This window comes from Manis pentadactyla, chromosome 11 (genome assembly GCF_030020395.1).
Source record: "Manis pentadactyla isolate mManPen7 chromosome 11, mManPen7.hap1, whole genome shotgun sequence".
NCBI classification, from domain to species: Eukaryota; Metazoa; Chordata; class Mammalia; order Pholidota; family Manidae; genus Manis; species Manis pentadactyla.
Genome location: NC_080029.1, coordinates 6,917,047 through 6,989,135, shown reverse-complemented (window position 1 = coordinate 6,989,135; position 72,089 = coordinate 6,917,047). Strand labels below are relative to the sequence as shown.

At 43.1% G+C, this 72,089-nt stretch overlaps 1 long non-coding RNA gene across 1 annotated transcript; it reads right to left on the bottom strand.

The window, feature by feature from the left end:
* Positions 1 to 32,460: 32,460 nt before the first annotated feature.
* Positions 32,461 to 50,738, bottom strand: LOC118910718 (uncharacterized). Its single transcript, XR_005024135.2, has 3 exons — positions 50,539 to 50,738; positions 33,639 to 33,779; positions 32,461 to 32,949 (listed from the first exon to the last, which is right to left on the bottom strand). It is a non-coding gene; the product is annotated as an uncharacterized LOC118910718 (long non-coding RNA).
* Between the last annotated feature and the right edge of the window lie 21,351 nt (positions 50,739 to 72,089).

Here is a 72,089-nt window from a genome sequence, read left to right as displayed (position 1 = left end):
TGTATGACTTAAAGAAAAATAAACAAATAAAAACAGGGCTTCAGGAATAGATTACCCTGGCAGTGGTGCCCACCAAGATCGACTGGGTGCATAGAAGAGAATGCAGCAAGCCTGGGGAGAGCCCTGCAAGATCCACTCACTGGATAGGCGTGTAGGGAACAGCATGGAGAAAGGTGAGTTTGGGGAGCAGGAGCTGAAATCACAAGGTTCTGAGAAGGCAGAATTCAGATGACTGGCTTATCAAACAGGGCAAGGGACTTGTCAACAAAGATGCTCAGAGTTTATTTGGTAAGTGGCAGGGTGGTCCTGTTAGCAATAATAAATAAGAGAGAATGTGGAAAGGCCATTGAATTCTGAGCAAGCATGTGCTTGGTGTTATTTTAGGCAGGGGTTATACTTAGGAAATAGAAAAGGAAAACTGAGATCAAGGCTACAGGAGAAGTGTGAGCAGGTGGGAAAATGTTGTTTGGGTCCTTGCTTAGGTGCAAAGCAGTGGACTTAAATCGTCATGTGTCAGAGTGGAAATGGAAGAGCAAATGTTGGCTCAGCCCCGACCTGTGGACCCTGCACTTCTTTCTGCAGCTGCTCCAAGACCCCAGGGCAACTCTTCACAGATTGTAAGGTTTCCACAGGCCGAAAGGAAACCTTACATTTATCTGGGATGAGCTGCCCTCACTAACTAGAGTCACACGTTTTTGCTATTGCCAGGCATTATTCCACTTTATTGCTTTCCCCATGCAGCTTAAAGCTCTTCTTAATGAAACAGGGGAGTCTACAAACAGCCAAACATTTGTGGAAAACAGTAACCTACAAAGAACATGCTGCATGGCAGACACATGAGAGGCTGGGTGACAGCATGCGCCTTAGTCCTGGGGAAGCTGGAGTTCCTCCTGGTTCTGCCCCAGGCTGGCCGGGCACCCTTCCGGGGCCTCCATTTCCTCCTTTGTGAAATGAGTTCCTGTGAGTGCATTTCTGCTCCCACATACACGTATGATCTGTCTCAATTTTGCCCTCACTCCAAATCCTCCCTTTTAGTATATAGTTTTCCCCCCACCTCTGCTAGGATAGTTGATTGATGGTAGAAAAGAGGATATTGGAAAGAAAAATAAATTGAATTTATGCAAGTGGGGAGGGAATTGTCTCATTAACAGAATAATTGAGTTGTTAGTTAACTTAACTTGTTATCCACCGAAAAGGGCAAAAATCTTCTAAGCAATGACTCCTCTTCTTCCAAATGATTAAAAGAACAACAAAAAGGTTTGTATCTTGGATGTATCTAGTAATTATGTGCCTGACACTTATTTTTTTTCTTTTTAAATATCGTATGTAGCAGATGTATTTTTAAAATCCTGGCAATTTACACAACACACTGACACTATGGAAGTGTCAGTTCTCCGTAATCAGAAATTTTCTGCACTTCCCCCAACCTTATTAACAGTAATTCCTGCTAATTGATAATTATTACCTTTTTCTTAGTCAAATCTAGTTGGTGTAACAACACTTCCGGCTTTGCTAAGATCAATATGTTTAACTATCACTGTAAATAATGCATAAGATTAGTAAGAAAACTAAGCCTGCTCAATAGAAGGCAAACTTCATCTATTTTCATAGCAGCTCCTTAATTTACAGTTGTTTTATTTTATTTTATTAATTTTTTTTTTGTCACAGACTGGTAATAATACGTAGCTGTTAAGCCCAAATAATGAAACTCTTCATATGTAAACAACAGTAAGACTGACTGAAGTCCATTGACACAACTGTGCTCTCCCGGGGCTCTGAAAGTCCCAGTGGAGAATAAATCTGATTCCTGCTTCAAGACGATTGCAATAAATCTTAATAGATTTGTATAAGAGAATTGTTCTTTACCTACTTGAACTGGACTGTGCTCAACCCTGACTGATCACTGGCAGGGTTGTGCAGGCTCCTTTCCTGGAAATTGATAATGTCTATGGCAGTAAAGGGCAAGGCCAGCAAGCATCTGGGTCCCAGTCCAAAGGGACTCTATAAAGGGTCCCTGGCAAGAAGCTTGGACAAGCTTCAGAGAGGGTAACATAACCGTCACAGTCCTGGCATATGTCCCCCAGCCCAAACTTACCTCTGACCCCCATTCTTAATAAATACTCAGTTATCTGAAGACAAGGACTGAGACTTTTTTTTTTTTTTTAAACGGGATTCAGGAATCTGAAAATACAGAGGGAGATCGTAGATGGAGGAGAAGTTTTTCAGAGCCAAGGTTTCCTCCTAATCTTGCAGCCAGGTTACACCCCAAGATGCACTTCCCATGGTGACAGGAAAGGAGCTACAGGCTTTGTATCCTCTTCCTATTAGAAATAATGCACACTGGGTGCTACAGCGGAAAGAGTAGGGGAAGCGGACTTTTGCGCATTTGCCTGGTGACTGAGCAACACCTTGTTCTTATGGGCCCCAATTTTCTCATCTGTAAAATGGAGAAATTCACAGCATAAGAAATCTCTAAGCCTCTTTCATTCCACACTAAGTCAATATCCTTTGACCCCAACATTGGTTTTGTTTGTTTGTTTGAGAATGTAAGCAAGTTCAGCCATAAGATAGATTCGGTACACAGCAAAGGGAAGAAAATGAATTCGTAAAAGAGAGTAAAAGTGGGGCTCAACAGCAAACTCACATGTGATGTCTGTCAACCAATATTGGTTCTCTCATTCTTAAAGTATAACTAAATTCTATTGAAAAAAGAAAAGGACATTCTTAGGAAGAGAAGGAATAGACATACCTGAGGAACCTGAACAGTGACAGGTTTTCTTCACAGGACAGGAGGAGAGAAGATATCATTTCCCTGAGATAAAAATAAGACCATGCCTAAGAGGAGCCCTGAGATGAGATAGCATAGCCATGGGGTGGAGAAGCAGCCACTACGGAGCAGCTCAAAGCATGATGGCAGAGATCAAACTTACACAGGGGCCAGAAAAGGACTGTAGAGGGCAGAAAGGGCAGAATTGACACTGGAAAAGGAAATCAGTGCTGAGGAACAGAAATGTTGGATGACTTCTCAGAGTATAATGGCAAAGGACAATGACAAGGGAGATCATAGTCCTGAGCTACAAAGGTGAGTGATATACATGTATAATCTGTTACCCACTCAGTGAATATTTATTATTCAATTATTATAGCCCAAGGATTGCTCTAGTGACTTTGATATAACAACAAGCCACACAGGCAAAAATCCATGAGCTCTTAGAGTTTATAGTCTGAGTGACAAATTTTATTGAGTGCAAACCTTATCAATGAGAAATAATCAAAGAACAGCAATATATTTAGTTACTGTGTTTCCAGTCTTTATAGGGAAGGATCAGCGCCCATCCTGTGAGACAGAGTGTGTTCATATGCACACAGGCAGTCCTACACCCAGAAAGCCCTCATCTGCCATAAGGGACCCAGACAGGAAAAGAAAGGCACCTATTCTGATGTGTCGCCTTTCAGTCTATTAATTGTTTATTGGTTTTCTGCCTTGTCTTCTACCGTCCTTCACACTCCATGCGGCTCCAAGCCTTATCTCAGTGACCACTCTGGGGGCTGCTTTCCCGAGTACAGCAGGGGAACAGCAGCTCTGTGTGGCTGTCAGTCAGTAAAACCTGAGGTTCTGCCACTACACAGTTTAAAACTGAAGAAAAGCTCCTAAGTTTATAAAAGACCTGAGTATTGGTGAAAGATCAGCCTGTGACTAGGGAAATTCAATAAAAATAGATTTAAGTCTATGGATGCCCTGAAAAAATCATTAAAAAAGTGAAAAAAGTCAGTATATATCTGGTTAATAAATAAATTTCCTATAAATATTTAAAAACCATGCAAGTTCAGGCTTTTTCCCTCTAACACTATATGCACATATAGTATTATTTACAGGCATTGTGAGGAAAATCATTTGGGGTTTATACCCATATAAATGGTAATGTATCACTCCATGTAGGAAGGCAATAGAAAGGCACTGTCATCTATTTAAACATTCAAAAACAGTTTTTTGGGTTTTTTTTTGCCATTCACTCATTCTTCTTGGAGAAAAATGATGAAGAGGAATTCAAATTTTCTAAAAGAGGAATCCAATCTGTGGTAAACAATGGTAAAAGCATCATGACTGTTAAAAAACAAGATTAAGATAACTTTATCAGTAGCCTCTGATTAGATACTATTTTAAAGCAGAAATACTTGTGGTTCTCAGTTTACATTCCAAAATTTGTTATCTATTTGGATCACATGTCACCAGTTAGATGTTGTACTCTGAGGGTAAAATGTGCCCCTATACCAGGAAATATACTTCCTGGAGCCTATCTCTCAACTTCCATTTTTCTTGCCACATCTGTTGAGCTCTTGTATTAGTCAGCTTTGCTGTAGTAACAAATGACCCCAGACCTCAGTGGGATATAATAACAACTAAGGCTTATTTTTGATCACATTAAATTTTACCTAAAAAGTGCTTCAGGTCAGCTCAAGTTTGTTTTGCATGTTGCCATGCTAGCCTCAAGCCTAAATAGCTTCTCCTTATTGGGACATGTTCTCATTTCATAGAGGAAAGGGCACAGGAGCAGATGAAAACCTATAATGGTTGTCACAGCTTCTGTCTGGCTGTAGTGCATGTCATTTCTGCTCATATGCTATTGGCCAAAGTGAATTACAAGGCTAAGCTCTATATAAACACAACAGAAAACTGCATGGTTTTTGTAGGAAGGGTTTGCAAGTTATGTGGCAATGGCTGGCCATGTATGGTTCTTTTAGAGAAAGGAGAAGTGAGTAATCGAGAAGAGTGATTCAATTTACCATGCAAATTAAAGGAAACACTGTCATTGGGGTTATATGCTTGGCAAACTATTGAACTGTCCACCTTCTTCTCAAAAGCTTTACAGTGTAAAGTTTTATTCCTCCTTCTGGGCCAGATTTGCTGTTTCATGAATATACTCTGCCGCATTCTCTCTCTCTCTCTCTCCAAAAATCAAGTTAGTCAAAGCAAAATAATGGTCACCATTATTTAATTGCCAGAGAATTTGCTAAGTAACTTTCTGATTCTTTAAATTTTATACTGAATGACTTGAGTTAATTTGAATTACTAATAAACTAGTGACAGATATTACTTCTTTAATAAAATCTACTTCATTATCAATCATAAGTATTGTTTTACATACTACTAAGAAAAAAAGATGCCTATTAAACATGAAATGCTATTAATTATAAGATGCATCCCAGTTGTAGAGATGCTAAAATGTGAAAAATGTGTCTTACAATCAATGAAATATGATATCTATTATTATATTTCTTCATATCCAATCATGTTTCAGATAAGACCTATGAATCTTCTTATACTAATCATAATTTAAAATTAGCTTTTATGTAAAATGACATCAACCATGTAAAACTGAAAGATAACATGGCACTAAAATACTCTAGAATATTCACAGTGATTGTTATATCTGGATATTAAGACTAACTGAATTTCAGTTTTATACTATTTTGTAGTTTTCTAATTTTTAATGAACTGGTGTTGATTGTATAATCAGACATACAGTTTAGATTTTAAAATACATATGATTTTGTATCTGTCTTATGATGCCATTTTAAAAATAAAGGAAAAATACAGGAAAGACATCAAATATTAATGGTGCTTATTTCTGATAATGGATTCTGGCTGCTATTTTTCTTTCTTCTCTCTACTTGTTCTCTCTTTTCTAAAAAATTTTACGGCAATTAACTTCTTTTTTCTAGAAAAGTAGGGTAGAGCCTCCAACAGGGACTTGCACACAACAGCTGTAAGTCAAAAAGTCAATGACCATACACCCTTCTCTTCTTCTTTCTTAATACAGTCTCGAGTTTGTTCTAGGTGGCAGAGTGCTGAGCTGAAGGCGATTTCCCTGACCATCGCCCTCCTTGGGGTGTGACCATGTAAGTTCTCACAAATGAGATGTAAGTGAAAATGTTCAATGGGACTTCCAGGATATCTCATTTGCCTTCCTTTCCTCCTTGAAATACTGCCGTAATGTCTGGAGCTTCAGTAGCCCTCATGAGCCTTGGGTTAGCTTGAGAAGGGGAGCCAATGCAAAGTGTGCTGGAGCAGGAGACTCACCTGGGTATTTAAGGGTGTTGGAGCTCCCAGACCATCCCCAGACTGCTTATCTTTAGACCTACTGTACAAGAAAAAGAAATAAATCTCTCTCTTATATAAACGTCTCTCTTACTCACAGCAGGTAGAAATTCCTAACTCATACAGAGAATGTAAATGAAGGCATAGATCAGGAGCCATCCTCTGCGCTTGCACTCTATATAAAGTGGACACAAGGCACAATGAATTCCCTGATCATTTGAAATAAACAGTTCTGAGTTGTCAAAGTGTAGCTTTAACTCAGCCATGTCCACGTCAATGTCTAGGACAGGTGGAAATTCTGAGATCTTCCTGCAATCAAATGGAACTGGCTACATGGATGGCATAATCTCCATTACAAATGAGCCTCTTTTTTTCAGCCATTTCTGCTATTCCCCACATGGGTCAGGGTCTCTGACCTCTTGTTTATTTCTTCCCATGTTGCTCTTTCCCTGAAGCACTTGGCTAATTTTGTGCTCCAGTGACCAAGTGGGCATTTGTCACTTTCTTCAGAGAGAAATGAAAGCAGGTGAATTTGACATTCCCAGATGCACTTAACTGAATCTTGGCTAAGCAGCAGCCTGCTGAGCACTTTGCTAGAGTATATATGCATCTGGAACTTGGATATTTTCCACAAGATGCATGTGTGTGTTTCTTTCCATATTTGAATGGAAATAATCTTAGTTTCAGAATCCAGTGAATCAGACAAAAGAGAAAAGAAAAGGGATATGTTCAGAAAGCACTTTAAGAATGCTTCCAGAAAGAAGCCCTTCTGAGAGTTTTGTCTTCTTTAGGGACTCTATGGACAAATATTTGTAAGGTAAGATAAGTAATTCATTTAATCAATGCACCTATATAATGAATTGACATAGACAGATTTCTAATATAAACCAACAGCTCAACTTATGTTTTTCTTGTTGAATTTTGTGGAACAAAATCAGCTCACCTTGTAAATTATGTGAGCTTGATGACTAATTGAAACATATGCTTTATGTTATCCAAAGACCATAGTTGTAGTTATAGTTATAGTTACAGTTACAGTTATATAGTTACGGATATAGTTATAGTTTGGGCCACTGTTGATGTCATGCCCAAGGGCAGCCTTCCATTGTCTTTAGGATGCAAGGTGATGCCATCCACGGCCAGGCCTAGGCTCATCCTCCACATACTCCTCTCTCTGCTCTCTAAAGTCCATGCTGATTAAACTGATACTAAACTATATGTGCACCACCTCTTTCTGACATCACATTCCTGGTAATCTTCTTATCTTTGTATATATTTCTCTTTGTCTAGAATATCATCCCTTCTGTTTATTTAGGGAACTCTGCTCAGTCTTTAAGGTCTAGCCTTGCCTCATTATCCCAGTTTATGAAGGAGGAAATGGAAGGCCAGAGACACATAGTTATTTGCCTGAGATCACATAAGCGGTGCTAGGGTCAGGACTTGACTGTATGAGTCCAAATTCTGTGTTTGCATCTGCTGATGTATGGAAAAAGAGTGACCACTGTATGCATTGATTGAATTGAGACGTTTTTCTTATATGGTGTGAGATTATGTTTAAATTGGGTTTAATTTTGTCTTTCCAGTTTCTTAAGATAGCAGCTGAGGTCACTGATTTGAGGCCCTTCTCCTTTCCTAGTATAGGCATTTTAGTGCCATAAATTTCCCTCTAAACACTGCTTTAGCTGCAGACCAGATTTTGATAAATTGTTTTCTAATTTTCACTCAGTTCAAATACTTTATTTGCTTTTTCCTCAGTCTGTTTTCTTTCTATGTTTCATTTTGGAAAGTTCCTCTTATAATATTTTCATGTTCACTAATCTTTTCTTCTGCAATGTCTAATCTGCTGTTAATCTCCTGAAACATACTTTTAATCCCAGACATTATAGTTTTCATCTCTAGAAGTTTGGTTCTGGTCTTCTTTTTAGGTCCTGTGTCTCAACATACTCATTCATTGCTCTAGACCATCAACCATATGAAATAAATGAAAAACAGCTATAGTAATTGTTTTAATAACCTATCCATTAATTCTATCAGCTATGTCATTTCTGAGTCAGTTTGAACTGATTGATTTTTCTCCTCATTATAACTCATAATTTCCTTCCCCTTTGAATGTCTAGGAATTTTTAGTAGATGCCAAAGACCGTGAATTTTACCTTGTTGAATGATGGGTATTTATATCCTTATAAATAGTATTATTCTCTGATGTAGTTAAGTTACTTGGAAACAAGTCTTATTCTTTTGGATCTTGCTTTTAAGCTTTATTAGGCAAAATCAGAGCAACATTTAAACTAGGTATAATGTCCCACTGCTAAGAAATAACACTTATGATTAGTTCACCTTATGTCCCATCACATTAGGTTTTTCATTTGGGCTTGTGAGACCAGACCCTCTTCTCAGCCCCAGGTGAGTTCTAGGGATTGTTTCCTCTAATCCTTCCAGGTAGTTCTCCCCCTGTCTTGTGTAGACTTCCTCACAGGAATGGGCTCACCAATCTTCAGTTGAAGAATTGTGAGGAACCAATTACAAACGTCTAAATTCTCTTTCTGTGCAGCAATCTCCTCTCTGATACTTTGCCCTGTGAACGCTATCCACCCGGGCCTCCCACCAATATGCCCTCACCTCAGGGAGACTGCCAAGCCCTGGCAGGGTCCTTCTCACTTGCTGTGGCCCAGAAATATTAAGAATTAACAAAAATAATTTTGGTCTACATCTCCCTTGCTTCTCTCATCTCTCAGCAATCTCTGTCCTTCATTGCTTCATGTCCAGTTATTGGAAACTGTTGCCTCATATATTTTATTATATTTCTTTGTTTCATTTGTGATGCTACATCTGGTCTCTATTACTTCCTCTGGTCATAAGTCAAAGTTGGGTTAAATTTTCTATTGTAAAAATGACACATGTTTTAGAATCTTTGAGAAGAGTCTGCAAAGACATTTTTGTGATGGTAAGTAATCTTGATATTCTTATATACTTGTGGTCAATTATTTCCTTAGGTTAGAGAGCATGTTCTCTTTGAACCAACTCTTCACCACCCTTTCTCTCATTCTAATAGGCTAGTTTCATACCTCAGACTACCTCTTGGAAGCTACCTGATTTCAGACAAATTTCCTGAACTTTCTTAGCTCAATATTTTTAAATATGTAAAATGGGAATACTATTATCTACCTAATGGATTTGTAATTGTTAAATTAAATAGCGTATAAAAAATGTCTTTCTAATAGGAAATGTCTGGAAAATAGTTGCCTAATTAAAGACAATTAAAAGTTGCATACTGTAAAATGTTAGGACCAATCCATTTTCTCAAAGTCAATTACAGTTACATCATTTATCTATCTTTTCTATTTTAATTTGCATTAAAGAATGCCTGTGAAATACTCTCCTTGGCCAAGGAAATTCAAACTTAAACTTTTTCTTTTCACTTTCCTAGTAAAAGAAATGACCTAAAATATGCAGACAGGAAATATTCATTTCAAATTTGGTGTTTGTAGCTGTATGTTTCACACATAAATGAGACTAAAGATCATCTTACACAAATGAAAGAAAAAGGCCTCATTTAATCAATTCAGCCCAGTGAGAAGGCATTTCACTTGGGAACCTGCAGAGACCTAGTGGAAGGCTGGCTCATCACTGGCAACACCTCCTGGGTTGTGCCCACACAATCAGAAGGTCCCTTGTCACCTGTTTCACTGGAGAGGGAGCATTAAAGATGCAGCCAGGTGCAGTGCTCTCATATTCTACCACAGTACCCTTTGCATGAAGAAAGCTTCCTTTGTGCTGGCTTTGTTTAAGCTTCCAGAGGATTCCAGTGGTTTCCAGATGTTTCTCTATGATCACTCATATAGCCCCCTTCCCTCCATCCTAAATTGTCTATTCTATAATGAGTTTCAACAAAGAACAGGATTATTTCTTCATGTTTGTGGAATCCCAGGCAAACAAAGAGGGAGGGGAAATACTTTTTTTCTCATCTATTTTTTTCAGAATAAAAATAAAATTCTTCTGAAACTCGCACTGCCGTATACATATTTTGCAGTGTCTGCTCAGTTTACAGTGATCCCTTAACTGCTACACTTCCCATACAGAGGATGTACCTCAGAATCCGTATTTGCAAATGGTCCCAGGGGACTGAGCCAGGTATGGACAGTTGACAAAAGCTTGGCCAATCACATTTGAAATTGAAATTCATCAGTATAATTCATACTAGATTAGCTCCTAACAACAGCAAGATAGTTAAGAATCCAAATCTGTGCTTTGTGTATCTTCCACCAGTATAAGCAGGAAAGCATATATGCAGATACAAGGGAAGGAGGTGGAGAGAACAAAGAGAAATGGAGATATGACACAAGAGGTCCAACCCCTAGGCTTTGCAGATGCTATTCCATGCCTTATCCCATGACTGGGTACCCAAGGCTGTATTTCCACCCTGAGATGCTGGGAGGTATGACTGTATTTTTACACTAAATACCCATTTGGATTTCAGCTTGTATTGGTTCCTTCTGCTTTCAGACAAAACTCCCTAATTAATAAAGCACAGTAGGGTGACATGGAGTAAAGAACAATTGATCTACATCCAAGGAGAGAGCAAGGACACCTAGAAATGACTGAGCACTTAATGTAGGGACCCACGACTTTGCTCTACACAGATTCAACTAATCCTAAATGCAACTCGTGGGAGGTGAATTTAGGAGGTCCTTTTTACAAAGGATTAAACTACAGCTCAGCTAATTCAAGTGATTTGGCCAAGATCATAAAGTTAGAGTAGATGTTGGAAGCAGTGTAAAGCGGGTCAGCTGACTAGAAAGCTTCAGGCTGGTGCGTGAGGATGCTACACAATTCTGTCAAGGATGACGGAGGCAACCTGTAACACGAGCTTCTGAGGTCCTTGACCGCAAGTTGGGTTTGGTTTATAGACAGATCATAGTAGCTTACTCATCAAATTAACTTAAGCAAGGCCTCAAGTGTCACTCAAAAGGAGTCGCTTAGGGGTAGGGACCAGCAGGGAAAACCTATTTCCTCCATGTATAATACACAATTAGGTGAGTCTCTTGTTAATTCAATCACAGAAGCAGAGACATACTGCAACTCTTTGGATTAAGGTCTGAAATCAAAAATTTTTTTTACACGGATGACCTTTGTCAGTTTCTTGCAAGAGGAGTTGATGATGAGCCACTGAGCTAGCAAATTAGCTTTGCAAAGCTGTTGACAGGGTCAGTAAGAAATGAAACCCATTTTAACAAAGATGAGTTGGTTTCTAAAGTGTGTGACTCAGTTTGGGATGCTTCAGCCATAAAGATGTTCACAGGCAGTTTGGAAGAAGATCTGTAAAAAGTTTAGATCTTTTTACCTTGAGACATTTAACTCTTTCATTCCCCTTCTAGAACCAGGGCTAAAGAGTGTGGAGTTGGCTTGCCAACCATTCAGGAAGGCAGGGCTCTTTTTAAACTGTGTAAAACCAAACAGAAATACCACAAGTCTAGTCTGCATCAGGAGCTGTCACTGCCAGCATATTGACTCCTCATGGAGGAAGCATGGAAGTTATTTCCAATTTTCGAGAGAGGAAGCTGTTAGTTTAAAGGCACAGAAATGGAAATAAAAGATCTTGTACCTTGCTATAATCTCTCACCCCCATACCTATACTAAAATTTAAGATTTCTATGGAGAATGCAGATTGCAGAAATAAGGCAAAGGCTAGGTAGAAGATCATCAATCCTGTTCTTTACACTTTCTGAGTAAACCTGATTATAGGTCCCAGACTCCCTTGAGGTAACTGTGGTCACATGACTAAGCAGTAGCCAATAAGATGCAAGCAGAAGTGATACATAGCAAATTCCTTTCCAGTGCATAAAATATTCTCACAAACAACTTTCCTTCTTTCCAATGGCTTGACAGAGACAAATAGAGAAATTTTGGAAGCTCTGTGTTAAAGATGGGGAAGCCACAAGATAGTAGGTGTCTGGGTCCATGAATCACCACTTGGAGGAGAGCCACTCTCCAATTTGGAACATTTATTTTGAACACCATGTGGCAGAAAAAAAAAATTGAATCATCAAGACTTGTGGGAATTTATCACCACAACTAGTGCTAATTAGTATGAACAGCTAAGAACCATGCAGGTGCTATGAGTCTTGGTGAAACGACTTTTACATTGAAGTGCAGTCCTTAAATGTGACGGCTAATTTTATATGTCAGCTTGGCTTGACTATGTATGGTGCCCCATTGTTTGGCCAAACACTAGTGAATCTAGCTGTTGCTGTAAAGGCATTTTTTGGATATGATTGCCACAATCAGTTGATTTTAAGTAAAGCAGATTACTCTCCATGATGTGCGTGGGCTTCATCCAATTAGTTGAAGGACTTGAGAGTAAAGACCAGGTTTCCCCAAGAAAAGGTATTCCACCTCCGGACTGCAACATAGAAATTCTGCCTGAGTTCCCAGCCTTTGGACTGATGTCTGCTCTGCACCATCAACTCTTACTCTCTATCTTTAGCCGGCTGACTGACTCTACTTATTTCAGGTTTTTCAGCCACCACAATTGCATGAGCCAATTCATTCCTCAAAAATATCTTTCTCTCTATCTCCATATATATCTCTCTCTATATAGATATAAATATTAGCTATCATATATATATATATGTTACCATATACTATTAGCTTAGTTATCATATATTATCATACATATATATATATATAAGCTATGTTTCTCTATAGAAGCTTGACTAATACAGACCTAATGCATATTTAAACAATGAAAACAACTGATGGAGTGGTGTTTAAGGGGCTGAAGAAGTAAGATGCTGCCACTAATATCTTCTCATTTCTGGAGAACTGCAGGAAAGTGCAGTGAAGAGAGAATCAATGGTCACAACTTATTTAGACAGCTTGTAGCCAAAGTCCTAGGATATTAGGAAACTGGTTGGAAGGTCAGCTCAGTGTTTTATAGTAGACCGTACCATGGGACTCAGGTATTCATTGTCCCTCCGGATGGAGGATTATGAATTCCTGTCCCCTTGACATTGAGTTTGGCCATTCGACCTGCTCTGACCAATGAAATGTGATCAGAATGGGTGTATATAATGTCTAGGCAGATGTTTTCAAAGGGAACATAAGATTTCCTCCTTTTTCCCTCTGCCACATGGCTGCACCATGATCTGGACCCCCAGAACAAAGGGCCTGGAGGAGAACCACAGTCAATCCTCTGTGGACACATAACACGTGATGAAATGAACCTCTGTATTGAAAGTCACTCAAAATTTGGAGTGATTTGCTATTGCAGCACATGCTCATCTATCCTAGCTTCTATATTTATGTCTCTATAAATACTGACTGTCTCAACCAGCTCAAACTTGAACCAGTTTAAATTCTGGTTCCCACCATTTCCTTCTTATGTGTACTTGGACAAACTGGCCTCTTTGTTGTTCAACTTACTCCACTAAAACAGGAGAAATGGATTATTTATCTAAAAGAGTTATGAGGATTTAGTGCGTTGCACATGTAAAGGTCTTATGTGTCACAGGTACATAGATGGAAATAAATTAATATTACCTATGATGGTAGCATGCTTTTAAAACCCTTCTCTACACAGTGACCAGGAAGTATTACCATTAGGATGGGCAATGTGAGACTTGTAAGCAATTCACCACCACTACTCTGAAGATTATCTTCCAGTTCAGGGTGAGGTGTGGGGGGTGAGGTGTGGGAAATCTTTTTTCTACTAGTGCCAAATAATACATATTTTAGGTTTTGCTGTCCTTTACTGACCTTTGTTCTATATTCTTCTTTCTATCTCTCTTTATGTCTATTGATTGATTGACCTATCTAACTTGCTATCACCTACCTATCTTCATCTTTGAAGACCTTTAACAAGGTAAAAATAATTCTTAGCTGGAGGGACATACAAAAATAGACCATAGGCCAGATTTGGCCATGAGGCATAGTTTGCTAACCCTAATCTAATTAATCCTATGGTGTCTATTTGTCCTGATTTTCCTTATGCAAGTTCTTTATCCTCCATTCTGGAAGGAACTCAAGAGCACCCATCATGCAGATAAGCATTCACCCCATGCACACTCTATGCATGCATACACCTATTCAATAGTTTTCCTGAATGCTCACCATGAGTCATGGGCTCCTCTCTTAGCAAGTTTCTCTTCAATAGTGTGGAAAATGATACATCTACTCTGTTCATCCCTCAGCAGTGAGGGCGTAGTCATTACTAGAGACTTCAAGTACAGCTAATGGAACTGATTCTTGAAGGGAGAGCAAATTCTTTGTTTATATGCACAAATATCGATGAACCACGTTGCAAAATAAGAAAGGACTTCTGGCGTGGGTGTTTAGCTTGGCTTGCTTGATAGGAGCAGTGTGTCGCTGGCATGGGTTCTGTTCTGTCCCCATGATGGTCATCAGTGTCCACAGAGGTTATGAATGTACCCAACAAGGGTTGTTATGAGCATTTGGATGAAACAGATGCTTAGGGTCCTTGGTGGAAAAACCCAGTGCAGGCTGATCTTCAAGACTGGTCCCTCTTTCCAATACCTAATGCAGGAATCCCAGCCCTTACAGTTCAATTATGAGACCATAAAATATCGTAAGCAGGGACATACAGCTCTGCAAGAAAGATAATAAATATAATAAGCAGGGACATATTTTCTGGGGCTGCCCTAGTTATTCCTCTGCAGGTACGGCCCTACAATGGCCCACATTGGCTGAATCTGTCTATTTCCTAATAATGTTGTCCAACTCAGCTACTGTATCTTCTAGTCCTTGGCATTTGCTTTACAGTTCTGTTTGTCCATCTGTTGTTTGTCCTTCTGGCATTGCTGCCTGCCCATTTTTTATATTTTTCTGCTTTTTGTTTTTCCCTTTTTTCCCAGTAATTTTGCAACACCAGTCTACTGTTGGATTTTTTATCTTGCTTCCTTTATGAAACATGCTGTGAGAAATTCGAGAACTGGAGGCCAACACCGGGTCTTCTGTCTCTGAGGGCTTGTGTCTCAAACTGAAGTGTGTGTGTCTATAGGCACACAAAGTATACAAGCTCTAGTCTTACGATGGCACAAGGTAAATGTTGCACGTTTCCCAATTTTATATCACAAGGAGTTGAAACACTTTTATTTTAATAGATATGTATCTATTATAGAAAAGGTCAACATTCTTTGCTGCTTTTAAGTAAAGGTAAGTACACCCGTGCTGGATGCCTCTTTAGGTTTTGCTTCAAGGTCTCTCTCCTATATCGTTAGGGGACTTTGGTGGACGAATACTGATGCAGCATCTGAGTACTGGGGGAGGAAAGAGGTGCACCCTCCTAGTGTTCCCTGTCCACCAGGCTCTGGACTTACTGTCTTTACACACCATCTTATTTAATCCTCATAATAGAGGAAGACACAATAATATTGACCCCTTTGGCAAAATCAAGGTTCAAAGAGCCAAACTGAGGCTAATAGGGATAATGTTAGTGACACTGTATTAAGTGATTTGTCTAAGACCACGCCTTAGAGAGAGACAAGTCTACAAACTGAGCAGCACTGATCTCTCACTTAGAAAGAGCTGCTCTTGAATGATGCTATGGAACGTGTCGTGTCTTCCCAAAATTCATGTATCGGTCTCTTCCCAAATACCACAGAGGGTGACTGTATTTGGAGATAGGTCTGTCAGGAGGTGACTAAGTCCAAATGAGGCCAATAGGGCGGGTCCTAATGCAATATGACTGGTTCTTTATAAGAGGAGATTAGGACATAGACAGACACAGAAGAAGACAATGTGAAGACACAGGGAGAAGACAGCCATCTACAAGCCAAAGAGAGGGGCCTCAGAAGAACCAGACTTGCTGAACATTGATCTTAGACTTCCAGCCTCCAGAGGTGTGAGGAAATTTATTTCTGTTCTTTAAGCCAAATCTGTAGTACTTTGTTACAGATGCCCTAGAAAAACTAATGCACATGACAAGGTTCCTATCATCTATCTATCTATCTATCTATCTATCTATCTATCTATCTATCTATCTATATCTATCTATCTATATCTATCTATCTATCTATCTATCTATCTATCTATCTATCTATCTATCTATCTATCTATCATCTATCTTTCTATCATCTATCTATCTATCTATCTATCTATCTATCATCTATCTATCTATCTATCTATCTATCTATCTATCTATCTATCTATCTATCATCTATCTTTCTATCATCTATCTATCTATCTATCTATCTATCTATCTATCTATCTATCTATCTATCTATCTATCTATCTATCTATCTATCCACCTGCCTGTTTATCTATTTATCTATCTATCTATCTATCTATCTATCTATCTATCTATCTATCTATCTATCTATCTATCTATCTATCTATCATCTATCTCTATCTATCTATCTATCTATCTATCTATCTATCTATCTATCTGTCTATCTATCTACCTATCTATCATTTGTACATTTCATATATAGTATATATACACAATACATATTCCAAATATAAAAGTATAAAGGAGATATTTTTAGTTGTCTCTATTCCCATATCCTAAAACAACAAATATTTTAATCGCAACACAGTTTTCGCACCTTCACCCATCTACTTGCAACATTTCTACACAGTTGTAATCATAGCATACATATACAAGAATGTTCTAATATTTCCCCCAATCTTTAGCACTTAAATATTTATTTAAAAATTTAATCCTATAAATTGCATATTATTCTTTTTAGTTCTGTATTGAAATATTGCATATTTAATTATTATTTTCAAGCATTCATGACATTAATACAGAATCATTTTAGAAAATGTATATGGAGTAGAGATATAATCTACTAAAGAAATTAAAAATCATTCAAAATTTCATCACCCAGAAATATTTAATGTGAACATTTTGCTGCTAAATTTTTCATTCTGTATTTGCATGAATACACACATATACCATAGACATTTATAAGTGTTCAATATACTTTTCTATGTTCTTTACATAGGAAAGCTACCAAATCTTTATCTGTTATCCCTGAGGCAAATATTTTCCCAGTTTTGTGGTGGTGTTATTTTCACATAAAGAAGTTTTACTTTTTGCATAGCCCAAACTAGTAAACTGGAATTTTTCTGCTATTTTTGTGCTCCAAAATTATGTCTTCAAGCTGAGATTATATAAGTATTCACCTAGATACTATATGGCTACTTATTCTATCCAATTATTTAATCTATCTGGAATTTATTTTGCTCCAGAGTACTTTATGAAAATCCATACTTATATTTGCCAAGTAGCTAATAAACTGTCCTAATAATATTTATTGAACTGCCCTCCCTTCCCCACTGCTTTAGTTTGTTTACTTCTGTGTTACAAATTCTGCAAACATGGTGACAAGAGTGTCCAATTATTAGCTCACAGTTCTGTAGGTCAGAAGTCCATGCACCAAGAATTGTCTTGGTCCCATGCACAGGGTCTCATAACACAGCAATCATGGTGGGAATGTCTGTGTCCTCATCTGGACGCTTGCAGGGAAGGATCTGCTTCCAGCTCCCTTAAGGTGTTGGCAGAATCCATTTCCTTGTTGTAAGGACTGAGACCCCTGTTTTCTTGCTCACTGCTAGCCAGGTAGGGATCACGCTCAGCAGTTAGAGGATGTCATTGTGTCCTGGCCACATGGTCATCTCCATAATTCCTCTCACACTTTGAACTTTTAGGAAAGATTCAGTCACACGTAAGGTCTCACCTGGTTAGCTCAGGCCCACCCAGATTAAGGTCCCTTGTTATTAATTCAAAGTCAACTGATTAGGGTTCTTAATTGCATTTCTACAATTCCCTCACCGTTTTCTATGAAGTATCAAGTAACGTAACCAGGGAGTGTGAAATTCATGATATTCACCCATTCTACCCACATGCAAGGGGAAGGGATTATTTAGGACATAAACACCAGAGGGCATGAACCTTGGAGGTCATTCCAGATTTATGTCTACCACACCCACTAATTTTTGATACCATTTCTATCATATGTGACTATTCTTCACTTTTGTCCTACATTCTATGACCTGATTTTGAGCTCTGCTGTCTCAGTCCTCAGCCATATTTGATCCCATGCCCCACCTACTGCTCTCGCTATTCCAGAATCTTTCAATGTTTTGTAATATAGTCAGCCTAGGTGTTCCTCTGCCAATTTATCTTCTTTTAAAAATAGTTGTTTGAATTCTCTTTTATTATTTATTTATTCCCTCAAATGAACTCCAGCATCATTTATCAAGTCTCCAGCCTCCAGTCTAGAGACGGCTTCACTTGAATTTTGATTTTGAGCTAGTGAAAATTATTCATTATATTGGGGGGGAATTTACTTCCTCACAAAATTTAGTCTTTCCATGTAGACCATGCTATGTCTTTCAGATTTAATTAAATGAATATATGTTGAGTGGCTACCCTGCTCCAGACATGGAGTTAAATGAAGAGAATCATGCTCCCTGGAGTTTTCATTTAAGTGTGAGAGACAGACAATAAATAAGTAAAAAAGTGAATGAGGTGGTTTCAAGTCATGCTAAGGCAATGACAAATAGGTGACGTGATAGAAAATGACCAGGAGTGGCAGTGGGCAACTCTGGATAAGGAGGTAAGACAACCCTCTTTGAGATGACATTAAATTTGAAATGCAAACTTTCAACCATGAAAAATCAGAGGAAGAAGTATTCCGGGCAGAGGAAACAATAAGTACAGATGCCCTGGAAGGGCATGAGAGGCAATGCAATAGGTGGGTAGGAATCAGAGGTCTCAATCAAGTCCTTGTTTTTATTTTTGAGTAATAAATTTATACAATGTTCCCCATATAGGTACTATATACACATTTCTAAGGACAGACTATACATATTTGGCTTCTATAAAGAATGAGTTAATTTTTCCATGATATTCTCTAAATGATTGCTGTTAATATCTGTTTTTTTCACAGTTCATTTTTCCTGTAAATTATTTCCTTTAAATATATTAAGAGGTATATTATTCAGGGGTTATAATGAATCACTGGGATGCTGGCTGGGGGTGTTTGGGTTCCAGACTGTTTTCTAGCTGTTTACTTGCAATGACCTGTCTAGGGGTTTGCTTTATAAGTAATATTTTGATTGTCCTAGGGAACAAATGACACTCTGTTACAAGGGTGGGAGGGAGACAGGGAGAAAGGGGGAGGGAGACGGATCCAGGCAGCAGCTGGAAAACGTAGTTAAGAGTCTGTTCCACCCCCATTTTTGCTAGGTGGCCCCTGACCATGAGGAATATTCTCTCCTTGTCCATATGGAAGCTAAAGCACATTAGCCTGAATATAGGTTCTGCCATTGATTTGCTGTGCATCTCTAGGCAAGGAAGTTACCCACTCTGAGCCTCTCTTTCATCACTGAGGCTATACTCTCCATGAAGTAGCTCGTAGGGCTGTTATAAAGACTAAATAAGGTACCTCATTAAAAATGTCAAGCATCTTACTATGCACAAAATAAGTCATCAAAAATATCATTTCCCTTCTTTTTCTTCCAAGGCAAAGGAAACTTCTAGTTGCAATACAGTCCACAGACATTTCTGCTTAATGTCTCATGTGGAAAAGCAGCCCCTCTGGAGCTGGGAAGCATTGTAACTGTGGCTGTGCTCTTATTATTGCTGTTTCTGTCATTCTCATCATCATCACCATCTCTATGGAGATGAATGCAAGTCATCTGGGCCACCTGGTGAGTAGGACTTTCCATCTCCAGGCCAATTATATATCTTGAAATATTAAAGTTAGAAGATAGTTACATGCAAAAGAGGCACTAGGTTCCTCACGCACTCAGGGTGAGCGTATTAATGAACGAACCAGCCACCCTGCCCGTGGCTTCTGCCCTCTGGGTACCCTTTCCCCACCTCTCCATTCCACATCCCCTTTGCGCACTGTTCTTTCCTGACTGAACAGTTTGCAGAGCGTGTTTCTATGTTTATTATAACTGTCCCTTATATGCCCTTAGACTAGACTGCTAGTCTCTTCTTCCCCACCCCACCAAACCCAACACACCAAATTTCTCGTGTAAATTGTATGATTTGGTGTCCAAACTCTGCTGTAAGTTTTAACCTTCTATTTGGGTGACATCTCTCTAAGATTTACCATTTCCTCTTCCACATCATTTCAAAAAGAATGGGCTAATAGAGGAAGTGAAATGTAAAATTGAAGGAATGATCAGGGAAATTTAAAGCACAAATGCCATTCCATTTCATGTTCCTGTATCTGGATGGTTCTGTTGACATGATGTGGGCAGGTCGTACCTTCTTTGGGTACAGCGGTCATCACACCATCTTTCAGGGGCTGGTCAGTCCTGACTTGGGTTCTGTACAGCTGTCACTGAGCACCATTCATGAGGGGTTATTCTTTGCCCACATGCATATTGTCTGCAGGGCAAAAAAACAAAACAAAACAAAACAAAAAAACAACTTCTGCTGGTAAAGTGTTGATCTTTGACATGGAGTCAAATAATCACACTGCATTTGGGGTCTGACAGACCAAGCTTTACAGCCCATCTTCTGTGCATAGATAGCTCTCTCTGCAATCAGTTTCCCATATGGGAAAATGGGATAAGAACATTTACCAAAATAGACATTTTTAAGAGTGTCAGTGAAATACTGTGCATTTTATACAGTGTGGAACTTTATGTTTAATAAATTGCATCTATAAAGGGCTTAATAGTTCTTTCCTGGGTCTTCAAAATAGAATTGTTGTCGTCAGTGAGTGTTGGAGGCTTCTACTTTGAGCTGTGGCTTCAAGGACAACACCCCCATCACAACCTGCAATGCCCATTTCCTTCTCTAAGACTGGAAAACAATGATGTCTCCAGGAAACTATTCTAGGTGAACCAAAATTGACTTCCTTTTGTTAAAACCCTGCTTAGCCCATTCTGAGCACCCAACTCTGCTACCGAGTGTATTTCCTTTCCCTTTGAGCCCAAAGCAACAGAGTTTTAAGAATCAAGCCTGAGATAAACTATGAATAAGCAAAGTTGGCCCCCTTCATGACACGGACACAAGTTCCAACACAAATGTCAGTTATTTGCTGCAGGTCTCCTGTGCTGTGTGGGTAGGTGAGGGATGTGACTTCCAGGGTGAGGGGCTCCATCAGCAGAGGGCAATTCTCCATAGAATGATGCAGCTTGAGCCTACAGCAGCCACTGCTTGCAGCGATTAGAGGATGGGTGGCCTGGCCAGGTAAAGCAGACCTAAGAAGAGCACCTGGGGCACCTCTACACTGACTCTTCTTCCTGGATCTCTCATGTGCACATTTGCTCCCATTTTACTTAGAAACTGGGACTTGCCCATGATTCTTAAGGGACTACCCAGAGGAAATGACAGCTCCCCAGATCTCCATTCTGCATCTGACGATTTCCTACAATCCTGATAGCTGAATGTATTTATTATATTCATCATCATTTATTTAATGCATATCTTTTTCACCAGATGGCAAAATTCAGCCTGGGAAGGACTATGTGCTCTATCCCTGCACCCAGAACATTGCCTACCTTATAGTATATGCTCAATAAAAATTCATGGCCACACACACATACACATCACACAGATATAGTGTTTCAGGAGCACATAATAACTCTCAGAAACAGAGCAGCCTAAGTTCACGTTAAGAGAAAATTGGCTGCAACTATAACATAATCTGCTTATGTGTTCAATGGAGTTAATACTGTCTGGCATTTATAACATTACAAAGAACAGACCCAGTCCCTTTGGTTAAATGTCCTGATTGCTGTCTGTGCTGGAGTCCACTATGGAAGAAAGAAATGGAGCCCAGTAAAAAATGATTGGAATCTCAGCTATACAACCTAGTGGAAGGTTTATAATGACTGATTTTCTTCAACCTGGGTGACTGTAGATATCTAAGCAGAACATCCTCTTCTAACCTGACCCAGAAAAAAATCCCAGAAAAGATCTTGAGACATTTGACTCTCCCTGGATGATAAAAACAAGTGAGAGAGAACCACATGCCAATGATCATACAGTAAAAGAAAGTTACAAGGGAACACACATCACTTCTTGGCACACAGAACATACTTGTGTACGGTCCACATTCAGTCCAAGTTCTCCCTCTAGACTACCACTCGAGTCCCAAACCCTCTCTTCTCTTCTCTCCTTGCTTCATTCATTCTCTTCCTGCTCTTTAATCATTCTCATCTCTGCCTGCCCAAGACATAGGGACAGCAGACTGAACGTTCAGCCAGCTCGGACGGGGATCACGGGTATAGAAACATGCCCACGATCCCATAGTCCAAAGAGTCCTGGCTGTAGCTGGATAGACGACTCTTTGTTTTGAGCTAAGATCATCCTCCCTGTTCTCCATTTCTAGTTCTGGCCCCATATGCACACAAAATAAGCTCCACTTCTCAATTCCGCTGTCATTTTTGGTTTCACTGGTAAGTATGGACATATTGACTGCGTGAGTAATGCCCAAAGGTAGGGAGCAGGACTTGGAAGTAGAGGTAAAAGTAAAAGTTAGATCACCAATGGAAGGGACCTGAGCAGACAGAGCTCAGGACTGAGGGAATATAGCTCTTCTGGAAGGGAGGTCTAGACGCAGGTCTTGGGGTTTGGTGCAAGTCTCTGAGATACGGCACTTCCCAGAGCCAAAGCGCTCCCAGTGGCTTGGGAACACTCAGTGGCTCAGGAGCTGATGGGCTGGTTCAGCGGGGAACCCTGCTGTGTAAGGAGAGAGAGGCAGGGCGGGGGTACTTGGCAGCACGGGTCTACAACGCCATGTGCTGTGGGGCTCCTGCCTGATGTTCAAGGCTGCCTCTGAACTCTGGACCCCTGCAGTGCCCCAGATGAAGATTTTGTGTGGTATCCTCCCACAGAGTTCCAGGTCCAGACCCCTGTTTCTGGTCTTCAAGGGCATCCCTGCATCTGGGTGATGCCTCCCTGCCCCCTACCTCTTACCTCTTCAGTGGCATGTCTGTCCCCTCAGCTAAGACTGTGGGCATTAGAGTGAGACCACACTGTCTGAACCCCACCTTCTACTTCCATGTTTTTATTAAGTGTAGGATTTGGGGCAAATCACTTGACCTCTCTATCCTCAAAATCCTCAATTTTCTCATTTGTAAACTGGAAATGCTAATATATATCTCACAGGATATCATAAAGATCAAAGAAGATAATATTTTTAAAGCATTGAACATAAACAATGCACAGTAGTTATTTCATTATCTTATTCATCACACCACCACCACCACCACCACCACCATCACCACCATCACCACCGTCTCCACCACCATCACCACCATCCTCATCATCAACATCACCACCACCATCACCATTCAATCGTCATGACCACCACCACCACCATCACCACCACCACCACCACCTTCACCACCATCACCACCATCCTCATCATCACCACCACCACCACCATTCCATTGTCATGACCACCACCACCATCACCACCACCACCATCATCACCACCACCATCACCACCATCCTCATCATCACCATCGTCATCACCATCACCACCACCACCATCATTACTACCATCACCACCATCCTCATCACCATCACCACCATCATCACCACCATCCTCATCATCACCATCATCACCACCATTACCACCACCACCATCACCATCACCACCATTGTCATAATCTTCATCATCACCTTCATCATCATTGTCACATAACTTAGATTATGCCACCAATTTTTTTCATTTCAGATGCCTTATGTTTCAAACTATAAAGATCCCCCCCTCTTAGACTACTTTAAACAATAACAGGCATGTATTGCTTATATAGCTGTAAAGGTCATAGTTATCCAGCCTGAGGTGAGGATTGGCCTAACAACTCTAGTAGTATCACATGGGGCCATCCCCTCCCTGTCCCTGTATGCCTTTCACAATGAGGACGCCGCCCTCTGACTCGGTGCAGTAGTCCTGGCAGTTCTGGACCCCACCTTAGGCAGCACTTGCAGTCCTCACAGCCCCACACCACACTATCCAGAAGAAAAGGAGTTCTGAGAGATCCTATGGGAGTCAGAGGAAGGAACCCCTCCCTCGTAGAATCCCCAGAAAACATCTCTCATGTCAGGGTCTTGAGTGTGGTATGTGCCCATCCCTGAACGAAACCCAGTGACCGAAGGGACTGGCACCATCCTGGATGAAACCAGTGAGAGTCTACCTGTGAAACTGGGGATGGGGGACACCCGTACTGAAATCCTATGACTGAGGATGCGGTTGCCCCCAAACAATGCTAAGTGCTACTTCCAGAGGACGGTTGGAAGGAGGAAAGAGAACACAGACCAAGAAGCCCGCTGCACCGACCTCCTCAGCCGCGCCTTTGCCTGTGCTGCTGCCTCACCGGGGCCGACTCTCCTGCCCCCACTTCCCATCTCATGCCCACGTTGGTGCCTTTCCTGGGCATTCCCTTCTTGGACTACATTAGGTGCCCCTGCTGTGTGTGTCCCTAGAACTCCCGGAACAAATGCTTCCTTTCCTCCTGGCACTTTTACTGCTGTATGTGAGTCACCTTTTTGCTTGTTACTCTGACCCATTGGACTATAGATGTTTTCGAGAAGGAAAACCTGGTTGCTTTTCATAGTGTCGCCAAGAGGAAACAGAGTCAGGCAGTGGTAACTGCGCTCAAAAAGTATTTGAAAAGCAAACTCAGAAGTGGATGAATGGGCAGCAGAATGGATGGGTGAACAGTGCAGCGAGAGAGGAAGAGTCCTGGGCTTGAATCTTAACCCACTAAAAGAAAGAAACGTCTCATTTCCTACACTCCAGGCAAGCCAGGCAACATCATGTTTTCCTAAGAAAATTGGATAGAGGCTCCTCTTTTGAAAAAAGAAACGCTGAAACTATGGGAGAAACCCATTGAACAGTTTAAGAAAAAATAAAGGCTACAGAGATAGCAAATGAACATATTTAATTATGATTTAAATATCTATCATAAGGGGCTTTTTCAGTTTGCATTAATGTAGTGAATGCCAAGTCGAATGCTCTGCATAATCAGATAAAGATTGACCACTGACTATGACACCATGCCGGATGGTGAATTCAGGTCTCATCCTCCTTCTCAGGAAACCCCAACCCTCAGAGTTGATGCCCCACAGACAGGGATGAGGCTGGGGATACAGGCAAAGGTCAAGTTGGCAGAGCTGTACCCAGCAGTGGAGCTCAGGACTGTCCTCGAACCAGATCTCCCCCAAACCATGAAATGATCATTGATGCTGCTCTGGGGCTTGAATCATTGCAGTCAGCCAGGAATTCAAGTAAAAACCAAAATTCGCCTGACATATAAAAAATAAGTCTGTGTCCACCTCACAATATACGGGGGGCAGAGCAAAGTTAATCAGGACTCACAGCCTTCATACAGCCCTTGCAAACTCACAGAAGCCATGCCCAGTACTGTTCCCACATCTTGCCAACCAACCAGGAGGAAAACATTGCTTCACCCATCTGACAGAAGAGAAAACTGAGGCTCAGAGTACTAATGAGATGGATGCAAAACTACCAATAATTCTCCACCTAAAGATTTGAACTCAGATAGCATCTACGTTCTTCATTACAACTTGCCCACTCTCACCCATGCCCAGTGTGTGCAGAATTAAAAGAAAAAAAAATAACTTCTCCTTAAAAGCGGTTTTGTATAGAAAGGCATGTCATTCATGACACCGTTGTGTGTTGTGCACATGCATGTGTATATGTGCATGTACATGTGTGTATATGCATGAAATGTGTGTATGTGTGCATGTGTGTGTTTACACATGTGTGTGTGCACATGGGTGGATATGCATTGTGTAAATGTGAATGTATACATATCTGTATGTGTGCATGTGGGCACATATATATGAATATATGTATGTGTATGCACACTAAAAAATAAAATTAAGAAACAAACAACCACCCCCCTGGAAGTCAAAAAAGAGAATGATTTTCCCGCAGGTTCCTGCAGAGCCCTTCTCTATTCCTGAGAGGTTCAATTAACGGATGCAAGTCATAAAACAGTGCATTTTCTCCCAGCTATGATGCATTGTTTTTAATCTCACTGCCTTGTATTATATCACATTCCTATAATTCTTCCAACAGGAAAAGGCTTGTTTCATAAAAATATAGTCCCCTGCATTTGAAATATAAGTTTCCATGCATGCAACATATATATCACTGAGCCGGCAAACTAACTCACTTACTTAATCCACTAAACTTCAGGTGCTCCCTATATTATGTGAAACGGCTTGAAACAGGCAGGAGCTGCCAGGCCCCATCAGAGCTGCTTTGCTCAAGAGAGAGGGGGAGCAGGGAGGGGGAAGTGGAAATTCCCTCGGTGGATGCCACGGCAACATGTCTTTCATTATCACCCCGTGTCAGGACACTGGGTAGTGTTCATTGTGCATGCACAATAAATTACTATTTACCTGGCAGTGCCTTTGATAAGCCCGTCTCCTCTCCCTCTTTCTGTCCACGCAGCACGGAGCAGAGAAACCCCTTTGCCTATAATTCTTATTAAGGTGATACCTTTTCTGAATAAGAAAGTACACACTTCCAAAGCCCACACTCTCTGGGGTTTTGGAGGGACATTGTTTTTATTGGTTCCCTTTTATTTCTCCCGCCCTGCTGTGTTTTAATGCTATAGTGACTTCTGTGTATACAACTCTCATATTGAAATGTCGGCGGCTGCAGATATATGCAATATTAAAGAGCACTTATGAATTTTTGACATCTAATTAGTCGCTACCCAGTTAACATGTCAGGACTCAGAGGGATTAGGGAGGCAGCCCTTTCTGAATAAGTTACAGCGAGGCCCCTGTCCTTTTCATGTATTATTCTTTAATGTAGGTGGTGATTATTTGTCTGTGATTAATTGATGAAGCTCATTGGTCTGGCAACTGGTACCGAATTCACCATTCCTCACTTTTATTTCTCTCAGTAGGGCTCTGCCACTTAATCGGAAGGACGCGCTTCCTTCTGGGCAGTTTCCCTCTCGGGGCGGCCTTCAGGGGCAGGGGCGCTGGTCCCTCCTTGTGGAAGGCCCTGGTCCCACAGCCCAGGCACATCTGACCCGGTGGGACTCCCCTGAAAAGGGCTTCTGGTTGCTGCCCTTTCCCTGTCTGATTTCTCAAGGATCGTGCAGGGTGCCTTTAACACCTGTGGCACCCTGCTGGTTTAGCTTACCCCCAGGTTCTGCTGCCTGCCAAGACACCAGGTGACATGCGGGGGCTCTCTGAGGCCACTCCTGCTATTGTCTCCAGCTGTGGGGCCCCCAAGACACCACATGTGTGATGATGCACAGCCTGATGGCGCCGCCTCTGCGCCTCAGGGTAAGTGACACCAGGCTCTCAGAGAGGCAGTGGTGCAAGCCGGTGTCAGAGACGGGGGCAGCTAGCTGCCTCCCAGGGTGCCGGCCCACAGGGCCCAGCTCCCCGGGCTCCCACAGACAGGACCGGGGTCCTCTCTGACCTCTCTGCTCCTCATTGGTCTTGTGAAAGTTATATCTGATTCTCTTGGATTTGAACATGGCCATGATTTTTAATTTTTAAGATAAAGCAAGCCAAGAAATGGTTTGTGATCTACAGCCTTATGTTTATACGGGAGCTAAGGAGAGGTTTTTCTCTTCAATTCATGATTCCCCCTCAACACACCCACATACAACACAGTCACACACACCCATAGACTTGGGGACACACAGTGCATGCAAACAAGCATGCACCCCTATACACACAGACACACAGACACCCACTTTCTCCCCAAAGGCTTTCAAACAAAGGCTCTGCCATCAGAATTTCCTACCCCGGTCTCCTGGTTTTATGGGCAAATAATTACTTTTTGTAAAGCAGAATCACCCCCATTACAAACCCCCACCATTCAAATCTGTAATTGGGGCAGTCTCAGAGCTGTGGGCCGATGGGTCTTTTTAAATGCACCAACTCTGGACTAACCATCCTAAAAATACATAATTATAAACAAACCTTCACCTACATCAGCTGGTGGAGTTTTTAATTACTGCACTTGATGTCAATCAAGGCCAGTGCTGGGCACTCGTGTTAGGGGCAATTTCAGAGAAATTTCGTGGACATGGACGTAAGCTGTGTTCTTATCCTATTATCTATATTTAAAAAGGGAGAGAGAAGCAATAGCCAGGAGGGGAGACAGAGAGAGTGGCTCACAGAAAGGAGATGGTGGGGAAAGAAGGCATCGTACCCAAAGGGCAGTCAGTGTCCTGCCAGGGAGGAAGCCGAGCCCCCCACCCACTGACCGCGGGCTCTTTGTCTCCCCGGCCCTCTGGGAGAAGGGGGAGCTGGGAGCCGGGTGTCACTCGCTGCTGGAAGGGGGTGGGGGCTGACTGCTCCTACAGAGCCACGGCAGGGTGGGGGGCAGGCCAAGACGGGTGGGGGGGGCAGGGAGAGCAAGAAGTGGGGGGCGCTGAAAGGAAAAAAAAGCCCAGTTGATGCATATTCACTTTCTCCTCCAAGGCGGATTCTATCAGAAGGAAACACTGAACTTTGTAGTGTTAGCAGCAGCTGAAATTTAGAATTATTGTTTCCTTCTAACAGAAGACTCATTTTCCACGGCCACATTTGCAGCATAATAAGCTTTTTGTTATTTTTTCAATTAGAGTCAATTGACCTAACAAAATGCTTGGCAATTAAGTGATTTTTGTAATGGTCCGGGGGTAATTTAGTCGAGCTTGTCAGCTGTGTTCCATGAAGCCGAGATGTCTTTTTTTTTCCCCACCGCCTCTCTCTCCCTCTCTCTCTCCCTCTCTCTCTCTCTCTTGAGCATAATGGCTCATAATTTCGAAATCTTTTCCTTCTGTTTCCCTCACAATAATTCGCAATTACAGGAAGTTGTTGGAGGTGATTTTTTTTTCTACCTTGCCTTTTGAGTCAGTAATTTTAAATAAAATGTACATACTTATAAAAAGGCAGCTATTACTGAAATCACTTTTTGTGTAAACTCAATTATTTTATGAATAGTGACACCAGCTTCCACTGGGTCCCGCTCCTTCAGGCTGAGGCATTATTATCCTCAGGGTAGAAGGTCTGCAACATTCGGAACGCTCTTTCCAAATCAAACCAGCGTTCAGTAAGGTAAACAAAACTTCAAGCAGGCAGGAGGCGTCTGGGTTACCTGGTCACGAAAAATGGCAGTGGGAGAGACATCCGCAGCCTGCAGGCCACCCTCCTCCCTCGGCAAGCCCTGGACCTGAGCTTCTCATTCTCTGATTTACGAGGGAATTCCTCATTTGCCTAATTGATTCATTTTCTTAAGACGACATCTGGAGTTACATTTCCTTTTTAAAAGGCTGCAGTTAGATCTGATGACTGGATCAGATGTTCCTTCATTGTATTACTTTCTGTTTACACCTATATTTTAAAAAAAACAAAACACAACGAATTCAGTTCGTATTCACCTTCGTATTACATAGAGAAATAGCGGGCAAGTCGCGTGTCCTTGTTGTTTCAGACAAATTTGACAGAAGGAGATGATGCGGGTCCTTGCGGGGATGAGGTTTATCAAGGCTCATCTCTAACCTTTGGGAGGTTTTTACATGCTTCTGCATTGCTGTTGTGCTTCAAGATGATCTCTGCTTTCTACACCTGAGTTGGAATCCCTTGTTGATTTCAGTTGCCCCCACGGTGGAAAAAAACGCAGATGCGACCCACGTCAGTCCTGGGTAGGAAAGTGCCCAGTAGGGGGCAGTAGAAGAGCAAGCCGGCCAAACCCCATTTTGGCTAACCCTTCGACAGGGAGACAGGGGCACCACCATCAGCCCTGGGAAACCCATCCCTTCCTGGCTAGTGTGTGGACACAGAGCTAGAAAGATCTATTAGTACAGATCACTGGTTTTGAATCCTTCTCCCAATTCTGTCTGGATAACGTCTAATCAAGTGCTCCTCCTTCTCATTTAAGGGTTTCATCTTTCCAAAGATAGGCTCAGCGAAAGCTGTGGCTGTTGTCGGCTGGGTGTTAGAAGCCCTGGGCGTGTTCCCTGCCAAGGTTCCTTGGGAGGCACGGAGAACGGGAGACATCTGGGGTCCTGGAGGCACTTGCAAGGCCTAAGGAGACAAGTGTCCAGCACCATTCCACTCGTGCTGATCTGCTTGACACCTGGATGTGGCCATTGTTTACTTTTCTTATATCTCGATTTCCCCAATTCTAAATTGAGGAGGTTGGGCTAGATACAATCCTCAAATCAATCACACATTCATTAATTCTTTACTACATGCATGCATTCATTTTTTACTACATTCATTCATTCATTTGTTCATTCTTTACCAAATACATGTTTTTAGGCAGATCATATTCTGTGCATAAACAGGATCATCATATGCTTGGATTTGATTTAATGATTTTTTCAGAAATGTGGGATTTTGTTTCGACTTCAAGGAGTTTTCTTATTGTTCTTATTATTAATGACTATCACTATTACCACTGTTATTTTGGTTGCATAATTTGTCCTCAACCAAGACATAGGCAGATTTTGGAGATTATCGTATGTTGTAGCTTTTAATGAGGACATGCTTTCCACAGTGGCATATCACTTTTATTTTGAGATATTTGGGAATCTCTCCCTGTTTCCCCAGTGATTGTGGGCAGCTGTGGGTTTGGTTTAATTTAGATTCTAAGTCACTGTAGTGTGGCCTAGGCTGGGGCTGGGCCAAGCCTCTCAAGGCTTTGATTAATCCACCACACCTCTCATTCTCCCAACTATAAAAGGAGAGGCTACAGTTCTGAACAAGCATCTTGGAGAAGAAAGAAGCCAAAGCAGAAAGTATTAAACTTCCATCCGACACCATAGGAGAGATGTAGTTATTAAATTTCAGCTGCTTATCAAACTGATATGAAAGTCATTTTGCATGATTGCTTTGCATCCTCAAACCTTCTGCTTTTATTTGCAGTGCATCTCCATGCTTTCTTATTAGAAAAATACTCAAAGGATAAAAAAGCTGATAATATTATTCAGTTTTGACAATTAGGTAGAAAAAACATTCTAAGAAGTGCTTTTTTATTGCAGCTGGTAATAATACTGGGGGTCCTCTTGATAGCAGTCTACACTATGCCACCCAAGGTGACACTGGTATCTTCTAATTGCAGTATAACTGGTTATACTGGACTCAGGCAAGGGAGGCTGTCTCCAGTCTGTTCACTGGTATATGGAACTCTGGTTCAGGTGACATGTAAAAACATGCTGAGCCTCTTACATTTGTCACTCTTGTCTTTATGGCCTGACCACTGTGTTTATTGGGCACCAAAATGGGATGCCAGCACACCTTTGCTAAACAATTACTGTACACTGGGGAATGTGGAAAGGCCTAGGGATGGAGTGCTAGGCAGCAGTACGCCTACAACTGAATTTCATCTCGTCTTTATTAAATTGTCATAGTTTACTTTAAAATTTTATGCATATGCAAAATGATAAATTATGTATACATTTATGCACATGTAAATATATGACATTTTTTCAACACTTCACTACCTTTCCATGGCCCGTAGAAATACCAGGGTGATTTATTTTTATCTATTGGGCAGTCTTGTAGACCTTATGTTATTTTAGCCCCCTAACAGTTCTATGAGACAGCAACTCCTTTCACACTGGACAGCAGTGGGAACTGAAGCTCAGAGAGGGGAGGTGACTTGCTCATAGGCACACAGCTGGTACACGACAGCCTTGTGAGTCACACCAGGCCTGTGTGACTCTAAAGAAAGTGCTTTTTTGGCCTCTGCCTGCTGTAAGCAGCTCCTTCAGCATCCTTCTCCCCATATTCTCCATTACTCTTTGTTTCCAAGTGGTCAGAGACTTTATTTTGCACAACTACCATTGCTGGGTAATAGAGGTGAGCCTCAGACCTTGGGGAACAGAGAAGGGGCAACAGGAGCCCCACTTGCCAGGTCACTGAGCCCCACCTTCTCCACCTCCCTTCAGACCCTCCTGTCCATCTCCACTACTTTCTGGAGGGAAAAGGGACATTGTTACCCCATCCCGTAGACCCATATTGATGAAAGGGAGGTGTGGCTACTGAAATCCAATGCTGGAGAGCAAGAAGCGCAGAAGAGGGACGTGGTATCCATGCCCAGCAGAAAGAGCTCTCATTGAAAATCAAAGGAGATCATCAGGAAGTCGACAACATGCACTGAGCACCCACTGTGAGCAAGACATAGTTCTTGGTGCTCGGAGCATGAAGCAAAGCCAGGCCAAGCCGCCTGCTGCAGCGGGACCTGCATGCCAGAGTCAGGCTAACGGTAATAGACTCAACAGCAAGTTAGGAGGCGGGGAGTGTCGTGGCCGAAACAGCAGTGAGCAGGGCAAACAGAGGTGGGGGGCAGCCCTGGGACTGAGCAGCCCGGCCAGAGTAGGGGGAGCAGCCTCAGGTCTGTCTTGGGAAAGTATTGTCCCTCTGGTGGCAAAATAAAAGCTGAACTAAATCAAGTTTCCAAACTCGGCTGATTTAAGAATCATTAAGGAGGTTTTCTGCCCTCTGTTGTTTGTTTTCTTGTTTTAACTGTATAGAAGCCCAGGCTTACCTATAGATTCAGGCTACCAGACTAGGATGGACCTGGGATGTAGGAATATACATTGTTAAAAAAAAAAAGCCCAGAAAATGCAGCCAAGTTTAAGAAGCCCTAAGCTAAATGACCACAGGGCAATCTCTTCACTTATAGACTCTGCGACCTTGAAATTTCTCCTGAACATATGGGTGTTCTTTACTCCTGGGTTGTTAACAAGGGTTAACTGATCCAGTTGGTAAGGCACTTGGCCCAGGTTGGGCACATCACTGGAGCTCAGTATCACCTTCCCATTCCTTCTTATAATTGTAACATCAGATCATACATCTCTGGAATAATGGACATAAGACAAAGACATCTGAAGAGGAGCAGCTAGATCTATAAGGGCTGAGAAAAGAAGAGAATAAAACATTGGTAAGGTGGTTACTCTGCCGAGAGAGAAAAAGAACTCTAAGCCATAATTTAGGCAGAGCCAGTTTCATCAACAGGGTCAGCAAAATATCCATGCAATGAGTGGAGATGATGGAAGAATGGGTGGACGTTAGTGTTTTCCATAATGAGTGAATCCTACGTTGGATGAAGTGTGATTTCCTCCAGGTCTGGAGTGACAGAAGACAAGGATCCCGAATCTGGTGGGTTCCATGCCAGTGAGCAGCAATGCTGGCCCCACCCATTTGCTCAGAGCTCTGACATTCTTCCTCTGCCATCGAATGTCTGTGTACTAAGCAGAAACCTTTGTTTTGTTCATCATCTCATCCCTTACAAAACTGAGACTGCATTTAAACAAATAGAAATAAAGCAAAAACAGAAGTGCCAGAAAGCACACACCACATAAACACTAATCTACTCCAGGTGGGATCCGTCCCTTCTGCCCTGTCCCCCCGGGGGGCCCCACCCCTCCCATGCCGCCATCTCTCCTTACTCTCTTGCCCTGTTCTTCATTTGGATGGGACTTATTGCTAGCTGGTAGATAATCTATGTTATTATTGGTATTTTTCTGTACACTGTCTTTTTCCCCCAAAACTCATGACCTCCAGGATGTTGAACTGCATTCATTGCTTTGTCCCCTTACTTACCACATAGCAGGTGCTCAATAAATAACTTTGCTTGAAGAAATGAATTTCAACTCACTCCTGGTTTCAGACTGGTTGAAGGTCACCAATCTTTCCTTGTTATTCTCTCCCCTAGCCCACAAAGCTGGCATCATTAGGGTCCACCTACCACGTAGAAAAAGGTAATTCAAAAATGGAAGAGATAAAAATTAAGAGATAAAGAGATAAAGAGAAAGAGGAAGACTTGTAGAAACTTGAGCAGAACTGTCCTCAATTTAGCATTATCATCTTTCTACATTATAGTCGGTGCCTGCAGGTGCCATAGATCTTGTTCCTTGAAATTTAATTTAGGGCACACTTTTGTAGAATCCCCACATCAGGACAAAACAGGGTCTTAATGGCCAAAGGCAATTTGCAGATTAGTTTGCAATATTGCCAATTTCTAATGTATTACAGGGCAACAGATTAAGACTGAAATGTATTTGCGATGAGTCAAATATAGATTTTATTTTTAAAAACATACTTTGATTAATTTCAGGTACCTAATTATCTCCTCAGTTTAACAACTATTTCTGTTTAAATGACAGCTTCTTTAATATTTGACTCTAATGAACCTCCCCTAAAAACTTGTTATGCTATTAATTTGATCAATGTTTTTAAGGGAATGCTCATTTCGTAAAGAAAACCCAGACATGTCTTAAAAAGTCCATTCCTTTCAAGAATGTGGTCCAAAATAATAATTTACTATTTCACTACCAAACTGACTGTGCTCAGGTTCTATCCCACCATCTATTCTTATGGCCTCAACTAATGTCCTTCTGAGGCTGGGGACTGGATGACTAACCAGAGCTGAAGCCCTTACAAAGTCCCAAGGGCCATGTGGACCCCAGCTATGGGGGTGACCCTCACTGAATTCAATCTCAGCTTGAGGAACTTGGAATTCTACCATTTCCCGCATGTTCTTGACAACAATGATAAAGATGTCTGTGATATGTAGATACACCTTTTCATTAAATTATCATTTATTTACTAGCAATAGAAGTTGAAAGAGAAACAGTAAGAACAAAGGTATTGTCCCATTCCAAAGATGTGGTGTGAGGAACATTGGCTTGGGAGTCAGGAGGTCTAGATTCTAAGCCTCATCTGCCAATGACTGTTCTGTTCAAGCCCCCATATTTACATATATATACTGGGAATTGGGGACAAGCATTGACATTTGATCAGTTCACAAAGGTAACAAGCATGACTGTGGACCAACTTCTGAATTTGTTGGAAAGCCAAGCCCACAAATACTTATCCAACAAACGTTCTGTGCCAGGTCAGTACTCTATTTCCTCTGGGGTAATTAAAATACATACATGTCTGCACACACCACACTCACGCACACACACACATGATGGTGGCTGCCCACAGGAAGATTACAAACTTTGGGATTCTTTCAGCTGTATAGACAGCATCATATTTGGTAGAAGAAACAATCATGCACACATCCTGGATTCAGAACTTAACACCATCCTCAGCATCTTTGTGACTGTGGGTAAGTTGCTGAATCTCCTTGAGCAGCCGTGTTCTCCCCTGAACCACGGCAATACAGACACATGCATCGCAGAGTAGGTACAGAGAGAGTCTGTTTTGCTAGATCACCAACAGGCCCAGGCACACAGTAGGTGCTTGGTGGAGAGTGCGGTGACAACAGCCACCATGACGATGGGGATAGAAAGTTCAGTTGTAACATTTCACAAATAGATTCACAGGACAATAGGATATTTCAGCTCAGAAGCTCTAAGTCAGGGGCCTGAAGCCTATGAGTCACCACTTTGCTTCGTGCCTGTCAGTTCATTTTTGAGAATCCACAGAAATAGAAATGTTCTATCAGACCAACTCGGATTGCCATCTGGCCCACACATTTTCCTGGCATGGCCCGAAGGCCAGCACTGCGATTCTCCCCTCCCAGCAAAACCCCAAGTTTAGCAGAACAAAATCTGGTGCTGAAATGCATCAACAGCAGCATTGGTTAATTATCACAATTAGCATATTAGTAGTAGTTATAAAGGCAATTAATACGAATAATACTTGAATCTGGGTTATAGTAGTTAATATAACTCCTCGTTATATGAATATAAACTGCTAGGTTATACTATTTAATTAAACAGCAGCAGTAGTAAAGAGTATTTCATCCATTCTTTTCAAATGGCCTTCGTAGTCATCAGCTCAGGGAGTCTTCTTTCGTGCCTACTATTATTATCCTCTTTGAGGTAACTGTTATTTTAGGGCAACTGAGGTTTCAAACAGTTGAGGCGTACCCCAGGTGCTGAACCACCATGCAGAAAATCTTGAATCAGAAACTCTGTCTTCTGACTACTTGTGTAGCAAGCCCTGGAGATTGATTTGAGAGAAAAGAGACAGTTGAGCAAATAAAGCATTGTTTGGCCCAAGCACTGAGCATCATGGGCCGGCAGGGTGAGAAGAACCTTGGCATGTGTTGTACACACAACTCTTTTGTTGTACAAATGAGGAAACCGAGGCCCAGTATGGTAAAAGATTTTCCTCCAATGAACAGGCCGGCGATACAGATTCCAAATTGCTTTTTATTTCAGAATTCCTGTATGTGGCCTAAGTGTTGAGCCCTGAAAGGGATCTTTTCAAAAGTTTCTGTGAGCTAAAAAACAAATAATCAAGTTTGTTAAAGGTGCATATTAACTTCTCAGTTTAGAGAACTTGGTCGGGTACTGCATTTCCGGAAATGGATCCCATTAAACTCTGAGTTGGTAACACAGTATTAGTTTTCCTGGAAAAATAGGATTCCTGGGTCAATAACATCTAAAATATTCTGAGTTAAAACGCATTAAACAGGGTTTTTATTTTGATTGCTGACATTTTTTTTTTTTACCTTAACTATGCAAAGAGTGCTGTGTTCTCATCCATCTTTGATTGTGATCTTTTTCTCAGAAAATCCTTTGCTCTCAGAAAATCCCTGAGACTCATATTTGAAAATTCACTCTTTGGCAAACTTGGGTGCAGTGACATTTTCTACAGCGTTTGAGTGCCTTTGCCCCGCTAGCAGATATTCCCGATGTATGGAAGTCTGCGGCCAGTTTGTGGAAGGTCGAAGTGCCTACAAATATAAACTGCAGATAGTGGGGAAGCTGTGATAATCCTGTTTCATTTTAGCTGTAGTGACTTTCAAAGCAATTCAGTCCACACCACGTGAGACAATGCCAAACCTCTTTCTCAGCGCTAAATCTCCCTGTAAGCGACATTCCCCTTCAATCGCTGTTAACTGAGTGCCTACAATGTGCCAGTTTTCACACAATGTCTTGCTATTTTAGGCTTCTACTTCTGAATCTAGGTTTCTTGCGAAGAAAGCATGCACAGAAGGTGAGTATTTATAGGTTCGGGGACTATGAAGTGTAACAAATAATTTTTTAACAATAATCATAATCTCTGAACATGATGATGTAAGGTGAGGGATGAAATCAGTTATTTCTTATGGATGTCCTAGATAATAGAGCTACTGAGAAAAGAAAAGAAGGAAAAAAAAAAAAAAGGAAAGAAACCCAACAATAACAATGAGGGACTTTGAGGAGATGAGAAATTTATTTAATGAAGAAAATTAAGAGTAACTGGGAATTAATGAGAAAAGTCAAGGGGATTTGGCCAAAAGCTTGGCTGTTCTTAGAGGCACATTTGCTTATGTTTAGCCCTTAAAATTCAAAGGCTTTGAGACAGAGAAAGGAGTTCTTGATGATTTAAAACTTGGCTTCAATGGCACCTGTCCCAGCAGACACATTGTTTTCTGTTTGGTTTTTAAATAACTTTTTTTGGGGAAAACTGTGGACTTTGAAAACTGCATGAGAATAAACAGATACGGGATGGCTTGGGGTGTGGTCATTCTGACTTAAATTCAGGACGTTTGAATTGATTTTAAGTCCCAAACCATCATAAAAGCTCATGGTTTGCTCCATATTGAAAAATAAAATTGACAACAGCCGAAGTACTGTACTGAGCTTGAAAAAGGGTCCCCTGGATTATACTTTCTGTCTCAAAGACCCAGACGTATGGATTTTTTACTTTGCACTTACCCCACATTTTCAAAGGCTGTTCCTCCCCTAGCCTCCTCTTTGAATATATAAAACTCCACATGCATCTAATCTTTCCTTCAATTGTCCACTTGCACTTTCACATTATTGGACAAGTGGCCAATTGGGCCTGCAATTGGCTAATTGCGCTGACAATTACCCAATTGTGGGTATAATTTGCTGCTTGGAGAATTAATCGTAATCACAGAGTGGACGGCCACTCTTTGAAAATGTAGAACTAAATGTGTTCTAGATGCTCCTCTGTACCCAGGCAGAAAGGGGGCGCAGGTGAGGATCCCGGGTGAATCACTGTTAAGAGAATAGTAAAACAAATCAGGTGCTTGGTTAAAAAGACCACGTGATTAACCCTGAATATCCTAGCTGCTTGCTTTCTCTACTTCCCGTGGACAAGCCAAAGACGATCCCGGCACTGACAACCAGTTCCTCCGTCTGAAGGTCTGCAGCAAGCTATTCTGGCTGCTAATCCCCTCCAATTTTATCCTTTTTACTAAGTCTTTGGACGTTTGGTCTAGTTGGTGAGTGGGATCATGCAGAATCTGTAACTAGAGTTCTCAGTAAGGAACCTAACCCATTTTGGCCCAGTACTTGCCACAGTGTAACATGTCACCCCTCATTCTTTTAACACCCATGCCTCTCAGGCTGATGTGCATATATTCCTGGGGGACCAGGAGACCATCCCAGGATAAACACAGGACATTATCTGTGAAGCATCAGTTTTATGTAGTGGTAAAAACAAAAAATTATACTAAATTTTGAAGTAAACAAAAGAAAAATCTCTAAGTGTTTAAAGGGTGGTAGTGGTTAAAATCCCTCCATGGGTTCATTTATTTATCTACCCTACACCGTAGTTCCCTCATCTGTTAGAAGAAACTAATGTAAACTCATGAAACTACCACATAGGGGTCTTTCTCGAATAAATAAGGTCATTTAAAATAATACAACATAAGTGAAAATATTAAAAAGAAAGATGGAGGGGGAGATCTTGGAACTCAACACTCAATGAATGAAGACATTAACATATTGAAACCTCTGAGATTTCCTGCTGTCAAGGACTCTGTTTATCTCCACATTTGGCCACACAGAAGTGATTGAAGACCAGTCTTTTCAAGTAATACCTGTTACTTAATGATGGGAAACACCACTCTAGAGCAAAGATAGTCAGTCTGGCTGTAGAACAAAATCCAAGTACTTTGACTACTTGCATTGCAGGCATCATTGACCCCAAACTTTCCTTCTCCTCTAATGTCCCACTTAGAGTAGAAACTTTCAGAAATCCACCAGTACTGCAGACAGGTCTGTGTACTGAGCCTGCCCACCCTTCTACCCATCCCCTAGGTTAAAAATGACCATCCTTGATTTGAAACAAAAGTCATGTGAGATGACTGACGTATCCACAGTCAGAGGTGCTGAAGGAGAGAGAAGTACAAAGGATGAGACACTTTCTGAACATAGAGGCGTGTCTTTGTTATGTAGATATAGTCATTATTATCTAGGTATAGTCATTTTCTTCCTTAGTTCTACATTTTGGCTGGATTTTGCATACATACTCTTGCTTATGATATAAATTGTACATCATATGTATTTCTAGGAAGGAAGGAAATGAGGAGGGATAGGAAGTGCTTACACTCACATCAGGAACTTTTACAGGGAGTATCTTGTTTGCTTTTAAAATAATAATACCAAATATGCATAATAATTGCCCTGTTTGGGGGATGATATGACTGAACCTGAGAGAAGTTAAGTGCTTTTCCCAAGGTTATGCATTAACAAGTTGTTAAGAGCCAGTATTCAAATCCTTACACAGATATCTCAAAATCTTCTTTTGAACAAATGCTATAAACATAAACTCGTAGAGACATAGACATAAGAGGAAATACTATGATAATTGTATTTCATGATCAAACACATATCAAGAAACCATCCAAGGACATGCGTTTGAACCCCAAAATCTACATTCATGATTTTCTACAAAAATATTAATTTGCATTAAGAAGTTCTACAAATGATAATGTTGATGCTGAGAGAGGTAAGCTTTTGTCTTCCAAGTGAATTCAGCCTAAACTGTGGGTTTACAGCTCCAGGTCCGAATTCCTGAAAGACTTCAAAACCAGGTCAAGGCCAGAATAAGGTTGTCAGTCAGACAGAGACCAAACTCAACAGCAATGCATGATGGGGACTCATTGACAGAATGTGATCCTCTTGTTGGCCATGTGTCCAAGTTGACATGTGCACCATTTCTGTGTAACATACTTGACGTTTCACTAAATACATCGTCTGTGTTTACAGAAACTTACCCTTGTACCGTAACTCTTGACTCACACTTCAGATGTTGCCTCTCTATGAAATCTCCCTTGCCCTCTCAGGACAGAGCTAAAGACGTTTCAGTATTTTCAGTTACTGTCTTGTGAAATGCATCTGTTGTATTCTTGTCTGTCGGCTACTGCTGAAACAATGCCGCCTAACAAATGTAACTCCCAATCATCTGTCATCCCATGTTCCATGTAAGCCTGAGGAGGCCGACGCTTTCCAGCTGGGTGCTCTGAAGCTCTGCTCTGAGCTGCTGGTGGACACTGTGGCTCAGCTCCCTGGGTCTTGTTCTGGGACCTAGGCTGAAGGAACAGCCCCTGACCGCTGTTTGCTGGTGGCTGAAGTCAGGTAGAGGAGCATGGTGGGAACTCACCCTGCCTCTAAAAGCTGTTGCTTAGATGAAGTCAACATTACATTGTTTAACATCCCATTGGACAAAGCAAATCATTCAGCAAATCACAGAGTCAATCTCCATGTCAAAGAGCTGGTGAAGTAAACTTCATCTTCAGCATAGCAAAAGTGGAAAAACAGTGAGTGTTTGTGAGCAAATAATCAATCTGCTGTGTTATCAATCTCCATATTATTTTCCTTCCACTGACTAGTAAGGCAAAAGAACAGAAAATACATATTTGTCTTCTTGTTTCCTTTTACTGGCATAGACCGGGCATTCAGGGGAGGCTTATTTAATATTTGAAAAGTCTTTAGTTTCATTCAGGAGTAAATGAGTGAATGTATCAGATGGTACTTCTGAAATGGTCAAAGTCTATCAATTTTTAACTTCTCTAGTCTCCCTCTCTATCACATGTACACACACACACAACCATACACACCTTCCTTTGGTAGTGCCATTTTGGAGATGAGGAAACCAAGACTTAAAGAAGCTAAGAAATTTGTCCAAGATTACCCAGCCAAGAAATATAGCAGGATGACAAATCATACACAGGTTTGTTTGATTATAGATCATATGATCTTCACCAAAAAGCCACACTGAACTTCATCTTCCTGTCCTTTGGAGTATTGGTGGCAGAAGGGAGTAAATGCATTAAAGCTCTTTGCATGATATGCTGAGACATTAGAATCAAGAACGGTCATGTTCTAGTACTTTCCTCTTGCTAGAAGATGCAGTTGTAGTGATATAGCGAGGAAGGACATCCTTACAGGCTTTAACAGAAGACATACTTAGATGATGAGCATGTTATCTAGCAATGCTTGCTTAATCGTTTTACACTGTGGCTCAGATAGGAAATGGTTTTATTTGTGTGACAAAGGGTGAAAAATAGCAGAAAACGGCAGCGTGATCTGGAAAGAGGTGACTGGCTAGAGGTCTCTGGCTACCACAGATCCTATGGGGCCACCTAAAGGCACTGAGATGCTGCGCTCAGGACAAGCCCGCTGGAGATAGCCTACAGAGGCACACATGTTCACTCTAGTCAGAATCAGAAGTGATCAGGGCTGGAAAAATAGGTTTATCTCTACCACAAGTGATACAGTCGAATGCCTTACATGACATATTTCTTAGTGGTTTACTAACACTCTTGTAGATATTGATAAATTCATTATACAAAATCCAATCAAAGACATCAGTGTTGGCATAAATTATAATATGTTAACGAGGTCCTGTGAGTCATTCAATATTAGAATGTGGAGGACCTTCAATACCAGTATCTTCATTCCCTCTACTGCAGAGCTTGGCCATCCCTATCCGTGGATCACTCATCTGTGTCCTCAGCTCTCTATAACACAGCCAAGAAATGGAAAGGGCATCTCAGAAGCCAAGACCTTGAATCACATGGGAAATCTTAGCCCTACACCATGGGCTCAATGCAGAATCAATAACTATGACAGTAAGTTCTTGGCTTCAAGCATATTTAAAACAATCGATGATTGATTGGGCTCATAAAAGTATTAGTATTCAGGGAAGTAGTTGTTAATAGGCCAACCAGGAAGAGAAAGATAAATAATTATTTTAAAAAATTAGGGAATGTAAGAAAAAAGAATGACGTTTTGGGGACATCTGTTATAAGGACACATCGACCTACAGACCTCAAGGTCATGATTATTTACCTAAGTGGTAAGTGTTATGTACAAAATGAAGAATGAAGAATGAAGAATATTTAGGTAGTTCTGAATTGGACAGTTTTCCCATCATGTTTAAAATAAAACAAACAAAAAAATAATAATAAGACAATAGGAAAAAATTTGCCTTCAAAGGGAGAAAGCAAAGGAAGTCACCCTTTTTTCTTGAAGTTCCACGATATGCCAGAGCTCTTCTGCATGCTTTTCCCTCTAATCACCACAAAAAACTTTAGGTCATTTTATCTCGGTTTTATCAATGGGAAGACAAGGCTTGAGGGTAACTACCTTGCTTAAAGTTAAGGTTACATTGTGGGTTTCAAACTCAGGGACGTTCTTTGCCATAGCCCACACTGGGAGCTATCTGGACAATCTTTGTGTGGGACACTCCAAGGAGCTGGGGGACAGGAATTTGTGAGTGTTGTACACACAGTTCCATGTAAAACCAACCACACACCCAGGGCCCTTCCTTCCCTGCTGGTGGGCTGCAAGCCCCTTCCCCCTAAGTGCATAAGAAAAAGGAGGTATAGGCAGGAGTTCCCACTCATGCTGCCTGTGTGAATGATCTGCAGCAGGCAGACCCAAAGCATTAACTAAATGTTGCTTTTTTTGTATTTATAAATAATAACAGCTACATGCCTCTAATGCAGAGCCATTTCATTTAATGGCATCCAGTACTGAGCAATTTAATTATTCTTTTAGTCACTGAAACATTCATCATAGTATTCCAGTGGCTCCAAGAGAGACTGCTTGCTTCTTGAAGCCATTCATGTAGAGGTGGCAAGCGGCCTCCCCCTTGGAAAATTCTCTCAGCTGTGAATCTGGGTAAGAGGGCTGATACCTTTCAAAGTGTAATTTCTGTTTTTGTTTTGCATGGATTAAAAAAAAACCAAAGACCTATTGCATTCCTACCATGAGTACCCACTGTGTGCTTGGTTCTATATTTACTTAGATGTTCTCATTAATTCACCACTAAACTCCAGCCAGGCAGATATCTTTCTTCCCATTTTACAGGTGAGAAAACTCGATACCAGAGCATTAAAATGACTTCACCAAGGCCACACGTTCAGCTGGGATCTGAACACGGGTCTGTCTAAAATATTTACCAAGGACAAAACATTCATAGATAATTGTAAAAACACTGATAATAGCTACCATTGAAATAGTGTATACCATGATTTCCTTGAGTTTTCCAAATAATCTAGGAAGTCAGACTTCCCATGATCAGATAAAGAAACAAACTCAAGGAGGTTGAGTGATGTGCTGAAGGTCACATAGAAAATGTGACCTGGGAAAGGAACTTGGGCTTCTTTTGGGATCTAGCACCAAAGCAATTACTAAATTCACTGTACTGTGCATTAGCATTAAAAGAATCATGAAAGAATTCTTTGATAGTTATTGTGAATATTAGTTAGTCATTGTGCAGACAGTTTCCCCTTTTGTTAAAAGGGCTGTATTCCTAGTTTGTCAGGTTTTTATGATGTTAAAATGAGATAGTTTTTAACATGTGTCTAGCATATAGGGTGATGAAATATAACTGTGTAACTATATAAAATATATATACATTATTAAAATATAATACTATGCAAAATATATAAATAAAATATAAATGTAAAGAATATAAAGTACAGCTATATTTGCATGGGTAAATACTGGCATCTAAACCACTGGGTTTTGAGGAATCAGCAGGGCAGAAGGCTGGAGGGATTTTTTCAAATGGAGCTCCATTACCCAGCACCTCTTCTCACTGGACTACAGTCTAATGCTACAAACTGCGCTATTCCTCAAATCTTTAAAAGGATTGTACTCTGTGGTATTGAAACTGCATTTATAGGAATCTATCCTAAGCACCTAAGCAAATAACCAAAGATGTACTAACACAGTATAAAAGGATATTCACTGCTGGGTTATTTTCACAAACAAACAGAAAACTGGAAACATTCTACAGATTGTGACTGGTTATGTAAATTATAGTATATTCCTTCCACCGCCTTTCATGACATCCTTAAGGATGATACCTACATGTAAAGACACACATATACACCCAGGTACACACACACACACACACACACATATCTAGACAAAGAATGCCTGTGAACAATTTAACAATGGCTTCAGATTGGGCAAAAAGGAGCATTATGGGCATGTTTTGTTATTGTGTGTATGTGTTTACTGTGCTTATTAAGCTTCTCTCTGTTTGCCAAATTTTCTTTATTGAATATGACTTCTTTAGTAACTAGCAAAGAAAGGCTCATGCCCAGTGGTGTCATCCAGTCCTGCCCTTAACCGTAAGCATTGTTATAATTCAAACAAACATCCTGGAACACCTGTGTCATCTTCTCAGCTCCCTGCCCCCAAAAGACTCCTTGGTAGCAGAGGAAATCTGGTAATAGCTGCCAGCTCTCAATGAAACCATGGTGCCCATCTCTGTCACAAAATCAAAGGCTACTTGTCTTAAATATTTGCAAGTAGATGGATGAAAATATCCTACCATTTCCTCTTGGCCTGTTACAATGGCATAGCAATGGGTTTTGCAGTGAAAAAGACTTTCTCAAGGACGCTATCAATGTAGATAACATGCCTTTGTTTATTTAAACTCTTGATCTTTAGTTTTATTCCATTTATTTCCAGAACAGAGTTGACTTACTATGTGTGGAGCAGGTACCCTCCACCTTTTCAAGCATTAGGGTTTCTTTATGACATCAACAGCAAAACTAAAGTCTCCAACATCTGACAATAGTGTCCCTTATATTCACTAAGATGACTGTGAATTAAACACTGTAATGCATTCATTCAGTAACCTTATAAAATTATTTGTTATATTTTAATGCCAATAAACTCTAGATATGTGTATGTATATATGTGTACTTATAAATATATATACAAACATGTAATATATTCCCTGCAAAATCTAACAGTTATCATATGAATAATGGAAACAAGTATTCAGCACTTACTATATGCATCATTGTGCTCAGCGCTTTGTAAATATTATTTTTGGCACTGCTCACAGCAAACTCATGGGGTGAGTACCGCACCCACTCCTTCTACAGGCGGGGCCCTGGTTAGAGAGGTTGTTAACTTGGCATGGTTATGCAACGGACTTAACCTTGAGCCTGGAGCACGCAGCCCACATGTTCCGTGACAGGTGCTTCTAGTTCCACAGAACCCGTGCAGTGCTGCGGAGAACTACCTGATAGTGGGCACTCTGTGCATAGGGAAAAACTCGGTGGGACAGACCATGGGAGGGACCACTTGTGGAGAACGGGGGCTTAAATCCAGACTCCCGGTGGCTCTGAGGTACATGTAGGGATTTGTTTGTTGCCAGAACTTCATGTTGCCACCTCATCTCATGGCCAGTGAGACCCGAGTACCCGTGAGGAAAGCACTGCGGTGCCCTGGACGTCCACTGCCCCCTCACTGACGGCCAACTTCTTCCACTCACTGGGTCTGCATCATGAGCGAGAAGACGCTTTCTCTCTCTCTGGCTTCAGCTTCCTCAGCAGCAGAGGAGTCAAGCAAGAGGTTGGCCTGTGAACGCCAAGTTCTGTACCCAAGGATCCTGAGATATAAAAGCAATGAGCTTTTATCCCCCCTGGCATCACACACAGGCATAGGCACTTAAATGGCTCCATTTGAGATGAGACTATTTGCAAAAAGATTCAACAGCCTTACTCTCTTACAAGCTAAGCAGCTAAGCTTTTTTTTTTTTAAGATTCTTTTTTCAGAGGGAAAGAGGGGGTGTTCGGTTTTGCTTTGTCCCAGATTCAACTAATGCTATAAGAACTGGAGCTCCATGTGTTCACCAGCCTTGGTTGCAGGAGGCCTCCCTGGGATGGGCCACTCTAGCTCCCCAAACCCCCACAGGCGGACTCTTTGTGTCCAGGCATCCAGGGAGACTGCAGGGAGAAAGGGCCCAGACATAGGTGAGCCACGCTGCAGGGGCCCAGCCGCCAGGCCCTGGGGGTATCATTCCTCGCTGCTGGTTCTAAGGGGCGAATGTGTGCGGATCCTTGCATTCATTTAGCTCTCTCTCTGCCTCTTCCTCGGTTAACACCCTAGCCCACACAATACCAACGAAGGTGATTATCTCTGCTAGCATAATTCCTCCCTAACATCTGCTTTCGCCCATAACACTCCACTAATTTTTCCCTCATTTCATTACACATAATTTTCTTTCAACACAATCTACATGTATTAAGTGGTAATGACTTTCCAGTTAAGAGCAAATCGACACCAAGGGACCCCCGTCCCCCCCACGGTTGCCTGCAGAGCCCGACTCTGGCTATTAGAGATAAATTCGGTACCTCAGGAAGCTGCAGTGAGGTAATCAATCAATTAAGCGGTTAGGACATACATTATCAAACTTCCACAGTGCGGGGGGCAGGGGGCCATGCTGATGTACTTGCCATGATTTTTTAGGAATTAAAAAAAAAATGAATAAATAAGACTGAGAGCTATTATACAGCCAGGCTACAATTTTCCACTCAAAGTCAGGGGCTGGTTCTGCCAGACTTAATGCTGAGGACTGAAGTCGGGGTGGTGGGGGAACTTAGGCCTTGGAGGTGTGCTGGCTGGGCGAGAATCCTGGCTCTCCTGCTCATCAGTGTGTCCTGGGGCACACACTGGGGACCTGAGGGCCTGAGATTCCTGCCCTTTAAAAAGGAAAAAAGACACTTGGAATTATAACACTTACTGCCTAGGTTTGCAGTGGGGATTAACAGGTCATACACATGGAAGTGTCAGGGCCATAATAAGTGCTCAGAAAACCTTAATTATCTTACTCCTCCCACTTGACTGTGGACTTAGGAAATGTAAGGTGACCAGAGACCACCAAATGGTGTCATCAAACCTCGAGTTAGTTACGAACACCACCACCATCACCATCACGTCACCATCACAATCATGATCACCACTGCCATCACCATCACCACCATCATCACCACCACCATCACATCACCACCATCACCACCACCACCACCATCGCCATCACCACAACCATCACCATCACCATCACTGTGACCATCACCATCACCACCACCACCACCATCACTGTCATCATCACCATCATCACCATTACCATAACAACCACCACCACCATCACCACCACCATCACTTCACCATCACCACCACCACTGCCATCACCATCACCACCATCACCACCATCACAATCACTGTCCCCCCACCGTCACTGTCACCATCACCATCACAATCACCACCACCACCATCAGTGACATCACCGCCACTATCGCCACCATCACCACCACTGTAACCATCACCATCACCACCAGCATCATTGTTTTTCAAAGGTGTTTGAAGAAAAACCCAAATGTACAGAACCCTGAGATGACAGTCAGAATATTCGCCAGTCCTCACTCATTTTCTTTATATATGTTCCCTTAGTGCTCAAAGCTCAGGTACCGCCTCTGTAAAAATGCATGTCTTCATGTTTAATCCACTGTAGCAAGAGTTATCAGAAGACTTCAAAGATGCATGTAGGAAACTGTTTTGAAAATTGTAAATCACAAACAGGACAGGATTTTTCAAAATAATATAATTTAGCCTGGCAGCATGTTTCCTAAACTTTACCCAGCCTATAAATAGTGTAAGTGTCTGTAAAGTCTATGAAGTATTGCCTGTAGAATTCAACAGACAAATTAGTGGCAAAGGCAGAGGACCAACAAATGTTTAAACGAAACACTAGGTAGATGGGGCAATATGAAAGCAAAATATTTATGAAATAAATTAATAAATGGGCAGGCTATTTTCAACAGGTGTCTACCAATAATATATAAATATGCTTATATGATTCACAATATTAAAGTCTCACAAATAAATATCAAGAAGAAAGGGAAAATAAAATAAAATGAGTTCTAATCATCATGTTGAACAGTGCTTACTTTTGCCAGTAGTCCTAAAGGCTTTGTGTGTTGTAATTTATTCAATAAGAGAAGGGGGGAAAAACACCTCAAAAAATGAACAAATGAAGAAATAAACCCTGAAGTAACAAAAAATATCAGATCTCCTTATAACAAGGAAATGTAAGAAAACATCAAGGAGATGTGGCTTTTTATCTACCATATTAATAAGGTTTAAAAAACCTGTCTTCTCTGATGCTGAGGCATCAGGAAAAGAGGTGCTTTCTATATTGTTTGGGAAATATAGAACAGTAAAAAAACAAACACCAGTTTTTGGGGAAGCAAGTTCCCAAACATATACCCACCCATTAACCCACCAATTGTACTTCTCCAGAAATTGTCACTCAAAAGTTAGCAAATATTTAACTACAAAGATGTTGTTTATCATAACAAAACATTGGGAGCAATGGAGTCTGGTTATTTGCTGAACAGTATTTATTGAGCAACTACTTAGTGCCAGGTCTTGTTCCAAGTGCTGAGGCCACAGCAGGGAAATTGGTGGACTAGGTCCCATTCTCACAACTCTCAAATTATAGTGCAAGGAGTTCTTAAATGAGCAAGTTGTGATATATGCATGGGGTGGGCTATTGTGGATTTGTTTATGCAAAATGTTTATTTGGGGACCTATGGCATTTCAGACACTCTTCTAAACCTTCTTGAAGAATACAGCTATATACAAGGCTTAAAAATCCCTGTGCCTACAGAGCTTACATTCTAATTGGGAAGACAGAAAATGAATAAGCAAATATTATGTTGTAGCAGTATATTTAGAGATGTGGGGCAAAAACATGTTAAAATAAGTGGAAATGGTTATATGACAGCTCAAACAGTATGAAGCCATTTGTATAAATAAGCAAAAATATTCATGTGCATACATTTCTAAAATATTAGAAAAATATACAGCAATTTCTAGACAGTAATATCTCCAGATTTTCATTTTCTAAATTTTCTGCACTTGTTACTTCTAAAAGAAGGCTAAAAAAAAATTAAATCAAAGATTAGTGATACACATGCTTAGCTGTTGATTCCATCAAAAACATCAGTTGATTTATACACTGTGGCAGCCTTAAGGTTTGATTTCTTAATAGTTAAGATCAATAAAATAAAATGGGTGCTGGGTCATTTTCCAAATTTTGTTTTTCATAATATAGAAGAGCTCAATCCTAGGTTTTGAAAGGAGGAAAAGACCCTATAAATGATCTTCAGCCACAGTGGAGGAAATTCAAGTCCCCAGGGGTTAGGAGACTTGCCCAGGGGTAAGGCAGGACCTGACTTCACTTTACCATATGTGCAATGTCTCAGTATCTCAGAATGATAGAGGACATTAAGAGGGGTAAACATATTGCCCAAATTTCTAGCCATTCCATGACAGATTCTACTTTTCAACAAAAGCAGACCATAATAAATAACCTACTGTTATATCTCCTTAGAAGACATGTAGCGACTAGGTCCTACTACCCACAAAGGGAAAATGAGAACAGGCAGAAGGTAGGAGCTGCATTTCTGATTGAGATATTTGATTTCTGAACCAAAGTTGTTCAAGCCTATATTGTCCCAGATGTAGTTCTAGAAATCTGTAGAGGTGCCTTGAATTACCTGGAAAGCACGTTAAAAAATGTCATCATCGTCAGTGCTATTAGGATAATGATTAAGCTGTAAGTTCAGGGCAAGTGCCCTTGAGAGCGCATTCTCCTGCCTGTCTGCTGTGCTTCGCCCAGGGATCATACCCTGTCTGTCCTGTGCCCCGCCGCCAGGCGAGCATGCTGAGGCTCTGATAACCCCATGTCCCGTGGGCAGTCACATCCCAGAAGTGGAGCAGAGCCAGAACAAGCCATCTGACACGGAGCCCCTTGCTCCTTTTTAGGGAAAGTGTGGGAAAAGGCTCTTTAGCATCTGTTTGTAGCTTGAAAACCTTGTCAAAAATATGGATGGTTGGTGCAAAATAAAGTCAAGAAGTTACGCTGTTGCCTTTTTCTTTCTTTTTTTCATTTTTAATGAACTCAAAGAAACCTATTGCATATATTGCCAAAATCCAGCTGTCTGTTCTGTCTGCCTTCTAAATCTTTCACCTTGTTTAGTTTTTTGGACCAAATGTCCTTACTTAGTCAGATTCTCACGCAAAGCAGGATTTTAATTTTTTAAGAAGTAAATTTGAACCGAACACTATGGGAGTTCCAAAGAACAGTAGTCTCTGAAAAACAAATCGTTTGTTTATTTGACCATTTGTTTTAAAACAAAGGTAAGAATACTGAGCTGAACAGATCAAGAGAGGCTTCGGGCTATTTCCTCTAGGACTAGAAGACCGGGCAGAATGAAACATGAACAGAAAACATGCCAGATGCACACGGCCCAGATAAAACTTTCCATTGCACGCTGATTTGATTATTCCTTTTTTTTTCTGAGACGCTAAAGCCCCCAACACTCTATGGAGCTGGAAAATAGAGTCACCGCAAAGTGATTAAAAATGCTCCTTTGCACCAAACCAGTCCTAACACAAACCCATTCTACCCCACAGGCTCACCGTACCTGGCTTCTCATCATGGACTTTTCTTGGCTGAGATCCGTATTACAAACATGTCAGAGAAAAATGCTGTCTGGATGGCTAGGAATATGGTTTTATTTTTTCCCATTCTGTCCTTCCATTTAACCACTATTTTTTTTTCTTTTTTTTTTTTTGCCCTCCTTCTCTCCTATTCCTATTGCAAGATGTCTGGCATCCAGCATCTGGCATGAAATCTTACAGATCTACATTTTCGGCAGGACTGTGACAACAGGTTTGAACTTGACCTGCCATCCCTGGGAACATCAAGTTTCATTTGTTTGTTTCAGAGGACAAGGAGGGTTGTAGCTCCTGATTCCAAAAAGGGGCATCTTTACATTTGATTGGGTTCAAAAAGAGAAGATGCATTCATCTGTCGTGGATTGTTTAAGAAACGTAATTTTATTGTATTGTGTATTGTAAAAGCACATCCCACTTATGCATGTCATTCTGTTGCTTTGTTATTTTAAAGTTTCTGTTAGCCTTGAGAATATCCACCGACAGAAACTTGCACTTAGCGTCCTGAAATATTAGCCATAAAAGGATGTGGAGAACCATGCCATCTGTAAATTGCAGTGTATTCATTCAATACACCATGTCTGATTTTACAGGCTAGAGGAGCTGAGGTCACAAAGAGAGGTGACTGGCTCAAGGGCAGAGCTGGTTCATGACAGTATTGGGATCCCTGAACTTGAGTCAGGATATCTGGGGACTGCAGATCATTGGTATCATGGACATGGTCTTAAACTTGCTTAAATATTCATTTTACTTTTCACTTTAGTCATTTTTTTATATCACAGCTACGTATACTTAAAAGATACGGCCCTTCCATGGAATACCATCTTCCTGGACTTCAACATATTATTAGTAGATGATTATTTTGTGAAGCTTTGTAAGACAGTTTCCCCACTTTTCCTATTTTAGATCATATCATATGCTTTTGTTGATTTTTGAATTGGAGGGCACCACCATTTCAGCCCTTCAAACAAATTACAAGCTGTATACAGGAGAGTGATTTTAAAAGGAAGGAGAAAGGGACGGATGGATGGATGAATAGATGGATGGATGAACATATTTATATATTCACGCATGATATCACTTTAATAACACATTAGTTTACTCTTCACAGAGATCCATTAATAAATGCTAGACTTGTGTATCTCCCCAAACTCCTTCAGGACAGAGCTGTCTTCCCCTTTCTGTCTGCAGTACCTAGTCCAGAATCTGGCACCAAAATGTTAGTAGAGCAAAAGTCAACATGTGCACCAGCAGAAGAACCCAGAGTTACAGGGAAGCCTGAACTTCAAGGGTCAATAGAGCGTCGTCGCTTTAACCAGCACCGGCCTTGACTCCAGGTCTCCCTCCTCCAGACGTGGCCCCTCTTCTCTGTCAGCTTTTGCAGGTCTTACACTAGGGCTGAGGACATGCCAGCCCCTCTTCTGAGATCCACCTCAGTGCCTTTCTCCCTGCCTCTTCATATTGATTTATTTTGTGTCTTCCCTTCTCCCCATGCCACTTTCCGGTGTGTTTACTCACAGCAGCCAGAAAGACCACCTTATACCCACTCTCTCCTCGGTTCAGCTGCCCTCTCTTCTCCAATAAACCGTTTGCATTCCATCTGGCGAGCGTTTGCTCCGAAGACACTTCCCTGTCAATCTCTCCCGCCACATTAAAAATCTGTCACTGCGATCGCGTCGCCGCCTGGCTCCTGAGATTTCTGACTGCTTTATTGCCGTCCTCATTTTTTTTTTTTCTCTTCCCTGCTACAGCCGAGAAGCAGAAATAAAGGTTTGTCGTTGAAACATGGCCGGGAGGAAAGTAGGAGGCACACATCTGTCAAGGTATTACCTTTCTTCAACCAGGGATTAAGGTGTTTTACGGCACTCGCTGCTGAGCATCACACTGAATAAATTTTCTCAGTAGAACGTAAAAATGAACTCATACATTTTGAACCAAGTTTCCTTCTTCTGAGCCAACCTGGATCATTATGCAGTGGCGCCAGCGTACAGGGGAGACGGGGCGTTCAGGAAGTTTCCACCGCTCATCCCACCGCCCGCCACAGTCCGTTATTTAAATGAAGAGGAGGCGAGGGAAGCATCTGGGTTAGGCGGGGGGCTGGCGGGGAGCGCTCAGCCTTCCTCCCCTTACGGGAGCCGGTGGAGAGGTCGGAAGGGCCCCGGCCCCGGATGCCCCCGCGCATGCCTGACAGAGGCCGCCTGGTCCTTTGCGAGTCAGATCGAACCACTTTGCCCGGGGAGGGCCCTTGGGTCCTCGCGCTGCCTCCTCACTACTGCTCTGCGAGGACACTTGCTGGGCACGTGTCTGTCCCATGCCCGATTCCCCCACTGGCCTGTGAGCGTCTCCAGGACAGTGACACATCCTCCATCCTGGTGCCATGGGCGTGCCTGCCGGGAGGTTTACAACTGTAACGTTTTTTCATGCTCTCCTTTCGCATTCTCTATGTTGTAGGCAGATTAGCCCATTGAAAGTTCTCAGCGACCTATTTCAGTGGCCTGTTCATATCCTCCTTTGATAGATGAGCAAATTGGAGCAGAAATGGGGTCTGCCCCTCGGTGAAGGTCAGACAGCTACAGGACAGGTCTGGGGTATAAGGCCAGCAGAGTCCCCCTCTGAAGTTGCTGTGGTTTGTGGCTGTGCAGAGCCCAGGATTGGTACCAGGGGCTCAGGTTCTTCTGCTCTTTTCCTTCCTTCTTCTTCCCCCACTCTGTTCTCCCTAACACACATAGGTTCTTTGTTCTCCCTACATACTTAGCTCTCTGCCTGTGATGTTGCCTCACCTGGAATTCATTCTCTTTCTTTTAGGACAAACTCCTATTCAACCTACAAAACCCTTGCCCCTTTGTGAAATCTCCATTTACCCCTTGAGAAGAATTAGAGACCCCCTAAAGAACTCTCACAACTCCTTCTTCACTGTTCAGTCATGGCACTCACTGAGTTTTATTATACACAATCTGTTTGCAATGCAACCTCCCCAATAATGGTCAAGTATGCCAGTTCCTAAGCACTTTCTAAACATAGTAAGTCCTCTATCATACTTGCAAAAACCTTTGAAGACAGTTCCACCCTCATTCCCAAATGGAGGAAAGACCTGCTACTTACCATCACAGCTGACTTCTTGTTGATTATAAAAGAGCTTTTTGTTTTCTGGAGAACCTAATGGGGTTAGCTGTGCAGAAGAGAGACTGGAGGTGGGCTTGGGGTGCAGGTGGGACCAAGTATCAGAGATGTGGGGATTGCCTGAGACCTGGGGCTGGTCAGTGGAAAGTCTGGCAGCTGGTGCTGGTTTCCATGGTGTCCAGGAGTGGCCCTCTCCCAGGACCCGCAGGCGCCCCATCTGGGTTACCTAGCGCCCAGCTCGGGTCTTGGCTCCAGGGGCCCTCAGAGACTTTTGCTCTCCTACCAAACACCTGCTTCAAAGACTGGACATGGTTTTCCCAGAACAGCCAACAGCTGCAAACCTAGATGCCAAGTCTCACAGCCTTACAGCCCCCCGACGCTCTTGCCATTTCAGGGGCCCACCTCCCTCTGAAGTCTGCAGCCCTCTGAGCCTCCCCTGGCTGCTCCTGGTTCATCTGAGAGCCCTTATACTCCTTCCCACCCACACACTATTTTTGTCAAGCCATCTCAAGCTATTCCGAGGACATGAAGATGGCTGTTGTGTGTTTGGCCAGAGTAACCTTTGGAGTGCATTTCAGTAATACACGTAAAAGATTTCTTGTGGACCAGACAAAAATGTAAGACCTTGTAAAAACGTAAGCAGTCAAGTGCCCCTGAGAGAAGCTCTGGGCAGGGATGGAGGGAAGAAGGGCGGGGTGTGGCCGGAGAGCTATCCTGCCTCTGCTGCGGACTCCACGCTCTCCAGCCGAGCTTTCCACTGCCGCTTGTGTTCAGACCAGGGAAGAGGGGTGCTGCTTCGCTCTGAGCCACAGGAAGGCAGGGTGCAGGGCCCTTTCTTTGTTTCCCTTAGTGCATTGGGATCTAGGCACTGCAATGTTTATGAGGGGAAACACTGGCCAATGGTTTGCATTTTATAACAAATAAAATGAAAAGAGAAGCATAGGATGAACTATGGGAAAGCATGTTTTGTTATTACTTTGTCATGGGGAAGGCCTTATTTCTAAGCAAGACATAAAATGGAGACTCCATAAAGGCCATGTTTAATAAATGTAAAACACACGATTTTTGAATTTCCACACCAACAAGCACAAACAGGCAGCTGACGTAAGGCGAAATGTGAATTGCTTATGGACATAAGATTATGATTCTTCCCAACAGTTGGAGCAACTCAAATTGAAATAGAAATGACACCAATTCACCTACCAGAGTCGGAGAATGCCATAAAGTTGAAAATGTGTTGGCAAAAGTGTGGGGAATAAGTCCCGCCATATGAGAGCTTGGATTTACTCAGCGTTTTAGGAGGGCAATTCAGCCATATGCAGTCAAAACTGAAAATGTGCAGGTCTTTGGTCTTTAGTCTACAGACATTTTCACACCTATATATGAAATACCTAAAAGCATGTTTTGAAGCATTGATTGTAATGGGAAAAAAATCTGCAACAACCTGAATGTTCCCTTAAAAGAAGTTGCTAACTCTGCGATAACCCAACCACACAAAAGGCAAAACTATGCAGTCAAGTAAAACATAGGGCCACTCAAAATGTACTGACACAGAACAGTCAACAACTATTTCTAATTGAATAAGAAAGCAAGAGGCATGGCAGTGTATCACACGAAGGGGCAAACACACACTCTTGAATGTACGGACTGTTTCTGGAAGGACAAATACAATGAATGCTGGTCATCCCTGATGATCTGGCTTTTCCTTAGATACCCTGTTTCTATTGTGTTTGAACTGTATATTTATACTGTATATATCTGAATATTTAGATACTGAAATTTTCAAAATGCACATGTTATTTACAATAAATGACAAGTTAATTTTATTGTGAGTGCTGCACTAAATCCTAAGGGCCATCCTAAGGGAAGAGTAGATATTTTTATCAGATTAAATCAAAGGTTATTCCCTTAGGATGGCATCACAGGGTACCTGAGCCACCCCATGGCTAAACCACATGCTTATGACAAGGTGGATGCTGTAGTCTGGTTCATATGGGCCCAGAACACAATTCAGGACTTGCCCTCTTTGGAGCTGAGCCAGTCCTGGCCTGGGGACACATCACTATGGTCTTGTCTTCTTGGTGGTACAGGAACTGAATAAATCCCCCTCAGTCCCTTCTCTTCTTGCTGCCCCACTTAGTGCGATTTCTGACTGGATACGTGGGCCAGTTGGCAGGACCACTGTGATTGACCTTGGCTGACCCCTGAATGGGTGACCTTCCAGATAGAGGTTATCAGTCATGTGCTAGTCAGCCACAGTGTAAAGGTCGAGACATCAACCATTACCCAGCTGGGGGCTAACCAAGGATAATTTACCCCACATGCTCAACCATTTCCTGACGACCGTGTAGCCAGTGTATCTGCATAAAATAACACCCAGCTTGCTGAGAGCAAAGCCCATTCAAATCTAGTTCGGTTTACTTTCCATACTAGGAAGAAAAGGGAAAAAGCTGGCAAACCTTGAGAGCACATGAGACACTAAGCCCGGTGGCAGATATTTTGATCAGATTAAATCAAAAGTTATCCCAGTGACAACTCTGCACGGCATCATCAAGCCCGTCCTACAGGGGCAGATGCTGGAATCCAGCTGGGAGGCAGTGGAGATGCAGGGACGGGGGTTTCTGGGGCCCCGCGGCATAGACTCTTTCCTTTATATCTGCCTGCTCAGCACCTCAGGTGGGTGGGCTGGGAGCATGGGGTCAGCCACCCAGGACTGAGTCTCATCTCGCCCCTGGAAAGTTGGGCCACCTGGTGGGCTTCTCTGTGCCTTGATTGTGGAATTTGTCCTGGTGTGCTCTCATGAACCTTAAATGAGATACTCCCTAAAAGCACTGTATGGACACATAGTAAATGCTCAATAAATCTTAGCTCTTGTTGAATCCGTCAGGCCAAAAGGCCCTCCTTTTGGCCTCTTTCCCTAACTGGACTCCACACATGCAGAAAGAGGGACCCTCAGTTAAGTTCCCCTTTCTTTGGGCTCCTCCCAAATTTTTAAAAACTTGTTCTGTTTCTGCATTTTGTTTTCCTTGTGATGCTTTCACAAAACTGATTTTGGTCCAACACGTTGTCAACTTGAGAACGTTAATCTGAAATCCCCACGAGGATGCACAATGTGATTTATAGAAGCATTTTCTTTAGCTTAACAGTTTCACATTTCGGCCTCAGCAGTGTTCATCGCCCGGCCAAATCTGGAGTCTTATTGTGCATCAAATAAACTATGGTTATAAATCATCCCCAGATGTCAGCCTAATTATTTCAAATGAGTGGGAACCTGTAGGATTGGGCACTTTGGACAACCACTCGCTGTGTGTTGCTGAAGGCCAGCTCTCCCCCATCTTGGCCCAAGGAGCTCCTGCAGCTATGCAGAGGGACTGGCTCTCTGCACCCACCCCAGGGATTTCCAGCTTCCCACATCTCTTCCTCCAAGAACGTCCCCACCCATGCTGACTTCCAGGAGGTGGGCTTTCCAAACAGGTCCTTGACTCCTTGCTGCAGAAAAGCAATTTGCTTCCCCCTGTTTTTTCATAGCCAGCATTGACGACAAACCCGGTAAGTGTCGGACTCCTTACTGACCTGTGAGGGACGGCAGAACATCCTCCTCGGCCAACAGAGAGGAAGGAGTGGGGGGGAGGGGTTCAGAGGAAGGGGGAGGGCTCAGCATTTACAGACCCAAACTCATCCGGTGCCCCTCTGGTCGCCACTTAGCAAGTCTGGAGGAAGACATGCATATGAGCCTTGATTTTTTGTAACTGAAATGAAAATAAAAGTTTCCAGGAAATCTAGCCAGAGACGGAGTGGTTCCTGTCCACAGCCCCTGCCACGTCCCCACAAAACCGCCCTGGCCCACGGCGTTCCCCCCCTCTTTTGTCTTCCTTGTGGAGCACCTGCCCTGCACCAGGTCCCACGATGGAAGCCCCCACCTGCCTCTGCTCTCTTCATCCTCACACTGGCTGTGCTGGAGAAGAGCTTTTCCTGTGAACACTGGAGACTAAGGTCAGGCAGCTGTGCCCCAGACAATATAGGTCAAGGTCAGTGAGCTTCCCTGCACATAGCACTGCTTCACCTAGTGAGGACCTCACATGGGTTTCCTTTATAAAGCCCCTTGATAAACCTAATAGTTTAAAATATGTGCTTCTGTATCCACACCTCTCTCAAGGAGCTACTTTAAGAGTGATTCATATTTCAAAATGTAAGCTCAGCGGGATGGCGCGGTAGCCATGTCTTCCCTTGTCCCTCTGTCTCCATTATCATGAAGTGGATCTTCTGCAAGGGAGAAGAAACCTTAGCCACAGAGCAGGCCTGGCAGCTGGCACCAGGCCCCTGTCTTTCTTCTGTTCCCGGACCCGAGGGCCCCTCTTGCTCATGCTTAACCTCACTGCCCTGCCCCGCCATCCGCAGATAGCAGGCAGCTGCCTCTGAGACACCTCCCCCATCCCCTGGGCGGGTGTTTAGCCAGTTGACACCATGGCTTGTGGTTTGCTGTGCCAAGGTCTTCTCCTAAATGGAGTGTCCATGGGCCACCCTGTAACCTGAGCAGGCCACAAGCCCAGAGTTCTAAAAGCAAAGCACATGACACACTGAAAGTGTTTCTTTGGAGGAACTTGAAATGGTGGCGGTCTCCAGGGTCGGGGTGGAGGGAGACAGTGATGAGGACATCCTGGGAGTTTGTGCATGAGAAGTGTTTCTTAGCCCCTCATCACTGCAACCACATAAAAAAAATTCAAATTCAAAAAAAGGTAAACAAATGCACTTGAGTAAGTGGAAGAAGAAAGTTGTTTGAGAGGCAGAAAGGCATAAAAGGAGAAAAATAAATGACCCAGGGTCTTGAAGACTGTTCGCTGGCTTGCTGTCAGGGCTGCTGTTCTCCAGCCTCATCGGGAAGCTCGGATGTGAGAACAGGGTGTGAGCATGACCAATCTGTAAGGTGGCGGGAAGGTGTGAAGGGCTCCTATTAAGGTGTTATTAAACACAGAACCTGGAGAGGAGAGGAAAGGAGAGAGGTAGGGAGGGGACAGGAGGGGAGGGGAGAGGTCTTAAATGGGTCTCCAGCTACTACTCCAGGCCAAGCACTGTACTCAGCTCCAACAGAGCAGGGGATGCTAAAGATATTTCAGAGTTTGGACACAAACATCCAAGTTCAGCCAGAGATGCCCAGAGGTCAGGCACAGTTGCCCATAGTTTAGTCAGAGATAGATGCCAAGTTCAGAGACACCACCATTCAGTCAGACATCCCGAGCTCAGTTGGAGACGCTGAGTTCAGTCCCTGCCTTTCGCATCATAAGGAAGAATCTTCTTTTTGTTTGTTTGTTTGTTTTTTTAGGGAACCACAAGAAATAGTTAGGGGTTTGGCTCTTCAGCTTCAAATGACACACTGTGTCCACAACTCCCATTCTGGGAAAACTTCCAAAAGTCTCCTTCCATATTCCAAACTTCAAATTGAGGTTAAAGTTCAAACCGTTCCATTAACGCAGTTGAGCACTGCATGCACAGATCACCTCAGAGTGCCTTGTTTATTTTGGATGCCACAGGGTCTATCTTCAGAGGAGAGGGCATTAGTTTTGAGGTCAGACTGTTCTGGGTCAAAACTGAGCTCTGTTGAAGACAAGTAGTGATTCTACAGCATCTTACTATGTTGAAGGAGAGTGACTGTGAACTTGGTGACAAGCAGTGATTTTACAGCATCTTACTATGTTGATGGACAGTGACTGTGAACGGGGATGTGGGGGGGACTTGGTGAAGGGGGGATCCTAGTAAACATAATGTCCTTCATGTAATTGTAGATTAATGATAACAAAAAATAAATAAATAAATAAACTGAGCTCTGTTACGACGTGCAAGTACTGAGAGGCTGGGCAAATCAGAAAATCTCTGCAAAACTGGGGAATGTAAGACTTCTCCCTTAGTACGATTGTGAGGATGACATTTAATAACACATAAAATTGCTGGCAGAAACCCTGGTGTAGATTGGGTCCTCAACAAATATGAATCCTTTCTTCCCTGAATATCTGTAGGTAAAATTGTAACATTTCCGGAGTATCTCGCCTGGCTTTAGTGCATTTGCATTTGCTCAGGGGTGGAGGGAAGTTCATCTCCATGTCAATGGGTAATTACCTGGGCAACCGAGGGCGTGTCTGAACCTGAGAGGTTAAGGGGAGAGGCTTGTCTCCTTCTGGAGCAGGGGAGAGAGACGGCGCTGGACTGCAGTTTGTAAGAAATAAACGGGTTTGAAACTTTATTTCTCCCTTTAACTGATTTCGGTTTTTAGAGGTATTTTGCCCCAGGATTTCCTCTCCCAGGACTTACAATATCATACAGGGAGCATTATAACATTGCAGGGGAGCAAATGGAAGGAAGGGAGGGAGGAAGGGAGGGAGGGAGGAAAACTTAATAAATAGATCTGTATTTAGATCTAAATTCTAACATTTTGTTTTTCAAATTTCCCAGAATTTCTTCCTGAAAGGGTATTAGCTTTAGGTAAATTCAAGTATGTTAAGGTTGAATTTGTGACCATCTATTTATGTGCAAAATCTCCCCTAAACAAATACAAATCATTATTTTTTCCTGACCTCTGCAAGCTTAACTCTTCAAGGGTCAGCTTGCTGACTAATTGGCTTACTGAGCAAATACAAATGTCACGGATTCAGGCTCCATTAAGAAACCAGAAAGAGTATCAACCCAGTGATGACCTGTTCAGAGCCAGCCCCAGTCTTAAAATTCAGAGCAGAGAGGTTCAAACGGGAAAAGTTCCCCTTAGATGTGAAGATTCAGTGAAAAGATCAACTACTAACCGGGACAGCTGGGCAAGGTCCCACGCACAGCTGTTGGGACTGTCTGCCCAGGTCACCAGGCTCTGTTTTGTGGTGAGGGGGCACACAGCAGAGCAGCTCCCACCGGCACCTCCCAGGAGGGGCCACTGCCTCCAAACCAGCTCGAATCCCTCCTCTTTCACTCTAAGGTCCTCCTGTAACTCTGGAGCTGAGAGAAGCTCTAAAAAGTTCTCTCTGGCCACCTCTGCCATCTGCATCTGACAACTCTCAGCCAGAGGGAAGAGTATGTGCCAACGCGTAGAGCAGGAGCACCGTGTCGTGTTCTGGAGATTCTGAGCCTGCCATGTTCCAGGGCTGCCCTCTATGCCTGCGTGCATTAAGCCGGGACCTCTCACACCAGCGCTGTGAGGTGGGGCTTTTATCTTTTCCATTCCGCTGATGTCAGGACTTGGTGTTCACAGGGAGCAAGGGACTCTCCCCAAATGACAGGGTGCAGGGCCTGCAGAGGGGACTTGGGAGTTGGGCCAGATAATAAACCCCCCATGGAAGACTGGACTTCATGTAAGGGACAGATGCAGAGGAGAGGGGAGTCCCTGCAGGGGTCTGAGCTTGCAGCTTACCAGCTAATGGAAGGCGTCCAAACATTCATCCATTAATTCACACAGTAGTGAAATTTTAAAAAGAAGTTGTGCATGAACAGCCACCCTGGGTGGTTCTGACAGGACCCCCATCTCTTTATCACTGAGCCAAGAGATGGCTGGGCTGGGGGATCCGAGGCACAGGCCATGGCTGGCTCTCTCCTAGGCTCTGGCCTGCAAGGCCACAAGCCTGCCTCCCTGAGGGCTGGGGAAGCTTGGCGTCTGTGACATCAGGCAGGAACCAAGCCTGGCTCATTTCCATCCTGGCCCTGGCCTGGCCCCGAGCAGAGTGGTGTATAATTACACTTCACTGGACTGACTTCTGTGCAGACAGGGACTGTCAACTCAGAGGCAGGGCTAGATGAGCTGACACTTGGGATCAGAGGCTGGCCCCTTGGACTGACCCCCTGCTTAGCCTCTTTCTTTCTCTTTTAGAGAAGAATGAGGGTTGTTTTCTTTAGGTAAGATTTCTGAGAGCACTTTGGTTAGGCCTTTCAATGACAGTTTTTACAGTTGCCGTCAGGCCCTTACACACCAACCTCCTAAGGTAAGAATGGAATGTTTGAGGACAGGAGCTGGCAGCATATGGTGGCAGAGTTCAGCAAATGTTGATGCCCCCAGCTTGTGATGGGGATGCTGGTTGGAAGACGGAGACAGCCATTGTCTCTGATCTCCAGGAGATCCCACCTGGACCAGCTGATCTAGACTCTTCTTTCCTATCACAGACCACACGTCCACACTACAGGTCTTTCTTCAGCAAGTCCTTGTCCCAACTACTGATCTGGACACGTGGTGCTGTGTGCCCAGGGCGATGGAGAGAGTGGGCTGCCCAGGGAGAGTCCTTCCCCAGCACCTCGGGGTCCTTGCTGATGCAAAGGAATATAGCAACACCTCCACGAGTCAGAGGCATGCTCTTAGAGGCATCCTTTAGTTAAATGCAAACCACTCCCAATGTCCAGAACATCAACCAGGATTATGAACCCATTGTGGGATTAAGCACATGAACTGGTGGTTTGCTGGCATGGAGGTGGAGGGGTTAGTATGAACCTGCGGTCTCTGAGCTGAAGGGCTGGTCACTGAGCCCTTCCGAAGCAGGCAGGGTGGGATGACTTTAAGGATGAGTGGGTGTCAAAAATCAGGAAGGACATTAGGGGGAGGGATAGGAGGAGCAGGGGGCAAGCTCTGGCAGGGCTGGTGCTGGGTGTGGGGTGGGCGACCCACACCTGGTTTCTACTCATAAAGAGTGGCCTGGGAGGTCACTAGCGACACTAGGAGCCTTCCATGTTCAGGGGACGGGACTTGTTTGTGATCTTCAGGCAAGGTTCCTGACATTGCTCTGGTGACGTTCAGAGCTGGAGCATTTTGCTGCTGGCCATCCTGGGCACTGCCGGACATCTGATGGCATCCCTGCCTCCCCACTAGCTGCCGGCAGCACCCTTCCCTGAGCGGTGATGAGAAGTGTTTCTAGGCATTGTCCAAGTCCCTCAGGGGCAAAACCACCCTGGGCAGAGCACACACCCTAGGCCAAAGGCTGCAAGGATGGAGGGACAGTTGGAAATGATTAGAGGAACATGGGCAGGCAGGGAGTCCACAGAAGCCACGGGGGCCCACGGGCCAGTAGGTCCTTGGTGACCGAGCTGACCTGAATGGTGCCCTCAGCTTTTGAAAGGGCTGCTCCAAGGTACCCAGAGGTTCTGGGCAGCAACGCCATCAGTACTTGGCAGGGCCGGGCCCCTGTCCCTTGGGCTGAGGCCAAGAGAAGAACCCCCTCAGGGGCCCAGGTCATGCTGGGTGGCTGTTTATCTGTGTGCCCAGGGCTGCCTGCTGGGCGTATTAGAGGCCATGAAATAATGATGAGACCGAGGAGGGGTAATTAAACGCCACGGTGACATTGATCTGCTGAGATTTCTGAGAGAGCCCAGAGCACACGGGGCGACTCTCCATCTTACCTCATGCAGGCCCAGCCTGATTGGCCCCCTGGGCATCTCTGGGGCCGTGGAAGCTCACCTGTGGCCGGGAGACTCCCAGGGCAGCAGCCAGCGTGGATGCAGAGGCTGTGCAAAACAGGCATCCTGGGCCTGCCGGTGGCCCAGCTGCTGCGCTCAGCCTGGAAAGGCAAGAACAAGTGGATCTGTTAAAGACACAGGTCCCCATTCTGCCCTGTCTCAAAGATCACTCCTCTTCCTCCAGGCCCGGGGCACTCACCCAGCTAGAGAACCAGAGATGCTGTGGGGTCAGGCTGCCTGTCTGTGCAGGCCATGGCCATCGTCACACTTCAGTCCTCCAGTGCCCATAAGAAAGGTTTCGATCTGGATGAAAATTAAGCCAAGAGTTATTTCTTAGCAATCCACATTGAGCTGGGAATTGTGTATACTTTAAAAAATATGAAAATCTAATATTTACTTATAATGCTCTTTGCAAAATTGGACACCTTGAGCTGAAGACTAATTTTGTTTTGCTGCTATTTCTGTGAGTTGGTCATTTGTTGTAAAACTTTGTCTAAGTTTAGTTTGTTTAGTTGCAAAACAGACCTAGTGAGCGGCATTAATCCAGGCACAGGGGCAGCCCTGAGCCTTGCTGTCGGCTTTAGCCCTCACTCTCTATGATCTTGGGCACGTCACCTCGAGTCGCTGTTTTAGTCTCCACGGTGGCACAATACCTTGGTGAGAAAAGGTGAATGGATGATATTTGTAAAATCACGAGCACACAGGCACTGTTAGGTCATTAGCCTCATCACTGTCTGTTGGATTCGTTCCATGCCTAAGATCTGCATTCTAGAGGTCCTGTGAAGGATCCATGGGGAGATGCCACACCTGCCTCGTCTCAGAGGAGGCTCCCTACTGGGTGCTTACTCTACGGGAAGTTTGCCTTCCAGCTGCTGGAATCAGACAAACAGAAGGCAGAGCCCTGCCCAGAAGCCACGGGAACGCCTCCCTCCCCACCCGCCCGTGGACGTGACCTGGTATGCACCACACCTGGTTACGTAACAGCAGCTTCTGGGCTTCCTCTGAGAAAACCTGGCCTATTTTTTGCTCATCGCCTTGGCCACATGGCGGGGGGATGGGAGCTGCACCCCTGCTCCTCACACTGTAACGGAAGTAGCAACCCTATCAGATGGGAGGAAGAAGTTTTCTTGGGGCCTTGACAAAATAGCCCGTCTCCCAGGCGAGTGCGAGCCTGCGGTTAAGACTGCTGGTCTAAATGTGGAGTGGTGCTTATTTCTTTCTTGTAAGCTGCCTTGAGTGGGGAAGAAAGAATCTTCCGTATTTTGAAGAGGACGCGCTGATGTAAAGTCTTAGAAAATGTGCCATCGCCTTAGGCTCTCTGCCTCCTGCCTCCCTCTGCATTTGTAACAAGGGTGACACATGAGCTCTGACGGCAGACAGCCATGTACTAGCTGGGTACGTCTGAAAACTGCTCCAAACTAAATGCACAGTGTTGCCAAGACCCTGACTGGAGACAGGCTTGGAGAGATGAGTGACCACCGACTGAACGTGCAGAGTATGTGTGTCGACTTATTTAAGGAGGTTTGGCCGAGTGTCACTGGGCTCTTCCAGTCTATGACAGTCATGGGCACCATCTGGGGAAGGTTTGCTGAACATCAGACTTTGCTCTGGGCATTTATTCTGCCCCAGCTGCCCCCGTGAGCGGAGGGCATGCTCACTCCCCATGCATGTGAGTTGGGTGACATGCCCATGAGAGCATCGCTGGGATGCAGGTTGATTTATACTGTTTTGTTCAAGAAACTTCTCTCCTCTGCACCTCTGTTCTACTTACTAACAACATCTAGTTTATAAACTAAAATGATGCACAGCCCTTGAGTTGCCATACATGGCTTCTGTCATGTGGGAAAAAAAATACCTTCTCTTGCCTCTTAGACCATCCAGAATGATACAGTCACAATTTCAAAAGAAGCTTTGTAAACCAAAAGTAATTTGATCCTTTATCTAGTTGCAACACCTGACCTGAAGTGAAAGAATGAACATAAGACTATTCATACATTTCGCTGCAGAAATATTAATGTGTTCTAACCCTAGGTCTGCGCCAAGACTCTGCTGAGGTTATGAGCAGCGTATACAATTATAAGACATGTTAACTTCCTAAAATGTGCCAAACTCTGATTTCTGAAATACATGTGGCCCCACTGGTTTCAGAAAAGGGACTGTGGGCCTGGAAATCAACTCTGGTGTCCCAGTCCGGAGCCATGCCCCACCGGCAGTGTTGGATGGCGGCAGGTGCAGGCTTGAGACTGAGTCAGCCTGGACTCTGATGCTGCTTTATGCAGCTGCCTGTGGCGTCTTCAGAACATGGCACTCATGGGAGCCTTGGTTTCTCCAGTTTCAAGAGGAGATAGCAAAAATACCTCTCTTGCAGGATCGCTGCAAGGTAGCCATGAGCTCACGTGTGGGAGGATTGCCCATGCAATGGCTATTTGAGACACTCTAGGGTGATCCGTGTTTCTGTCCGCTCTTTGTAATGATTTCCAGGCCTGATGCAAAGATGTGGTGAAACTTTCACTTGTTCAGAGGTTACTGCCCTTCGCTTGGAGAGGCACGTGGCCCCTGGGAGCCTGCGCTCGGTAGAAGCAACACAGCATCAAGACCTGCAGAAGCCACGGCAATTAGCGGGAGCCACCAAGACCTTGTCAGTATTAATTAGCTGTCCCTGACCTGGCGCTGTGGGGACTCCCAGCCTCTCCGGGAGCCACAGGGATGCTCAGCCCTGACCATGAGAGCTGAGTAAATAGGATGGGTTTGGCTTCCCAAGTGCCAGGTGTGATGATGCAAGGCTGTGCCTGCACTCAGGTGCAAGGCAGGCTCTGGAAGGGCCAAGTGGGGCCGACGGAGGACGGACTTGTGTGGGGTGGGGTGGCTTCTGCTCTGACATTTGATTGCCTCCTCCTCACATTCTCCTCCCTCTCTGGTGGCCTCTGCTCTCAGCCCTCCGTTTTCACTTGCTTTAGGACTCTCTGACTCTCCTTCCCCCCGTGTGACCCTGTCCGGGACCTCGTGATTCTGGCCCTCTTGGTCTCTCTCTAGGGGCTTCTCCCTGTCTTTCTGCATGTGCCCACCCAAGGGCATTTAGCCACCCTCTGGCACAAGGCTTCGTGATGCGATGGCTGAAGGTCCCAGCCTCTTCAGCTGAACCTGTACCCTTCAAAAAGTTGATTCATAGAATGCAGGACAGCTTGCATTTTCTGGGTGAATTTCCACTTTATTTCAGATGTAAGCCTTCATCCCACAGATAGTTAGTGGACTGCTTGCCAGGCTCTTTATTTACATCACAGGAGTACAATAGTGAAGAAGAGAGAAGGTCCTTGCTCTAAGGGTGGGCTGCGAGCAAGGTGATCGAGAAACAAGGAAGTAAAAACAGGTGTTTTACTTCTATGTTTATTTTCTATGAAGAAAAATAAAGGTGGATCATGGTATAGAAAATGCTGGGGGCAGGAAAGAATGATCAGAGAAGGAGTCTGGGACAAGGGGACACTGAGGTCCTCTAAGAAAAGTGACAAATAAAAGCCTTTCACTAACTGGGGTAAGAGCATCCCCAGAAGGCAGAGGGAACAGAAAGTGCAAAGACCTTGAGGCCAAAGCCCACTTGGCATATTTAAGGAATATCAAGGGTATTCAAGGGAGGTGATGATAGAATATAGGGTCAGAGAAGCCACATGTTTTCTCATGGGGTCTTTGCAATCTTTCTTCTAGGCAGAAAGAGGCTGTTACATTCATTTTACAAATGAGGACATTGTATATGAAAATTTAAAGTGTTTGCCCAGTATCACAGAAACTTTAAGCCTACAAAGCACAGACTGATTTTCACAATGCCTTGCAAGAGCTGGAGAAGTTAGATTAAAACATAAGCCCCAGCAAGCTCATTAACACCACATCTATTAGGAGCTTGTAGGGGCTCAACAACTGCTACTAGCAGGAGGCAGGAAGAAGCATGAGGTTAGGTTGAAATCTGACACCAAAAACAGTTGGTCATTTACAGCTAGGGAAACTGAGGCTCGGGTAGGTCAAGCATCTTGTCCAGGGTGCACAGGATGCAAGCAGCCAGGTCTGAACTGGCAGCGTTTCCATTTGTCACATTGCATGGTGCGAGCACATGAGTGTGAAGTGGGTTTGAAAGGTAAAGAGGAAAGAGACACCAGAAAAATAATATTATTGTGATCCAAGCAGGTGAAACATTCCTTGTATCAAGTTGCTTGGATTTCTGAGAAAACAGTAACAGCATTTAACTGATAAAGACCATTTTCCAACAAGAAAAAAGAAAGTTATTTTAACCTCCCACCTGGTCTTTTTTTTTTGAAAGAGTGAAACATGATTTTGAAAGAGTGATTACAAGTATTTATATCACGAGTGGGAACCTGGACACCCCCCCACCCCTGCCACCCCGTCAATGAATCACCTGCCTCCTTAACTCAGAAATCAATCCAGACACACCTGCGGGGGAAACTTGAGGTTGATGTCCATGGGTGGGACCATCGACCCTAACAGACGTCACTTAGCGGGGGCTGGGACAGGGGACTTCCTGATTCTCAGTGAGGATTTGCTCTTAGCCTGGGGACAGGGCTCTGGAGTTCAGCCCACAATGACGGGCAAGCAGAGGTAGGGCGGAAGGAGTCACGCTCTCTATACCGCGGAGACTCTCATGAAGAAGAGGTTCTGCTTGTCCCAGAGAGCGTCCTAGGGCAGAGGGCTGCAGCCTCCAGCCAGGAGCTTAGTGGGGGTCAGAGCGGGACAGGGTCCAGGTAGCGTCCCTGGGAGCAGCAGTGCTAGTCGGAGGGGATACAAGAAAGGACACTTGCAGTATTTTTACATGGAAATATTATTTGAGATTCTGAAACCCAGACTGAGTCACATCCTCTGGTAGGAAAGCCCCCACCTCAGGCCCGCTCTGGGGCTCAGCCAAATCACTGGAAACAAATCAGGGGCCCCGGCATGGTTATCACACCGCCAGGATTTCTCTTCTGACCAAGTGGGCCCCAAATGGGACCTTAAAATCGTATTCTGACTCTTGGGACTTTCTGAGGCCTTGAAAACCAAAGGCAGCCCGAGGTGAGGCCACTCCACAGGATGTGGGCCACCACAGCCCATCGCTGTGGGCAGACCAGGAGAATGGGCAGGCTCCAGTCCCCAGTGCCCAGTTAGATGCAAGGCTTTGGGCAAATTGTATAACCTTTGTAAGCCCATGTCAATGTCATCATCGTTGAATAGAAGACTACCACCCACCTCATCTAAGTGTTACGAAAAATGAGTCCATGTATTACAAACACTATGGATCCTGTCATGTGTATTATAATATGAAAAATATGCATTATTTGAAGGATTTTTTTTACATAATCACACCTAATATAAGTGCATGAGTATAAGTAATAAATGGATCTATATATCCAATATTATATATGCCAATATGGGCAACTTGACTTAAAATGGGTCTTAAAGTATGATTTTAACTCTTGTATATTTCCAATGGCCCCCCTAGAATAGAATGCATCTTTGGCTATAATTGCTATGGGAAAGGTAATTTCAGGAATGATAAGAATTTCAGTATCACTTAGTACCGGGCCGGTTAATGAAACTTCAAAGTTGAAACCAAAGTGGGAGTCTGTAGATGGCTCCAGAGAAAATAGTACCACATTTCTGCGAATCTTCCTTCTGCCTTTAATGAAAGCTTAACCTCCCTGCACTTGAGCTGGGGCATCGTGGCCAGTAGTCACTTTTTACTTTTGTTCATGTATTATTTCTTTCCTTTTAATCCTGAAAATCTGTAGCCATGTCATCAGCTCCTTCTTAATTATACCATATTCTTTACATCTGTCCTGCTAAATAACTCTAATTGAAATAGCACCGGCGTGAATTTTTGTAATGTTCCCCCCAAGACATCCCGAAAGTGACTCACGAGAAAACAGACTGAATTCACAGCTGGAAGCACGTCAAGGATCATTTCCATTTTTACATGATTAATTTGAATTTAATATCTTAAATCAAAACCTGATTAATTTAAATAAAATTTTGATGGTGCCCTGCTTCTAATATACATTGCAGTAATTAGATTCAGCTTAATGTGATTTTTTTTTTACATAATTAAAAAAAAGGGGGAAGTGAAGTGTAACAATGCCATGTTGATACAAATCTGTCTAAATATATATACGGGACTGGGGTGTTGGACATTACTCAGGTGAAGTCAGGACGGTTAGCGAAAGGGACGTTTTGTAGCTGGGAATAAATAGAAATAGTCTGCTCATCCCATTTCTCTATCAAAATAACTTGTTCTAAAATTTAAAGTAGAGAAAGGCTTTGTCTCCTATAACTGAAAAGCATGGTGGGTCACGGCACCAAGAAGCAAGTTGCAGACAGTATGAAATCCCACAAATGCCCAGATTCGTTTCTGCCTTCTTCAGACAGGGAGTGAACACCTCCGAGGTCCCCAAGGCAGGGCAGGCTGCGATGCTACAGAGTGGCTTGCACGAAGCCACAGCACGTGGGGACACAGTGGTGACTGCCTCCAACCTCTTGGGAAACATGGTGTCTGGGCCGCTTCTAAGGGCCCTGCTTTGCATGACCTTCCCCCCTCGGGAAGAGGAGAGGAATCTGGACATTGTTACAAGCTTCTCACTAAATCCAGACTTCCGTTTACCCCAGTTCCAACTGGCCTAGACCGATACATCATGAGGTTCCCTGTACATAAATAAATGTCCACATCCAGACATTGTGACAAAACAGACAAAACAATCATGTTCTAGAGAAATACAGTTCATACCCAAGAGGAAGCAATTTGATAAAAATGGTCCTACACTGGGCTTCTGAAAAATGGGTTTTCTAATCTGAGTGTTTCTTATAATTGGCTGAGTGATCCTGGGCCACTTTTCTTCTCAGAACAAAGTGTCACCAGCTATGGACAGTTATTGGACATGCTAATGGGCTTCCAGGTAGTTTCACAGGATCCTGGCCTTGAGGACCTGGGCCTCTGAGACCCTCTGTGAGCCATAGGATGCTGAGACGGCTGCATTACACCCTGCACCGGGGACGCCTGGGAGGGCATCAATGGCTGTGAAAGGGTCCCTGTGCTCAAGTGAAACACCACTGTCTAAGTGAGCTCTGGGCTCCTTCCCCTGAGTTGTCCATGGCTTCTGAGGTGCCTGGATCCAGCCACAGGCTTGAGGGCACAGCAGAAGGCAGGCTAAGGGTCTGGAGGCTCTGTGTTCTACCTGTTATTTACTAAATTTGATTAGGAAACCTTTGGAATATGACTGAAAAAAGAAAAAGAGTAGATAACACTACCCATGTGTTTATGCAGAATGAAGGCTGCTTGTAGTGAGAAAATGATTACTGTTATCCAAACTTAAATTTAAAATTCCCTTTGAATGAATCAATCATATTTATTAGGTATGTTCTATGTGCACAGGACTACTATGCACAGAATGTTAAAAACCCTGCTCTCCATGATTTAGAAACTGCAAAATAACGCTCCATATCTCTAAAATGTCTCATGCTATGAAGACTTATTCCTGCCCTTCTCCCTCCTTCCCTCCCTCCTCTCTTCCTTCCTCCCATTCTTTACTTCTTCCAACAGTGCACTTCCATTCATGATCTACCCTAAAGTTTTGTCCAGAAACCACATTCTCCACAGGGCTTCAGGGAAGGGAGAAATCTCTGTGGCTTGTGCAAGTGTCTGAGGCTTGGGGACAGAGTCGGAAGGGACATGGTGCGTGGACTCGTGAGACAGCCTCTGCCTATTTTTTAGTGGCCAAGGTTCACACTTGGTTTAATGTCAATCATTTAATTGTGCAAAGAGTTTGATTTCAATTTTTTCATGTGGGTTTTAGCTGTGGCCATAACATTTGAGAATTATGTGGAACATGCTGTGCCTCATGTCACAGAAAGGGACGAAACTTTGACCTCTGTGTCCACACAGCTTCGTGCATGTACAGGCAAGTCTACGTAGTCATTAACTCCGATCCATACTGGACATGCCACACGTGGAGATCACTTCCAGACATCCCTATGGCTTCCCTGCAGATTCTGTTTTATCAAGTTGCTGCCGCTGTCAACACTACTATTACTATTATTATCATTTATGATAACTGCTTCCATGTCCTGGAGGCCTACGTAGGTAACATTATGCTCACAATGTCTGTACATTACTTCTAATCCCTTGGTATCTCTGAATAACATGTATGATTCTAACCATATTATATTGAAAACTGGGGCCCAGAGAAACCAAAGGACCTTAGTCAGAACAGCACTAGTTGGAATCAGGATTCAAGTCAACCTCATTTGCCCCTCACTGTGCAGCTGGACCTGTCCCCCCATCAGTCCAGGCACACAGATAAATGGCCGGTCCCTCTGCGAGGTGCAGGCTGCACAGAACCCCCTGAAGACCAGCACGCTGGGCATCATGAAAGGCTTTGTGTAGATCAGCCAGCTTGGGCCTGACTAAAGCAACACATCTGATGATGCTTCCAATTGACAGAAGGGAAAGAACTCAAATAAGAATTTCAAGGAAATCGCTGATTTATTATTCATCACAAAAGGTCCAACATGACGAGTTTCTAATCTGACAGCCAGGACTTTTGATGACAATCAACAATTTAATTTCTTTCTAAATTTAGATTTTTCCCTCTTCGACATCAAACACCAAAGCCAGCTAAAAATAGTTGAACAGTGAATGTTAGAGGGGAGAATTTTACCCATTACAGCTTTTTTTTTTTAATGTCAACGTTGAAGTCAAAACAAAATTAATCAGGAGGGGTGATCTATAATGAATCACCATTCATCTCACAAGGGAGGGCGTGGGGAGAGAGATCTCTGCCAGCAGCTGAAGGGATGTTCTTTCAAAGAGCAACATTAGGCGACAGGCTCCCAGAGAAAGATTGTGGGTCTTCCGTATTCTTCAGTGTCAATCAAAACCCTTCAGCTCTGGCTGAACTTTCTTCTTTATTATAATGCAGCAGCGGTTGGGTTCGTATGGGCTGCAATTTCAATATTTCAA